We start from the raw sequence: 65,186 nt of genomic DNA, 5'->3' as shown, positions 1-65,186 counted from the left end.
GTATTTAGGTTGTTAAAGAAAGTTTGAAAATTCTTATAAATTATGTAAATCTAACTAGTAAATAACTAAATCAGTAACAGTTTTTTTTTTTTTTTTTTTTTTTAACTTTCCGCAGAATTAAAAATAATTCAATGGACATAGATTTTTGTCTTTTTGGTCGGAACCAGCCCGAAGGCACCTGGACGATTCCATCTGATATGGTAGCAAAAAAGGCGATAAAAACGTGACTTGAATTAAAAGAATATGGGAGGACAAACACAAAATATAAAAAAAATGAAAAGTTATGTGCAGAAGCACAGGTTTAGCATATGAATTGAATAACCATATGATGAAAATAACATTAATAGATGTTATATACAAATTATTTTTAGATTACTTTACATACTAATTACAGTAGAATTCGAGGAGGATTTCATATTTTTCTGTAAATAGTATGTAAATAACTTGTAAATTGTATCTATTAATATGATTTGTATGTGAACTAATCAGCATCCCCAAAAAACGAAAAATAGTTATGAAAACAGAAATCCCTCATATATATATATATAACCGTGGAAGGTTTTCCCCTCTATGTTAAGCAAATGCGGGCTGGTTTCCTCAAAAAGTTCTCCACCAAGATAAATTTCTCCCAATACTTGATCCAGGAGTTCCCTTGTCTTCTGGATTGGGTTCAAAATTACAAGGCTACGGAGTTGAACATTAGCAGTCGTAAGTTCAAAATTAGTCGGCTGTTCAACGACGGTTATAAAATAAAAACTAATTGGGCATGTATAGAGGTGAGCTTTCGAATGTTCTTTTAAAAAATTTGCAATTTTTATTTATTTATTTTTCAGTTTCCCCGGTTTGAAGTTTTATTTTCAGTTTGAAGTTGATCAGCTTATTTGTACTGGTGCCTTATTCAAGCTAATTCCCTCTGCCCCTCATACTCACTGTCCGACCCTAAAAGTTAAGTTGTAATGTTTTTATGTACAAAAAAAAATACAGTTTGGTACTTGTACCTATTTGCGCATCTTGCTTTATTCTGTAAACGAGTCGGCCATTGTTTCTTACATTACTTTTTTTTTCATGCTTTTCCTATGTTTAGTTCTCCTATAGATACATTTTTTCCCCTTTAAAAACATTTTTTTAAACTTTAATTTCACTCAGTACTTCGATTTCAATTTTAAATAATTTAAAATATAATTTAAATAATTGCAATAATTTAAAATCTGTCCGGCAGCACAAACACACCTTAAATACGAGTTCGGGACATTTCAGTTTAGTAGACATCAGAACATAATTGTTTCCATCTCTGTTGTGAGATAAGATAAGATTCTCCCTCAATAGAAATCGTTTTGTTTTATGGCTACCGGGGCCGGTACCCCCTGAAGACGTCGGCTTCGGTGGTCATATTTTTATTTTCTTCGCTTCCTTTATTGCTACTTTTATTCTTTTTTTGAAATTTCTGTTGCTTTTTAGCGCATTTTTTTCAAAAAAGTTTTATATGTTTAGAATTTTAAAAAAATTTAGTTTTCTTTTAGTATCTTAATTATCGGGTAATACTATACAGCATTATTGCTTTTACGCGACTGAAACCGGTTTGCACTTGTTTACGTTCCTGTATGAATTGGTTAAATTAGACGATAGATAATATAAATTCGACGATAGGATAAATTAGACGATATATTAGATAAATATTGAATATTTATTATATTAGGTATTACATTAGTATATTATAATAATTAGATAAAATTATTCGACGCACTGTAGTGTTTTAATAATTACATGATCTGCAAGAGTTTATATGCAATACTTTTATATTTAAATACACATGTAATAGGTTTTTATTTATCCCCCATCCGAAAAAATTTATAAGCAATTTTAATTAGTTCATTCGGAAGAAATGTTTGAAAAATGATTTCGCATTAGGTTAACATCAGCCATTGTTATGAATAAAATTGCGTTATTAACAAAATTGCAAACGATTTTGTTTAGGATTTTATCGCACGTTCTTAAATGTTTCATTATTTTTCACAAGTTCATCAGCGTGAATGACACGTGGATCCGATCTACATCACCGAATTAGCCTTTCTAAAATTATCTAAAACCGCATGTTTATTTCGTTTATAGTTGTGCTTTTAAAACATGTCTCTGGTGGGGGGGGGGGAACTTAATGAATAAGACGAAAAACTATGAAATAATTTTCTTTTTATTTTATTTTATTTTCTGTTTTTACATGTTATTTTTACTTATTGTGTTATATTTTATTTGTTGTAATTTTTGTAAAAAAAAATTTTGAGTCCTCCTCACACTATTGTATTAATATATTTTGCTTTGGCTATATTGATACAATATCAGAAAGCACTCTTTTTTGCGGATATAATCCTGTGGGCTGATGAAAAGATTATATCTTTTTTTTTTCCGGATTTTTTTAAAAAAATTTATCCTTTTTTTTATTATTATTATTTTTCCCCCTTTTTGCATATGTCTATAATTTTCCTTGTTTTATGTAAAGAACATAATACCGAGAGAATTCGCAGGGGCTATAACTCGATAAGACTATAAACTCGCAGAGACTATAAAATCGATTTTTATAACACGCAATATTTTATTTAATCCAATTTCGTGCAAGGCCGTAGATAAGTTTCTTTTTTTTTTTAAATTATTCAACTACCTAAATTCACAGCATGCTTATCAAGTGTATATTGTTTAAATGATTTATAAGTCTAGTTGATTAAAATCTTAGAAAATCAAGTTTATTGAACTGAAAATCCAGTGGTAAAGCGTAACATTTGTCACCAGTTTTTAAACATTCATGAAAAATAACTCCCTGAAAAGGAAATGGCTAACTTGAAAGGATGTATAAAACTGTAATATTACTTAGAATAAAAATGGTCAAGATTTTTATACCAATTTTTTATTTTAAAGGCTAAAATTAATTTCAGTTTCATCTCCCTTGCTTTTTTATATGTAATACAGGATTAAATAATTAATTTTAAAACTTATCTATACTGGAGGCATGACATGATATGACTATGACAGAGACTTTAGGGGCTAGTGTCTTCTTTAAAAAAAAAATTATTAAAAAGGTAAACTTCCAAAATATTTTGTGCTTCCTCCAAAATTAAGGGGAAAAAATACTAAATATTTTCCTGATAATGATTACCAAGTTTTTTCTGTAAATTTACAGAAATCGTCCACGCTAACCTCCTTTAACTAACTATTTAAAAGTCCAGACAATTTTATAGTGGTATTACTCGATTAGCGTTCGGCAAATTTTTTCATAAATGCAACCAATAGAATATATTTCTTCCTAGAATCTTACGTTATTTTACATTTCATTAGGTTTTAAGAATTTTCCTTGTTTCAAAATATTATGAAATTTTCAAATAAAACAAGTTTTCAGGCAGGGTTTATTTCACATTTATTATAAAATACTAGATTTTTTAAGTTGTGTATTAATGGGCTATTAGCAGTTTAAACCATACTGATTTTTTATTGTATTATGAATTTTTTTTTTTTTTAAATTACAATTTGAACAAAAATCTTAGTAAATAAAAATAATATTTCGCGTTGGAAACTACAGGAGTAATAATCATGCGATTAAATTAAAAGAAATTTCAAATCTTTTTGCGTCAGAGAGAATTATCTATGATTCAAATTAGCTATTATTTACTATGCATTTATACCATGAAATAAAAAGTTAATGTTTATTGTTTAGAAATGAAATATTAAAAATTAATCAGACATACATCTTTAAACATTTTTAGAAATAAATTATTCTCTTATTTCTCAAAATGTAAAGTTTTCACTGGTTTAAATCTGAAATAAAAATTTTTGTTAGAGAGCGTTAAGTTTTTGTTGTATGAATAAAAAGTAAGTTAAAAACATTGAATTAGAAATAGCACTATTCATCAATTCCTTAGAGAATGTTAAGTTAGAAATATTATTTGTACTAAAATAATTAATTAACTAATGATTGTTATACTAAATGATTAATTAATATAAGTAAATTTTATAAGAAATTTAATTCCTCAGTGTTAAATTTGCATTGATTAAAATCTGAAAAAAAAAAGTTTATCTTTAGTGAGCGTTAAGTCTTTACTGTATGAATAAAAAGTAAGTTAGAAATATTTAATTCGGTCATCAATTTCTTAGAGTATGTTAAGTTAAAAAATCTAATTAATACTAAAATAATTCTTAGTAAGTAAATTTTGTAAAAAATTTAATTCTTCATAGTGTTAAATTTGCATTGTTTAAAATCTAAAATAAAAGGTTTCTCCAGTGAGCATTTAGTATAGTATACTGTATGAATAAAAAGTAAGCTAGAAATATTTAATTTGTACTAGTCATCAATTCCTTAGAGTAAAGTTAGAAATTTTAACTTATACTAAAATGATTCTTAGTAAGTCTTATAAGAAATTTAATTCCTCAAAGTGTTAAGTTTGCATTGCTTAAAATCTGAAATAAGTTTTCTCTAGTGAGGGCTAAGTATTTACTGTATGAATAAAAAGTAGTTTAGAAATATTGAATTGGGAAGTGCAATTCATCGATTCCTTAGAAAATGCTCAGCTAGAAATATTAATTGATATTAATAATGTATCTAAGTAAGAAATGAAACAAACGTCACAAATCGTTTCTGATAGTTTTAATTTTTTGATTTACATGATTTACAATATTTACATTTGTTTCAAAATGGAATTTGTGATTATTCATTATTGCTAATTACATTATTTACATAACAATATGGGACTCTTTTCATCCCTTTTTAAAGTTCACAAATCAACTAGGCATGAATAATCTTTGATTTTCCTTATTGCATTGAGAAATCTCACTATTCACCAATTCCTTAGGAAGTGGTGAATCTTTGACGTCCACCTCTGTAGTAGGTGATTCTGTTGGCACTAGAGTTACAGTTTTCTTTTGCTGTTTTCTACTTGACACTAGTTTCTTATTATCACGTGATAAAACAAGTCTATGAACCTTCTTCATATGTCTATCCCGATTTGACTTAGTCGTGAAAGTTTTTTTGCACTCCTGGCAATGGTGATCCCTTTTTTTGGTGTGTATCACAGAATGTCGGTTGAAAGAACTTTTGCAAGTAAACTGTTTCTTGCAAACAGCACACCAGTGTTTGCCAGAACTCTTTGCACTGCCCAGTGATTGATCGACAGCTTTTGGAGAATCTTCTTTCTCATCTTTGGAGGATTCACTTGCAGTAACATCACAAGCGTTGTCAGCTGTCAAGTATTTCTTCAGCTGCGGAGAATTCGCCGTGCTTATCAGGGAAGATACGCTGGCAAGATCCCCATTTTCTGATTCATTACTGATGATTGCCAAGGGCTGATTGGCAGCAGCTACACTGTTGTTGACTGAAAAATCTACAGGCTCAAATTCCACGGATTTCAAACTGCTGACCTTTGTGATTAGAGCTTCTTTGGTTTTCTTTGATAAAACATACTTCGGGGTTGATGTCATTTGCTTTTCCTTTGTATTGAAGAACCCTGGCGAAATTTGTGGCACTTTGCAATGCATTAAGTGTTTGGTCTTTTCATGGCGACGTTTGTTGGAATTCGTTGAGAATGACATAGAACAAAGATGGCATTCATACGAAACGTTTGACTTAGGACTATTGCACTCTTTTTGGCTCGAATCATCAATTTCCATTGAGGTATGACTACTTGATTCAAATGAATTAGGTGGGAAAGAAACAGATGGATGCAGCGAGGAATTAAAATGATTGTTACAGCTATGTTCTTTCTTTTTAACCAAATTGAGCGGAGTTTCAGATGAAATGCAATTGCGTTCGTTAGCAAGAAATATACCGGTATCGCTGCTTCTGTCTTTATATGAAATGGGGAATGTGAAAACAGGTAAACGTCTAAATTCGTAAGCACGCAATTTGCCAGATTCTTCATTTGATTTTGAACTTAAATCCATTGGATGAACAGACAAGTCTAATGGTTTGTTTTGTACATTAACAGGGATATGTAAATAAAAACAGCTATTGTCTTGTGTGGGAGGAGAACTGTTGATATCAGTTTGATCAATGATTCTTTCATCTCCTGATGATCTGGGAGGAGGAAGACTTGAAAACATGTCGATTAGACTCTGAGCTGCATCCAGTTCTTTCTTGGGTAATGAAAGCTCAGAGTCATCTGGATGTTCAGACTCTGAACTTAAAAGACTTTCAACGGAGCTTTCTTGCGGTGCCTCATCATAAGCAATACTGCTTGTGGAAGTAGAACTGTCCATTATTCTTGACAGAGGATTCCCATCTCCACTATTTTTAGCCATAGCATTGCGCACAATACAGCAATCAGCTTGTTCATCTTTGTGATGTTTGAATTGATGCCTTTTACCATTATTCTTAGTGGAAAAACTTTTATTGCAGATCAGACAAATAAAAGGCTTAGCTTGACAACCCGTAGATGCCCTTTTATGGTGTTCCAGTATGAGACTGGATGTAAACTCTTGACCACACCATTCACACAGAGTTTTTGTTCCAGAACTTGGAGCATCATCCAGATTTTCAACGATTAATAATTTGGCTTGCATTCGCCGCTTTTTGTGTACTTTCACAACATGCCGTGTGGCATTCTGCTTACTGAGTAACTTGGCACCACAAATGGTGCATTTGAAAGGTTTTTGCTTGTTGTGCTTCATCAAGTGTTTCTGGAAGATAATTTTTTTCTTAAACTCCTTTTTACAGTGCTGGCAAACATACCGAAGCTGAAGTTTATCTTCTTCACATTCATCCAAAGATTCAGGATTGTACACTACATCAAAAAAGTTCCCTTCTATACTGGTTTCTGGAGATTCTGGCAACCAATGTCTACCCACATTATTAAAAACCCTGTCAACATTTCCTTTGGTTACTTGCACTATCTCTTTGAAAGGTGGTTCTGATTGTCCAATCTGGACTTGAGAAGTTACAGTGTGTACTTTTGTAAGATTTGACTTGTTTACAGTTTCATTTTCAGGCAACTTTATTAGAGTTTCTTTCTTGGTGGATTGTTCCTTCACATCTTCAACGCTTATGGAGCTTTCTGGTACAACATGTTCATTTTCATGCAGTTGTACATTATCAATCGGACTGACAGATTGACTGCTTGAAGCTCCACTTGATTCTGCTTTATTCTCTAATCGGCATGCAGTTTTCAACCCTAATGTGGTTATGAATTCTTCTTTACTGGGGGAACTAGGAACACTCTGCAGAGTTTCGATCACTTTATCATCAACAGGTGCGTTTACATCTGGCTGAGATTCTGGGCTAAGTGGATAAGTTTTAATGTCTAAAGCTACAGTTTTGTTTTCAGTATATGTAATATTTTCACACACACTTTTCGTATTTTCTTTGCAACCTAACTTCATCTTTTTGACTGGTTGTTCATTCTCTGAAGTTTCATCGGCATTCCTCCTTCGTTTCTCACTGCTCTTTATTGGGCTAAACTTAGAGCCTTTGCACAGACCCTTGTGTGTTTTCTTATGTCTGTGCATGTTGCCATTTGTTGAAAACTGTTTGTTGCAGTGACTGCATTTGTATGGTTGCCACTTAGCGTGAATTAGTAGATGCCTATCTAGTGAACTTTTTGAACTCAATTCCCTCCCACAAAGGACGCATTTGGTGGCATCTTTTTCGTGGTGTTGTTTTATATGAAAGAATAGTTTTTCTGGATTTTCGCACAGCTTACAACAGGGAAACAATTCACCACCAATTTCATCCTGAAAGAAAACAAAAGCTTTTTTAACATGTTGAAATTCCAAAGAATATACGTTAATTAGAATTCATTTAATTTCAAGATCAGATTCATTTAATTGTTTCTTGACTTGTTGTTACAGGTTATGACATGTTCACAATAATATTACCAAAGCCTGTTTTGAAATTTTTTTTTAATTCCTTCCCCGTTTTCAGTAAAAATGAACAAATCACATCCCTCCTTCTTCCCTCCATGCTTGAGTAAAAATAACCCCTCATCTTTTGCGTTAACTTTGATGTCAACAACAGTTATTTAATTTTGGGATTAAATCAAATGAAGGATCTAATTAGCATTAAACAAAGCTTTAATTTGATATTTAAAATTTTGTAGAATGTTTTTCAGGAATCTTTTGTATTTTTCTGTGATCAACACTTTTGACCTCTAATACTCCTGGAATAATTTCTTACTCATATTTCCTTTTCCAAACCTTACCTTTTATTTTGACTTCAAAAACTCCTGAAATAATATTTTCCCAACCTTACCTTTTTTTTGACCTCTAAAACTCCTGGAATAATGTTTTCTCATTTTCCCTTTTCCCAACCTTACCTTTTATTTTGACCTCTAAAACTCCTGGAATAATTTTTTACTCATTTTTCATTTTCCCAACCTTATCTTTTATTTTAAATTTGTAATTTTTCCAACATTAACTTCAAATTTCCAAAATAAATTAAAAGAACGAAAATAAGATGTTCTTAGTGTTTTACACACGGATTTCTCATCTCCTACACCCCCTTGTCAGCAAAAATAAGCAACTTAATAATTGCTTTTGTAATATTCAAATGGTTTCTTCAATTAATCTCCTCAAAATGATTTTAATTTTTAAAAAATGCTCACTAGATGTTTTATTTATAACTTTTATCTCGGACTTATCCCTTTTTATACCATTTCAAAAATAACATCTAAATACAGAGTTTCTTTGGAACTTTTTAAAAATATATTAATATTTTGAAGTACAGGCCAATCACAAAATAGATACCAATTTTTTTTCCCTTATCTGCATAAACTAAAACCACTGTTTCAGGAAACAAAATTAGATTGATTCTAAATTTTTTAGAAATTACTATATTATTTGTCAATAAAAGTTTATCTAAACATTAACCTTATTTCTTACCAAAAACAATTACGAAATATTAAAATATCCAAAATCAGTAATTGCTCAAAAAAAGGCAAAGTTTTTTAAGTAAAATTAAACTATAATTCATTCGGAATTTTAATACGTTTCAGATAATGTGAAAAAGGGTTTTCAAACTTTGTCTGGGTAAGCAATTTTTTTTAAAAGAAATAAATAAATAATAATAATAAATTTTACAAAAATATTAATTTTTTTTTTTTAAAACTTAACACATGGATGCCTCTTAAATCCGGAAAAATAATTCCCCATGTTTTCCATGTTCATATTATATACAATATATTAAGAGGAAACACAAATCACTAAATGATGGCTATATTGGCTATACAAAAATGCACAAATCGAGCTATATTGGGAAATTATACTAGTTTCAATTAATGGGAAAACTTGAACAGACTTAAAATTAATAATGTTATAGTAAATGAAATAGTTTAGTAAAGCTGAAATATCATCCTTAAATATACAGAAATTGCGTTTTAAATGGTCACCATTTTTTAAAAAACAAAAATTCCTCTATTTTCCCAGTTTGTAAAGAAAATTTCAAAATTCCCTGTTATTTTAGGTGATTTTCTAGGTACTTCCTGTGGAGTGGCATCCACGTGAAAAGATGTAATTTAAAAATATTTAGAGACTTAATTATTTGCTATTGCCAACCCTAGATTTAGAAGTAAAATCTAGAAATTAAAAATAACTATAAATAACGGAAATGAATTAGTTAAAAAGTAGATAAATAAAATTATGTCATACCTGAGCTTCAGATTTTACTAGTTCTTCTTCATTCATCATATTATTTTCAATTATTTCTTCTTGTACTATTTCTGACTTTCCTTCTTCTTCTTCTTGATTCATGGAAGAGCCAAATTCTACAACTAATATGAAAAATAAATGACTTTTTAGTTAAAATGAGCATAAACGTAAGTAACAGAATTATAATAATTAAATAAACATTTTTACTTTTTGCAATAGCAAAACAGAAGAATTTTTTATTCAAAAAATTAAACACCTCATATGTTGATTGTAGCGTAACTACCACTACAATTATTAAATTCCCATTCACTAGTATATAAGACATGTTGACTAGATTCTATCCCGACGTACCTTCTGAAAGATGACAGTTGGCATTATCGATCGCCCAACCTCAAATTGGTGACCCGAACGTGATCTGAACATGCTTACCTCGACAGAAATGCCCACCTCGATATGAACCTAGTTTAATAGATAGAACACAGTGAACAGCTGACTTGCTATTTGTGACTGCTATATCGTCCTCCTCACGCTATTGTTACTCAGTCTCTGTCACACACAGCACAGCCTGCACCCACTCGACTGCTAATAGCAACACAGTTACCACGCTAACAACTGTCTTAATACAGCTCTCCCGACCTCTCTTACAACCGCAATTAAACAACTATTGGCACCCGTTCCTTTAATTCAATCACAGATAAAATTCAGGTAGGGGAGTAAAGTAGCGTAACTACCTCACGATTATTAAATTCCCATTCACTAGCATATAAGGCATGTTAATTTGATTCTTCTAGAGGTACCTGTTAACATTGTCGATAGCCCAACCCCACACTCATTTACTATTAAATATGTTGTATTTTTATTTAAAGGAATCTTTTAACAATAATTTTTAATAAGGTTTTTAATAATAGTTTTTTTTCTTTTCATCCTAACTATAAAGATTTTTTATTCGTATTACAGTTACTATTTCACATCAAAACAGTTCTTTTTTTTCGTTGTATTCATTAGGTTTTCGAATTCCTATTACAATTATTTTCATTAAAGAAACCTTTTTTTTTTTTTTTAATTCTAGCCCTAAATTCTTCTTATTCCTATTACAATTATTTGGCTCGCTATCCTTAAACCTTAGATTTCCATATTTCTATAGCATAAATAAAAACATGTTTTTTTTTTTTTTTATCTAAACCATAAAATGTTCTTTTTAAAAACGTTTACATTCTTTTTTTATTTCAATTAGTAGAAATAAATAAAACCAATTACCGAAAGAATTGCCGTTTGGTCTCTGAGATTGAATTGAAATGTCTTTCTGTAGTGATGTCATAGCAACTGAAAGAAAAACAAAATAAAGATATATTAATCAACTTCAAGCTTAACATTTCGAAATATAGCTATTACAAATATATGCATAAACTAATGAAGCATAGAGAGAAAAAAAAAACTTTCGTTCTCTAACCTAAGTCAAACACTCTTCACCCCCAAAACCCACCCAAGATTTCAAGTACTCTCCCCTTCAAAGAATGATCGCCAAGCGCACAATTAAAAAAAATATGTTCGGATTGCTATTTTTAAACTACAGATTTTTTTAAAAGCATTTTTGGGCTACTTAAGCACAGAATTTTAAAGAGAATTTAAGGCATAAGTTTGGAAAATCGAAAAAAAAACTACTTTTTTATAATGATATATATTAACACATAATCATATACCTTTAGTTTCATTTGTTTCAATAATAAAAGTATTATGCAATCCTTTTTAATGTATAATTCATTTATTTTAAAAACAACGTAGATATATAAATGTTGATAATGAATAATCAATTTCTGCTTACAAAAGAGTTAGCATTTTAAAATTTAAATAAAAGTAATAACATAGTTATGGCGTTATTTTCTGTCAAATGATTACGCCTATTAAAAATATATTAAAAAAATTAATTATACCGACTAATTAACTTTTTTTTTCGTTTTTAGCGCACTAATAATTTTAAATATTACAAAAAGAAAAGGGTCTGAAAAAATGAAGAAAAAAAATGATTAAAAATTTATGGCAAAAATAGTTGTAAAATTTATGGCAAAAATGATTGTTTAAGAAACTGAAGCAAAAAAAAAATTTACAATAACACCTGTAATAATCATAAAAGTCAAGATGGCGGAGGTATTTCCCAATCTGTTTGCTGTCTGTCTAACAAAAAAAAAAAAAAAAAAAAATTAAGTGGCTTATGTTTATACATTACATTAGTAAAAATTTCAAGTATAGCTTAATATAAATTTGCTGAATAATCATACAAATAACGATTTAATTATTAACTTGCAACGGATTAATTGTTTCCATTCTTATAAGATTGCTTTTTTTATGTAATCAAACAAACACATTGTGAAATCTACGCATAAAAGAATTATTTTCCTTCTAACATCCCTTCAGACTAATTGCGAATTCTGCACATAAAAGAACATAATTCAACACCCTTGCTCTTTCTCTCTGAAACGAGTACTGTTTTTTAAAACACACTATTTTTTTTAAAATTTTATTTCGTAACTACTGTAACACATTAGAAATAGGAAATAGAATTTATTTTTCCAGTCATTGTATGCGGCACACTGAAAAAACATCAACATAAAGAAGGATTGTAGAACGATGACTTGCATGCTAAAGAAGATACTAACTTTCATCTTGATCTTATCGCATCTTTCTCCTCGGCTAATTACTGAAAAAGCCACCGTTGAAAAAAAAAATAACAAAGGAATTTCGAATTCTAGCAGCAACTTCTTGATAACACAATTTCTAAATGTTTAACGCAGTTATCAAGAAAAAAAAATTAACCTTTGTTTGAATTTTTCATAACTATTACTACGCGAAAATATATGTAGAAAAGCAGCTGTCACTGTATTATGGTTGTAGCACATTTCATATATAACATGATTAAAGATGAAAGTGAATATCTTTAAAAATAAAAACAGTATTTGCTGCTTCATAAGAAATTGTTTACTTCATTCATTTGAATATTTTCCAATTTTAATAACTCCGCTACAAGATGGAAAATTCACAGTCAACTTCTCATTTTTTTACGGTTGCGACAAATTTCGACGATATTATGGTTCAATATAAAAATCAATAGTTTAAAAAATGTAAAAAGTATATGCTGATAGATAAAAAAAAAAAATAATTTACTTAAGGTAGCAGTAAATTATACATTGTTAAAAAATAACTGTAAATTGTACAGGAGAAAAAACATATTTTTTTCCTTTAATGAAAGAAATAATTTGAAGAAAAATACAGTTTTTTCCCTGTTTTTAACCATTATCCGCAAAATGTAAAAATAAAAAAAAACTTTTTCTTTCTTTTTTTTTATGGACTGTCTTTGTATAGACGGTGTAAAGCTGTTTTGACAAAATGGTTTTTCTCTATTTTTCATCTAGATCATAAACGGATTAAAACCGTCAATTCAAATTCTAGTTTTTGCCATTCAATTAAGCTCATCATAGGATAACTTTACGTTTTTTCAAATCATTTTACGATTAATTTCTATACTTGTCCTAGCTTTTCAGCAATTATTTTACCGTTTTGAACATCGTATAAATAAAACTGCGAAACAAGTTTATTGTCAAGAAAAACGAATATTTTTTACTGGGTTAAAATAAGGAAATTTTGAAATTTAGATTAAAAAAATAAAACTGTTGTTTACAGTTGGGTTGCCATGGTTCCCCATACAAAGGTGCGTATAATAGTTTCGTTTATAAAATTGAAAAAAGAAAAACTCAATAATTTTGAAATGACAAAAAAAAATAATAATAATAATAAATAAATAAAAATATACTTCCATGTCAACATATCTCACAACTCACATGCAGTTTATTTAGAGAATACTTTTCGGAGCAAAGACTAAAAATATTTTTTTTCTTTTCCAAAAGCAGGAAACTACATTAAATATATATAAACACATAATTTCCTCAAACTAATTCCACTTTAATTCGTTATTTGTTGATTTACTGTTCTAAATCAAAACAGGCAATTATTTAAACTTACTTTCATTCAAAAATTTTATGTATTTCAATTTTCAACTGTAAATTACCGCAAGTCGTGATAAAAATGTTGTATTTTCTTTAAAGAATTGTTAAACATGTTTTAAAATTAATCAATTACTTGTTTACCTTAAAAAGCTTTCTAAACTATTCTTAAAATAGTTAAAAGAGAATACTAGAGAATCACTCTTCAGTCATTTCTTTGTATCCTCTTTTCTATTGCGTTAAATGTCAGTGACAACCTAATTATCTCATTATTATAACATAATTCAAATCATAATTTAAAAATATACATTTCTATCATAAAAAGTGAAAAAGGGCACTAAATATTATTCTCTACCAGCGTCAATGACAACCTAACTATTTCATTATTAGCATCTATTAAGCCCCAATAATTTAAAATTATGTATTTAGATCTGAATTTTTCCAATGGTAAAGAAAAGCAATTCATATTGAAATATAATATTAATAATGAAGTATAATATTCTTTATCTAAAATTCGCTCACTATGTAAAAAAAGGCACTATATCCTACCCTCTACCAAAGTCAGTGACTACATAACCTTTTCAGTATTAATATTTATTAAACCATAATAAATTGATAATTTAAAAATATATTCAGATCTGAAATTCCCTAACTAAGAAAAAAGATACCATATCCTACTCTCTACCAATGTAAGTGACAACCTAAACTTTTCATTACAAACATTTCTTATACCATAATAAATTAATAATTTAAAACTTTGCATTTAAATCTGAAATTCTTCAACTATAAAAAAAGGCAATTCGTAATAAAATACAATATTCATTCAAAACACCAATATGTGTGTTTTACTATAGTCTGGATTAAAAATAGATCGCGTTACCTCTATGTTATTCAAACAGACATGAACTTCATCATATGTGGAATGCTCCAAAGATTCCTCGGCCACAAAAGTTTCTATAGATTCTTCCCGCAAACGAACCACACCCCTTTCTATCCCAAACAATTTAATTTCATCCAAAATGAAAAGAAGAGATGGGGTGCTTCCTCCCCTTCACAAGATGTTCCGAATAGAAAGAGTATGATGATGATTGTGGGGCTTTTGGAACATTGCCTCTTCTGGCATCGAAATCGTAACCTAGCAACCATCCTGTACACAGAAGACTAGGCTGGTCGCTGCACCACCAGATGCAGTGGATGAAACCGCCGATCAATGGATGGTGGGCCACACCTGTGCTGCACCACCCCACCCCACACCACCCTTTTTACCTGAGGTATCCTCCGACCCACCCCCAGAAAGAGGCCAGCAGCATCACTGCCGAATGGGCCCCCGCAACCGCACAGCCCCGAGTTTCCATCAACATGCAGGGGGATCTAAATTGTGGATGCTACGTAAGGGTGTGGTTCGAAATTTTCTTAGGGAGAGTGGGGAAGAATCTTCAGAACAATTTTAGGAAGACATTAGAAGGTTTTGAGATAAGTGAGATCGTTTGGATGGATAATGAATATTCCCGCAATTTTGAGGGATAAAGTTATTTTGAAGTGTCATCTCGAACTTAATATTTATAAAATAATTAAGTTCTGGTTGATACTTCAAGAAAATTCTCATATAAGTGTTAAGTGCTGAAATAATATCTTTCTTAAACGAATCATTTTTGTTATTATAACAACGTTTATCACGTTTTAAAATCCAATAATCTAAAAAAAAAAAACTTCTCAGAACACAGGTTGTCGTAAAATAGTTTAAGCATTTGTTATAAATACATCCACACGCTCTTAGTTATCTAAAAACAGTTAAGGAACGAGAATTCAAAAAAGTGATTTGCGGTTTTCGTATTACTATCAGAATTCAAACCTAGATACTTTTGCAAAATATTTCTTAATTATTAGACAATATACCGTTATTTACCCACATTCAAATGCCTAAATAGTAATATTGTAATATCATACTACATATTGAAGCATATAACAGACGTTATCGTAAAATGGAAAACATAACATCAAACGAACTATTACAATACTGCAACAATGTATACAATGGAATGATAATTACACTAATAATTAACTTTATAAAAAATATTGTATCCTTATAAATTACTCATGTTATATTTTGTGGTGCGTGAAGATTTTTTAAATTCTCAGTTAAAAAACGAAACATTACAAATTAGTTTAATTTGGTTAAATACGTAAAATTAAATTGGTTCTCGTAATTTTCAAAGAACTTTCAATAAAAAAATATACATAAAAAGACTTTTTAAAGCTCTAAAAAAGCAAACATCAACCCAAGTTTGAAAGATGCAACCGAAAAAGAGAAGTCGCCATAACGAGCCTCCAAAACGCCTATAGAAAGGGAATAAAATTCTATTGCCAATTAACTTCAAACGCTCAGCACAATCGTCTGCAAGCCTATCTCCACCCTATCTTGAATGCACATCATCATCATCCCCATCATCACCCAACAAGCTCGATCCTCGTCGAATAAAACGATTACTCAGCGATAACCATCATATCTTTTCTCCCAGGAATGAATAAAGCCCAACTCACGTGGAGAAAAGAAAACCTATCCGGAAAATAAATAGAAAAATGAAACATTTCTGGCGTGACTAGCTATGGGATGTACATAATAACCTGTCATCCCCCATGGCAGACACCATCCGTTGCTTATTTTCGTGTCGTGCCCTTGACTTGCAAGAGCATCCATGGAACACAATGGGATGCTCATGGAATATAAAAACTGGATGGTGAGATCCTTTTATTCTTTTTACCATCCACTAAGTATTATTAGCGTTAAATGCACGCTAACAAGGATCCCCCTTTTCTGTGGTAGGAAGCTATAAAAAAAAGCCCCTCCTCATTCACATGTTGCCACCATGGGACTGGAAATTTTTCAATAGAATATTTTTAATAAAGTGAAACACGTGATCTACCCACTTCAATAGTTGAAAATTGATCTAAAAGAATGCTATGTACGGGTATGTCTCTGAACCAGAAGACAGAAATAGTAAACTCGGAAAAAGAAGTTGTTATAAATTTTTCCCGCGTATTTTATTTACATTTAAAAATCGAGATACGTGGATATCTCAGGTCGTAAAAAAAATTAAACTCTGAAGAAAGATTTAACTTATTTACAAAATACGGTTAGAGCAAATAAAAAAAATTTTTAAAAATTATACTATAAAGTACTAATTCGGAAGAAAAGGTACTTTTTTAATTGTAATTTAACAACTAAAGTAATTTCTACAACCAAACTTTCGAGGACTTTTCATTTCCTTTACTTAACATCATTTCATTTAGTACACTAGCCGAGTATTAATTGAACAAATTTTATGCTTAATTGTGAAAACTAATATTAAACGATAGGGAAGATCTTTAAATATAAAACTTAAAAAATTAAAACGATATTATTAAACACAAGAATCTTGCATCTACAAATGCAACCCTATCCCGAAAAATATGTCTCACAGCAATCATAAAAATATTCGCAAATAACTTTTTCGAGTACTTTTTATTCGCACTACTATTTTAACCAGTGCTTTTTATCTCAAAGTAATTTTCAAATAAAAAACAGGAGCGAAAAACAGGAGAAAAACAGACAACAATTTTTAATATAAAGTGATGATAGCAAAGTATAATAAATAATAATTGATTTCAAAGAGGACGCCTTTTGCAGCGATGCAGAGGCGCAAACGCTTATAGAAATTTTCAGAAAAGGACAGCAATTCAGCACTGGAAAAGATTCATTTTCACTGGTGAGAAGCTTTTTACCACCCAGTAAGCTCATAACCACCAGAAGAAAAGGATCTCGATTGCAGGACACTCCAAGCACCTCAACAGTTGTTAAAAATCCCCAAAATCCAAAATCTGCCATGGTCTAAAGCGGAATTTGCAAGAGCGGCCAAACACCTCCATTTTTCGTGCGTGAGGGTGTTAAAATAAATCAAAAAATGTACCAGCTGGATATTCTAGAAGCTGTTGTACTTCTGTTGGCCCAAAAGACACAAGAGTGGTGCAAGGCACATTTCCCAGATATTTTATTTTATTTTATTTTATAACCGTCGTTGAACAGCCGACCCAATTTCATGGGTTTACGACTACTTACGTTCAACTCCGTAGCCTTGTAATTTTGAATCCAATCCAGAAGACAAGGAAACTCCTGGATCAGTACCCCCAGAGGTATTGATTTGTTGTGGGAACATGGAGGACTTTGAGACTCGACAGATTTAACGTGCATCACTCACCATTTACTACACGGGGAGTCTTCGGCCGGCGAGGATCGAACCCACGACCTCTTGGATATGGGCCCAGCGCCCTACCGACCAGGCTATCCCGGCCCTTTTCCCAGATATTATATCATCAGAAGAATGCCCACCTTACTCGCCGGATCTAAATCCTGTAGATTACAATGTATGGACCATTTTGGAGTCTAGGGCCTGCACTAAACTACAAAAAAATTTGGACTCTCTAAAGCAATCACTTCCGCTAGAATGGATTAGATTATAGGTAGAAGGCCCATGGTTGAAAATTACAATTAGTGTTTGCACCTCTGCAAAAGGCAGCCACTCTGAAACCAATTAAATTTACTTATTTATTACAAAAATCTACTCTTATCATTATTACTCATATTTTGTTAATTATTACACTTATAAATTGTTATTATTTGTTAATGTTTTACCGCAACCTGTATATCTGCATTTATAATTACTAACAACAACAACAAAAACTAATTGAAACTACAAATTGAAAAGTTTAAGCAGTAAAATTAGAGACATTCCATAAATGTACACACTCCGTGAAACTTAATGTTAACTTTGAAGTAATATTACTTTGAAATATTGCATGGGATTTACTTAACATGTAATGTTACACGCAATTCCAATCGATTTTCAAATTCGATATTTTTGAAAGTTATTCTAGAAAAAACCATATGAAGTTCCGCCATAAGTGAGACAAAAATTGCGGTTGTCTGAAAATACGGAAATCGATAGATTCAGTCAACTCCTTCGTTCTGGAATCCCGCCCGTTTGCGCCCGCGCAAGGATGCTAAACGGAGGTAACCGCCCTCCAGAAGCCCTGTGCTGGTAAGGATTCTCGAATCTCTGCGCATTCTAATTACAGAACTATTCATGTAAGATCAATCAATGAATTCCGTATACTTCTACTGATGATGAAAGTATTTTTAGAAATCAGAGATGTCTTCTTTAAGTCAATGCAAAATTATTCATGCAAGAAAAATTAAGGTGTATTGGGAAATACCAGACGATATAGTTCTATGTATAAAAAAATGTATTCACTTAAGAAATTTAACTTTGGAATTCACTGAAATTGAAATTTCACTCTGCAAATTATGGATTACCCCCCCCCCTTTAAAAATTAACTGCTAGAGCCGTTGAATTGACTTGAAATAGAACTCAATCGATTTTTCTAAAAACAAAAAATACTGAATGAAGCCAACATCAATAAAAACAACATTTTTGGCTTATTTTGATCTAGATAATAAAATTTTCTTTGTTAGTACATTTCTTCTTTCTTACATTTCATTGCATTTTCTTTACGATGCTTAAGAACGCTTTTTTTTTCTTGAAAGGTTAAGAATATAAGCAAAAACTAGTTTGTCTTTACTTCAAATGATACAAGTACATAAAAAAAGAAAGAATTGAAAAAGTATAAAGTGAAAGCAATTAACAATACAATATCATTGATATAAAAAAATTTCAAAATTAATTATTTTATTTACTGATTTGAATTAAAGTAAGCAAAGAATTTATTTTTTTACTTTTTTTTTAAAAAAAAAAAGTCTATATTTTGCTATAATCCTTAAATCAGACACATTTTGCATAGAAATAAAAGAAAAATATTTGTTTAAAAACATAGTTTTAAACTTTTTTTGTTCCCTATAATAAATTATTATTATTTGTTGATACAAATTTATTAAAATTATGTAACTTTTGCCCGGTCGAATTTAAAAATTACCATCACAAATAATTTCGAAAACAGAAATAAAAAACGTTATTCTTGAAACTATTGTAAAATAAACTTTTTAATGAAGTTAAAAAGTGATGTATGCGGAAAATTTTTGCATTAGTAATGGCAACTGCTCCTAAATGATTGGTAAGGTAAAAAAATAGAATAACAACAGAGTGAACACTAATTAGCCTAACATGAGGATATCAACCTTGTTTTGATAAACATTCAAAGCGAAAAAAGTTATAAAGATTAAAAACATTTCTTTAAAAACAAGAAATCAAAACATTAATCTCAAAACATTTCCTTTGGAATGACAACATTCCATCAGACAAAAAAAAAATATTGAATTTTGTGACGCATCATTACAAAATGAATCATAGATTTCTTTGATACGGAGTCCTACATCTTGTGACGATGACGAACACCTGAACATCAACTCAACTCAATTTCTCCGTTATTTTTACCTCTCACTCAATTGCAGGCAATTTCAAAACTAATCATGCAAGCGCAATATCCTTCAGAAAAAACAACAATTCATCCTGAATCCTAAGAACACCAAGAATCAGAGAGGAAAAGTGGTTTTGGGTCTTTTTCGGAAGTAGAACAAGAAAAGGAACACACGATTCGACCCAGTCATGCGCATCGCGGAGAGAAAAGCTCGATTACGTCATAGAGTTGTTTGGAAGTGTCTCTTTCATTCACTATAGAAACGCACGGAATCGTGCTCATTTCCAAGGAAAATCGAATTCTTCTAGGATACACGGATGCTTTGGCTTACATATAACGAACACAAATGTTTAGATATTTATTCATAAATGAGCTAAACTGAAGTAAATATTTTTGTATAAATTAAGGTATAAATGCACACAGTTTTTTTTGTGGTGCTCAAATATTAAAAGAAATTCAGTACTACATTTATGTTAAAACTAGCAAATTTAAACGTTCTTAGTCAACTATCAAATTTTACATGGCCAATAAATTCTAAAAATATCTTTAAATACTTTATTTTAGCAAAAGATAATATTTAAAAAGAGAAAAGTCAAAAGTATAATCTGTTGAGCAAACGATTATATCAATATCCAGAACGTCTGCTTAGGTTTACCAAGCAATTCTGAAACTTTTACTTTTTGATAAATTAGTAAAGCCTTTTATAAAAAATAAATTTTATTAAGCCGGTTTATTTAGTACTTTACATTAATTCTTCTCGTTCTTCTCTCTATGAAATTTTAAAGCAGATTGCATTTTAATTTCATAAAAATTGCGAATGTGATGTTCAAAATCATTGGAAAGGAATATTCCATTCCTTTAAATCATTTTATTAATGCATGAAAGTAAAACTGATTTGAATTGGACAACACACAATTAAATTTAATTATTTTCGTTCTTGAAAGATATTGCCTGAATTTTTAAATTACATTTCCAGCAATCTTTATTTCATTTATTACAACAAAAAAAAGGCAACTTTATCAAAAATACATTAACAATAACAAGACAATTTTTCTCGTTATATCAACCAGAAGATTATTTTTTCTTTATTTATTCCTTATTCGAGAACTTTATTACCGAAAACGTCCGCCTCGCTCAGTGGATATTCAACATTAACCTCCTCCACAAAAAAAATAATAATAAGTGAAAACGAAAAGCTCTTCCACAATTTCTCCAAATCCAGTTACCTTTCCTCCGCCAACATCCGCTAGACCCCTCTCAGGTAAACAACCCCACCCCCCTGCTCCGAACCGCATCCTCACGGGCTCAGAAATTCCCCGTTAGCAATATCACTTCAAAGCTTTGAAGGGAAATGCCCCGCTCCCCTACTTAAAACACACCTGCAGATCACCGTCAAAGAGAAAATCCTGGCGCCCGCCATATGCTCCTCACCCCCATGGCACCTGAAAGATACCCACACCTGTACCTCTATCCTTCCCATCCATATGGATGGAGCCCATGGATCCCTCACATGGGGGTGGAAGAGCTAAGAGCAAGATAAAGGTTATCGAATGGCGTCCATTGAAAGATTCTATTATCTCGTTTCATTTTGATATTCCAATTTGGATCCATATTCTAGAGATAAAAACAATACATGATTTTGCCAGCTTGCAGTAATTGAAACAAGTTTTCTCTTTGTCATAATTTCGCGATCTCTTGACATCCGCCTACATCACTGATATTGTTTTTGCGGGTTTTTTTTTTTTAATACTTTCAATATCATTATCAGATACAAAAATGAATTGCAATTCACCTATCGCTAAATGATGTAGTTAGAAATTAAACGTTAAATAGTGAATTGTTAAATGAATAATCCCAGGAAACTGAAGTGGTAAGATATTAACTGATTAAAAACTTCATTCGCTTCAAAAAATATTATGTTTTTTTTATATTTTTGAAGCTAATGAAGTTTTTAATCTAGTAATAACTAGTGAAGTGCCTTGGAAAAACTTGTCACTTCAAATTAATATGAAGAAGAAATTTTACATAACTGATAATGTTTTTTTTTATATGTATAGCACAGTAATTAATAGCTTTAAATCGTATGCGAGACAGACTATAGAATTCAAAATTAATAAAAATAGCTTAGAAAAAATGCAGTCTGCCATCTCTTCAAATGCAATACCAAAAAAAAAACAGATTAAAAAAAAAACTTCTGTAAAACAGTTATATACATTTTAAATAAATACAAAAACCTTGATAGCTTCCTGACATTAAAAAAATTATTTATATGAAAAAACTGCGCCAAAATCTGGTTCGTTTTTTACATAATACTTATATTTATTACATAACACTCTTACATAATGCTTATTACATAATACTTATCGTATATCTAACTTTTATTTATGTGCTTATTGCCCTATTACACTCATACGTTTATTATGGCCTTTGAGTAATCACGCAGACAAATATTATGTACGCACAGAGGCTAGGAGCCATTGCGTATCAAAGTTAGAAGAACAATTCTTCTTGGTCCAGTATGTAAAAAAAAACTATTTAAAAACACTAAAATAGAACTATTTAAGAATTTCGGCAGCTGAGGTATTACTAAAAAGAAATTCCCAGGATGATAAAAATACGTATAAGTTGCATAAGCTAAAAAGATAGCAAAATTGCGTTTCTAGATATCAATGCTTTTACTACAAAAATTAGAAAACATGTTGATTTTTTATATTGAGAAAAAGGGATAGTAAAAATTACTCACAATGTTAACAAAAACATCGATTGTTCTAATTACACTTTAAAATTTAAATAACAACATGAAACACTATGGCGAAAGAATTTCGAATGTGAGCAAAATAACGGAGGGGAAAAAAGATAAACTAATTTTGATTGTTTTAGAAAACTTATCACAAACACTATCGTGTTAATAATAGTAATTGTTCGAATGGTTATTCATAAAAAATAAGCAAACTATTGCAAGATCATCACAACGATGCTACGTATGAAATAACGGCATCACAAATTTTAAACAAATGATTGCAATGAAAAAAGAGAAATAACACAAAAGATAATGACAATATTATCTTATCTCTCTTACTTTGAAAAGAGATGCTGTCGGTCGTTTGTTATAATAATATTAGTTTAATGTGGAACAGAATATAAACGGAACACATCATTGCTAACAAAGAAAACGATTCCCTGAAAAAGATTAGATTTTGCGCTTTGTCTTATCAGACGATACCACTTTTACGGAAAATACAGCATTTATTTCACAGTTGATCATATGGAAATAAAATCCACTACAATTTCGCCACACTTAAAAAAGAATTAAAGACATAGTTTAGGAGAAATAATCGAACGATATTTTAATTTTTCGCGAAGCTGAAAAAAAAAACTATAAAAAGAAAAAACTTCGTTATAGAAAACGATCATTACGTTAAAAGGATCGCAAATTTTGATTCTAAGTCAAACGATCTTAAAAACAATTGAAACGATTTTTAAAATCATTTTGTATCCATTCAAAAATACAAATTAAATCAATCTTAAAAAATTTCATTCTCAAAATTAAATTATTAATTTTTAGCATTGAAAGTAATGAGTTAAAAATGTTCAGAAATATTGATTAAGTTTTAAACGCTATCTGAAATAAATCGTTGTGCTCTCCGGTTAGAATTGTATGCACTGAAAAGTTTTAATTCTATAAGATGCTAAAATACGCCATGATGAAAAATCGCATGTACTAAAAATTTCCTCCATCTTTGTGTAGGGGAAAAGAGAATATTTTTCCTCATCGTGCGAAACGACTTTCCGCCGTTCCATCCTCCCGTTTCGTGATGTCCTGGTTTGTGTTCACGCCTTCTTCAAGTTACCATAGCAACGACCAGGTATCCGTCCGGACTTTCAGCCGGTGGCTTTTGAAGTCACTTGAAGGTCGTAGCGAATAAATTTATTTCCCATCAAAAATTAGGAGTAGGCGCTATTCGAAGTAACGGCTATAGTTTTGGAACTGTTCCAAAATAACATATCATTTATACAAGAGGATCACAAATCAAATCCCGATAAGATTAAATTAGAAATGAATTTGATGGATCTACCAAAAACTCATCTTTCAATTTTTCAACAGAACTTTATAACTTTAAAAGCTAACTATGAATAAAATAAATCAGCGATCTTAGTGTACGAACCTGAAAAAGATGTATAATTTATTTTACTGAGACTCGTGATTATTTAAAACGAAGTAGTCTTATTGTTATGTTTCTTTAGTAGACATGCTCCGAGAAAAATCTGGAATTCGGTAAAATTGAAGATTTGTAAACCAAAGCGCAACAAAAATGGTGTTGCATAAGTAATAAATGTAAAATCAATTATCACGTAAAAATGCTACGTGTAGAAATCTCTATACTAAGACTTAAAGTTTAGTAAGCAATGATCAAATTAGAAAGAAATTATTAAGAAGCATAATTGCTTTCGTCTATCAACTATTATTAGGATAATAACGTGCAAAATTAATCCAGATCTTTGATTTATATCTTTGATCCACCCTGTGAAAGAGAACATTCCTTAAAACCACTAGGACACTAAAAACTTAAATCAATTGCCATTATTTTTTCTTTATGAAAATTCTTTTTTCAACAAATAAATATTTCGCTGGAGCAAAATATTATACAAGGAATAAACTAATACATTCCAAAAAATTTAATATTGAAGTTTTAAGTCTTAAAAATTTAAATATCGCTAAAGAAAAACTTAAAGGGTGTAAAAAAAATTTTTACCATAAGAAAATTTTCGAATACAATCCCATAAAAATGTGATTAAAATATGAATTTTTTTTATATATATAAATTTCATAATAAATTACATTTTTCCAATTTTTTTTAAAAATTATTATTGCAGTAGTCAGTGGTAGTCCGAGTGGTGCAAAACGTCACCCAAAAAGCATTTCTATGAACATCAATCGAAGAGTTAGCGTAATCCATTGCAAATCATAGAGAACGATTATAACTGTTATCATTTAAGAACCCAATAACTTCTTAACTGGATAGAAACAGATTAACAAATAAACAAAATTTTATTCTTAACTTTGACACACATGAAGTGTAACGGTGGAATCTTTCCCACGTAGGGAAAAATGGTGAAATGTTCTGATATACCAAAGATAACGAAGCGTCAGACCTCACACAGAGAACAGCTGTGATCAAGGTGTCTATCAAACTCAAACGTAGTAGAAAAACTCAAAACAGATAGCCCGGTGATACATTCCACAAACACCCCTCTGTTGCTTGAAAATGTTAAATTACAATTACAGGCCATAATTGTTCTTGACTGGATCACACATAGTTTGAGGCACGAAAGTCGAATGCATTTAGGTTCCCCCAAATTCAATTTTTTTTAAAAAAGTGATGTGATACACAACACAAGATCACAAAACCGAACACAATTCTGGACACTAAATTTCACACAAAATGTATTCACATAAATGTATATGATAGGCACCCCGAAGTTGTGAAAATAAAGTATTCACATAAAAAGGAAGGGGAAAAAAGATAAAACCCTTTACGAGATAATATTCTGAATGTGTAACAAAAAAATATGTAATTGCTAAATTGCATATTTTTAAGCGTTAAATTAAAACTTAATAAAACTGCACGCAAATCATACAAATCAAAAATTGAACATCCACTAGGAATGCTCCGTGCCTGCAAAAAACTTATCAGTGTTACATTGTATAAAAGAAACAAAAATTTAAGAAATGTAACAAAATATTTGGAAAGAATTATTCTTTTTTTTTGGGGGGGGGGGGGAGAGACAGAAACGAAATATACAACTTAAAATGAAATAACAATTTAAAAAAAGAAGAGATTAGAAATTCTGGGATGTTTAAAATTAAAATTGCATAAATCACTAGTCTTCTCGTTATCAGGGACCATTTACGATTTTCTAAAAAATCTAATGTCTGAAATGTACAAAAAAAAAAAAAATTCTAAAATTTTTTTAAGGGAGCTATAAAACATGAAAAAACGATCACTAAGTTCAGACATCCCCCAACAGAGGGGGGGGGGGGGAATTTGAGTACTCCTTCAGTCTTAAGGAAAATAAAATTAGCTAATCTTACAAAGGTTCTGAAATACGATTTTAAAGCTCTGACTGACCACGTGCTCACGTTGAACTTTATAATATCCTTAACTTAAACAGAGAATGACATTGAAGCAAGACTTTTCAGAAAAAAATTGCCTGAAGTAATATCTTCCATCATTTTGTTCTTACACTCATGGTAGAAAGAGGAGCATCTCTGTACCGGACTAGGAACATATTTTTATAATACGTACTTAGAATTGTCAGAACAAAAATTAAAAATTTTGTTAACATATAGTGATTGGTCAGTCGCTTTTCAATTTTTGAAACACAATAGCGCATATATATACATAAGCAAAATGCATGGAGTTAAAAATAAAAAGCGTACGTACCATCCATAAAATTGAGTACGATTGTAATCTAAATGGCGTAAGTTAAATAAAATTATAGTGACATAAATTACAACTCCTTAATATTTACTAAAAAATGTTTAAATAATAAATGTAACGTTAAATATTAATCTATAATTACATACTTATTTTGCTATTTCCGAATCGCATAACATCTCCTATAGAATGCATTTCACTGTAGGATATATTTAATTATATTTACGTTTCGTTCAATGCACAATTTAAAAATAGCAGTAGGCAAGTACATATATTAAAATGAATGAATTTTTACTTTAAGCACCAAAACTATTGCTTCATTCAAAAAATTACAACTCTACAAAATAAAAAAATATCCAAACATTAATAAAGCAACAACTACATGCATATATGTGTGTATATATGCGTAGAGATTAACATTAATGATTTTTATTTGCATAAAATATAATATTTGGACTGCACTCAGTAGTGAATTATATTTTGTTTAAAATAATATAAGTTTTAATACATAATTTTAAAAAACTAACTGTAAAACTAATCTAAACTAATAAACGCAAAAAATAAACCCCTAATGATAATAATAAAACCTTAATATTTAACAAAGCCAATATAATAAGTAACAAACACTAACAACAAATTTTTTAAAAAATGAAAAAAACAGTACTTTTTTTTTCACCCCAAAACTTAATAATAAAAAAATTTATCCCAAAATAAATAAAACTAATAAACTCCTTGTAAAACTATTTAGTCCCTAATACTTGACCAAGCCAATACAATGAATACTTAGTACCCTTTAAAGTTAATCGTAATTAAAGAATTAACTAATCCCAAAATAAATATAAGTTAAAAACGTCTTGTAAAGAAAAGCCAAAACGATAACTGCCAAGCAATTTTCACTAGATTAAAACTTTAAAAAACAAAAATTAACAAAATCATACCTTTCATCCGAAATTGGAGTTTTCTTGGGGACAACAGCAATAAACAAAATCCTTCGAGCAACCACCTGACACCAACACAAACCTATCTATACAACTGTTCTGGGGAAGGGATGAAAGATGCTTTCACTATCACATCAGTCATTCCCAATCCTTTTCCTAACTCGCACTCTGATTGGATGGTAAGAAAACAAGTCTTTACAGCACTCTGTGTTGTCCCACTTGCTTTGGGGGGTGGCGGAAACACAGTAAAGATTACACTACAGTGACAAATTTTTACGGGAATGCAAAGACTGACTGGGAAGATATTTTTAGACATGCCGGAATTTTCCCACTATTGATAACATTAATAGATATGGAATATCAATCATATTGCATTATCGGGTTTATTCTGCCAGGAAGGATGAGTTTTTGGGCACATTATTTCTTAATCGGTTGTCACATAATTAAATAAATATCATTAATAGAACGCTTTTCTTCTTTGTCATCTAAACGCTGGTTAATTTATGTTTTCAAACGTTTTGTAATAGTTGCGAAATCATTAGAAGGAATTAATCATCGTCTGCAAGGAAGTCAAGAACGTACATTTTGCACCCCAAGGAAATCCAAAAAATAAAAATTTATAGTTTGCAGTAAAAATTATAGTTCGGTTTTAATCGCTTTTATTTAGAAATTGTAACTTGTTGCGTGTCATATTAAATCTACTCCTATTCATAAAATAGGTGCAGACGAATATATATATCGGACACTATACTCTTTTTTTTTTTTTTTTTTTTTTTTTCGTGCTCATAAAAATATTTAATTAACTCTTAAATGGAGTAAGTTGTTTTGTTATAAAATTCAAATATAGTTAAAAATGCAATTTTTAAAAAAAACAAAAAAAAACATGTAAGTTTCAATTCAGTTATTGAAATTGTTAGCGAAAATTTCTGATGCCAACATGTAAAATTATTTATCAGATAAAAAAAATTACACAAGATTTTTAAAATATTTCAATTAATATTTTTCCTAGTTGCACCCCCTGGAGAAAATTTCTGCGAGAGTCCTTGCATGGGATTAAGTATATAAAAAAAAACGAGGGAAAAAAAAACTCCAAAAGTTCAATTTTGTTCTTATTAGAAAACTATAAATCCTGACATTCCTAAAACGCTTGTTAATTCCATGGCTCTCTTATATTTAAATAACTGAAAAATTGAAAAAGTGTTGTTGGAAAAAGAGCCGTATTTAGAAGGTTTTACTTTAATGCAGAAAAAGAAATGATTCATACTGTATTTCATAACGTTAAATTATTAAATATATATTATGGATCAAAAAATTTGACAGTAATAGTAATTTTTAAGCGGAAGGGTCATAAGGGGTTTCGAGAAATATGATTTTTTTTTAACATGTTATGATTTTGGAAACACGTAATCAAATTTATACCTAATTAAAAATCCATTATTTATTTAATATTTCCGTTAATTGCATAATCCATTATTTATTTAATATTTCCGTTAATTTTATGAAATTATTTAATTGAAATACTTGTGAAGAAATTCTATTAACAATATAATGATTCTATTAATAATTTTTTTCTATTAACAATATAATGAATGAATTATGAAAACGATGTATGCATTTGTGAAAAATTCCATAAGTATATAGCATCGAATAAAAATAACCAAAATCAACAATGAAGAAGCATTAAATAAATAATCCTACGAAACTGAAACGGTAAGTTCATTCACGTCTGGCAAGTCTTGAAAATGGGCACCTGTTTTTGAGCTCTTGGAATATGTCGACTGTTACTTCCGATTCGTATATTTTTGAAGAAGTATGTTTCTTTGATAACCGTTCTCAACGTTTACTTTCTTCCTTATTCGTTTTAATTTTAATGGACACCATCATTCATTGTTTAGTTTATGGTTGTAACAACATCAAATTAACAGCTAGACTATCGATGCCGCTTCAGACCTATAAATTCAACTGTCTGACGTAAAACTCAATTTTAAAACTAATATTTATAAAACGATATGATGAAAAAATTTCATTCTGCACTCATTCACTAAATATGTTCAAAATAACTAATGAAATTACAATCATTAAATATTTTTAAAATAATTGATAGTCTTTCGTTAATTAATATGTTCACAGTTTCTAATTAAATTTATTCATTAAGTCTAGGGGTTCCGTCAAAAGAATGTCGATCATTTAGGGTTCCACACTTGGGAACAGCTGTTTTAGATAATATCCTGTCATTTATTTAACGTTAATATAAATTATCAGAAACAATTTTTTCCCTAACGTTTCATTAAAATACTATATTCACATTTGTTACATTATTATAAAAGTAACTGTTTAATGGCACTCTTTATAAAGTATAAATAGTGCCTATTTAACAAATGAATTCAGTGCTTCAGGGCTGCCGATGGATGGGGGAGCCTCTTAACTTATGAATATGTACTAAGGTGTATGAATTATTTATAATAAAAGGAAAGGAATATTTATTTGGGGGTCTTATAACCTTCTTTTTTACGCTTTTACATATTTCTATGAAACACTACAGCATAATAAATGAAAAATAATAAATTTATGCTTAAAATATAAACATTGTAGATTTCTTTTTAATACGAAATAACTATTTCTTTCATGCTAAAATTTAAAACTTAAACATTGTACTGTTCATTGCTATTTAAGTCTCTTACTGGAATGAGTAATTACACTTTTTTTTATACTATTTCCCGTGTAGCATAGAGTAAGATTAGGAAATTTTGTTACTGACCTGTGGCCAGGCTAATTTACAATCTAGCAGCCTTTAACAATTCGCTCTCTCTCTCTTTTTTTTTTTTTTTCCTTTTTTTTTTTTTTAGATTTTTCTTTTGGTTCTAATTAGTCGCAATTATAATGAATGCAAGATCTTATATCTTTTAAAAGATTTTATATCCCTTAAAACGTGGCTGATATAGCATTTTTAATATTGGACACTTTTAAAAACACGTGGCCACTTTTTCAAAATTGAAAATTCTAAACTATTTTAAAAAAAGAACTATTGCTATTATAAATGCAAAGTATTTCATTTGAAGCAATTATCAAAATATGGGTAAACACTCAAAAAATTTTCCTGGTCTTTCCAAGTAGGTTTATAAAAATTTTAAGTATTTTTTATATAACGCTTCCAACTAATAAAATGTAGGGTTTGAGTTCTTGAACCAATAATGCAACATAAAATTTGCATTTAGCCAACAAACATAAAATTTATTCGTTACAAAATAAATCTGAAATAATTGCTATCACAATGACATGAATTAGATAACTTTTAAAAATTATGGGCCTTAAATGATAACAATAATATATATATATATATATATATATATATATATATATATATATATATATATATATATATATATATATATATATATATATATATATATATAATGAAAACTTTGGTACCCAAATTCAATACAATTTGAAATTTTGAACCAGAGTTAAACAACTTGAACTTTATAATCAATCATTCCATAGTTTTTCCCGTGCAATAAATAATACGAGAATTTGAAAGCACATGTTTTGGAGAACATGGAGTGTATTTCAAGCGTATAAAATGGTGATTGGGTGGTAATTAACAAACAAATTTTTAAACGCCATTTTTAATATTTAGTCGCCCTTCGACCGGTGGCGGTAACTTACCCTATCCTGTTGGTCAGTTACCAACATTCTCCCACGTAAAAAATATGATAAGTTTGCAATTTTTACTGATAATTTATAATGTTTTTATTTGGAATAGAGTATATGTTATTGTACTAGTTAGAGTTCGGCTCCATCTTACTATTGGAACCGTCTTCGGTGACGTCATGAGGTGACGTAGGATATCTACTGACAGTCAGGAGATTCGTCCTCTAAAGGTCACACTACACCGTCACACTACAATCTCCCATCGTACGCATGAGGATTGCAAAAGGTCAAATCAACTATGGGGGTTTGCGTCCTCTAATGTCATATTCACGTTTCCATGGGCAGTTGAATCACATTTAACTGAATTCAATGTAATAATTGCGTAAGAATTTGAAACTAAATTAAAATTACTTTACTAATATGGTAAAAAATGCCAGCAGCTTTATTAATCTCAAATATTTTTCAAAAAGCTTACATTTTGAGATTAAATTCAAATTAATTTGGTAAGGAAATGAACACCAGCTATATTCATTGCTGAGAATTTTCAAATCACTAAATAGTGTAGACTAAACTAATGTGACTTTCATGATAACGTGCAGCACTCAGCAACTTTATTCGTTACAGAGATTTTTCAAATCACAAACAATTCAAAAGATTAAATTAAAATTACTTTGATAAGAATTGGTCAATAGCTTCATTCATTACATTGATGACATTACCCGTCATTCAGGCATTTTTCAAATCGCTTGATTAAGATTAAATTAAAATTACTTTGAAGAGTAAACAACTTTATTCACAGCAATTTTTTTTTTTAAATTACTAACAATTTAAGTCTAAATTAAAATTACTTTATCAGAGAGAATAACAGCTTTATTCATTGCAGGGATTATGATAATCACTACACGTTTTGTTTTACTTACGTTATGCAAAGTATTAAAATTGGCCGATTTTCATACTGTAGAGTTGCATGTAGGAATATACATCTCATATTTTATTTTATAACCGTCGTTGAACAGCAGACACAATTTAGGGTTTACGGCTAGTAATGTTCAACTCCGTAGCTTTGTGATTTTGACCCCAATACAGAAGACAAAGGAACTCCTGGATCAAGTATTGGGAGAAATTTGCCTTCGTGGAGGACTTTTGATGGAACTAACCCATATTTGCGTTACATGTTGAGGAAAATCACGAAGAACTCCCAAGGGCAGCCTGTCGGCAAGTAGACTAACCCATGATTCGTCTACCACTGAGGATATTTTACGTCAACACTGTAGTCGGTGAGACCCGGGAGCGGAACTCTTATCGACCGGCCATTGCTAGGATTCGAATCCGGTTCACTTCATTGGAAAGCGAACGCTCTATCCCCTGAGCCACTACGACTCTAGGAATATACATCATTGAAGACAAACATTGTAAGCTAAACAACAAGCTTACTGAATTAGCCCTTATTCGGTTCATTCAGTGTTATTGTTCAGTTTTTAAGAGTTTTTGGATTAAATTTAAATAAAAGCTGCAACTTAGCAACGAAACAAAATTTACAATTCATTTCATAAAAATGTGAAATTTTTTGAAGAAACTTTTTTTAACTTAAACTTTTTTTTATTATTTTCAACTATTTATTTATTAATTTATTAGTCTATTCATTTAATCCTAATTTTTTCTTCGAAATTTCAAACTTTTTTAAGTGATTTTTCTTATTTCTATTTTTCATACAATTTTACGATGCTAACAAAAATTGAAATGAATGAAAAATTTACTGTATTTCTTATACCCATTCACCCCTTGTCAGCAAAAATAAACAAATCCTTGATCTCTTCTCCTCCCCCTTTAAAATTTGAACTTCCGCTATGTTATTACAAAAACAAGTTGAAACATGCTAACCAGTTAGGTACTGAAAATTCCCAGGAATAACAGGAATTTTTCAAATGGGTTTTTGGTTAACCTTACCTAAGTTTTCTTCCCACGATGGATAAGCAGCAAACTTGTTCTTGCTATTTAATTTTTGCAGTTTCAAATTTTGCCTCAGTACCAAATCCATCATCTTCTTTTAAGTACTCCTCTTCATCTTAGCTCTAAATAAATCATGCATTTGCTCACCTACTTTAAATACATATTACAAAAAGTATAGGACAAAATGAACAAACGCCACCGGCTACAGGACGACTAGATATAACAAATGGTGATTAAAAAACGTCTACCAATCTCTTTTTTCCATCAAAAATGCACCTCATGTGCATTTTATTATTCTTATTTTTAAATGTATATGAAATTATCATGAATACATTATAATATTCTGAAACTGTATAAAATCAACACATGCAATTAAAATAATCAGTATAAAATAATTATTTTAAAACTATAAAGCAATTTTTTCTTTTAAGTTACCTAAAATAAGATTAAATTTTTTAAAAATATATGTGAATAAAGTTGCAATAGTAATCGCGCAAACTGATAAGACTTAAATTTTATTCCAATTGTATCGGGGACTTAATTTGAAGAACTAAATTTGTGGTTATAGAATTTTACATAAATTTAATCCAACAAATCCTTAAGAAATAAAAATATTCTTAAGAAATCGTGAGGGTTAACAAGGGACAACGAGCCAAAACGAAGAATCTGCATGCACCCCCCCCCCCTCCAAAAAAAAAAATTTTTTTTAAAAGAAGCATGCGCTTAATTTTGGCACATTAAAATAAATTATTATTAACATATAAATCTTACAATTTACAGTTTACCAAGACAGTTAATAAGTTATACACGTCTGTAAAGGATTTTGTAAATGATTGCGCGCATTTATTTCCATTGTTTTAATGCTAACTTTATTCTTTGTTCTACCACTGAATTATGAGGAAATGGTTATAAGAAGAACTCTGAAGAACAAGAACAAAATTTAAGTTTTTCAAATATCTGATTAATATTATTTTGACACATGAATCCGCATCTTAAAAAAAGGATCACCTCGATAATTATTGAATTTACCGTAAAATCGTTTACCATAAAATGTTGTACAATCAAACATTATCATAAGATTACTCCCTAATAAAAGAACATTGCTTTTAGTTTTAAGTCTTCAATTTGATACAATAATCAATATAACAAACGTAATGAAAACAGAGAATAACGGTAAGAAAAAACGATGAATAAATATTATAGGAAAACACCGTTAAATAAGGAACAAATAAAAAACTTACAGGTAAAAAATAAAAAATTATTCCTTTTGGTAATTTTATGCTGCTGACAAGCAAAATAATCTTTTGTTAGTTAACAAGCAATACGATGCGATTTATTGGCCAACAGGAGAACGCAAACGACATAGAGAAATGGTTTTATATCAGTTTTATGTAATAAAGAGACAAGTTTTCAAATTTTCCAGATTTAATCTTTATTTATTTTTCTTTTTTCATTGTAAAATTTTTGTTACTAAATGAATTGTTTGAAAATAATAGTTGAAATAATTTATTTGAAAACGATATTTAAAATAAAAAAAGTAACACTCAACTCTTCAGCAACCGATCCTATAAAAGGCTGAGTTACAGAATGTACGTTTCGAATTTTACGCACTTACCGGAATATTGCTGTAGAATAATCGAGAAATAACTCGTTATCTAAAAAAATATATGTACCTTTAATAACGCCTCCGATTTCATTTGAAAATGATATTTAAAGTAAAAAAAAAAAAAGAAAAAAGACACAATTATATTTAGCAAACGATTTCTTTTTAAAATCATTTGCTAATTCTTTTTTTCTTTTCTTTTTTAAAAAAAAAAACTGTTTGCTAAATTTAATTTTGCAACAAAAATTATATTTAGCAAATGAGATTTTTTTTAAAAAAAATTAGTTAAGAGCAGTAAAAGCAGTTTCGCATTTTCTCCGTATAGATCTCCAGCAAGAGACAAATTGGAAACACTTGCTAACCAAACCAAATCTCATTTTTTATTGACTCATGCTATTGACTCAGACGACTAGACAAGTCATAATAATTGACCCACAAGGACGACCACAAGATGACCATCGCATCACCTTATCGCTCCGGCAAATCCCAATCCCACCTTATCAGGAGCCTAGCCGAGTATATACGCCCTTTCCTCTTGACATCACGAGATTAATCCCCCCTCCCCCATCCTTCAGCTATGCATGGCAATCAGAAATAAACAATGAGAGTGGAACAAAGATTTTTGTTCCAAGTCCAAACTTCACGAACAGAGGGGAAAAGAATGAACACAAGAGCATTCATTTGTTTCAAAATATCCTCAGAGGATGCGGGAATAGTGGAGGAGAGAGGTAGGGTGGAGGAAAAATAGAACAGGTGGTAGTTTCGGCAAGCATCTTGTTGCCACCTTTGACGTGGAATGCCTTTTTTTTCTTCCCTTTCCTTTTATTCAGCAGCAGATGACGGTATCATCGTCATCATCAAACCCACGAGTGTCGCTTGCGCGTGCATTGCCTAGGTTAATCGCCATAGGGGGATCAGCTAAATATTTAAGAACTACAAATCTAGAATTCTTAGAATACTGAAAAAGAATAATTAGTCTCCCCCAAATAACGTAAACCTAAGTTTTTTCCAAAGTACTTTCGCCAACAAAATTTTAAAAAAATAAATAAATAAAAATAAGAAAAAGAACAAAACAAAGTGCCTTGCATTCGAAGCAAAGCTATATTTTTAAACATTATATACCATCTTTCCGTAATTAACTTGACGTAAGAAAAGAAAAATAACTTGAAAACATTTTTAAAAAATAATAAAAATTTCAAAAAATCACAAACTTGGTTTTGATTATTTCATCTTGATGAAAAAGATTATTTCATCTTGATGAATATAATCAAAATCAATGTGAAATTCTTAATTTTGGCAAATTTTTATGAGTCCAAATAATAAGCGTTAGAAGCATTGTTTAAATAAAAAAACAAATTAGATTTTTCCTTTTAACAAAACGGTGGCCTTTTTTCATATTGACTATTCGCTCCGTTTTGATTGTTAGTAAAGATGGCGGTGAAAAGCTTACAATAGGCTAAACTTGACCTAACAATCATGAAACAACTGTAACCAATTGTCCGTAAGTGAGAAAAATAGCTGATTATTCGCAAAAAAAAAGAAAGCAAAAAAGCGTTATTTCATGTGGCCTTCGAAAACAGCCAAATGAATTGTTTCAGCAAACTATCTAACGATTTCTTATTGGAAAAATTTTTGGAATAGTTTTCTAAATGACAATTCATTTACTGAGGAAAAGTTTAAAAGTTTACGGATAAATACAACAAACTGATGCAAAAATCTGAATTACAAAAAAATAAAATTTGAATGAAACGAAATATTAAACATCATTAAGTTGTAGTGTGTATTGTACTTAAAAAGTAACTTCTTCCAGTTATTTGCTTCTCTTTCAGTTACTAAATGATATCTTTACGTAAGATGGTGCAAATAACGTTAATCCGATGTCAACGAAATACACAATTACTATTATTACACACAATTACTATTAGCAACTGCTGTGGTTGAAAGTGATTAATGATCGAATGACTGTATGATTGTAACTCTATGATAGAGAAATTGACAGACCAAACTGTCTATTTTTAAAACTCATTCAAATGGAATCTTTTCTCTCTAAGACCACTCCTGTGAAGTTTATGATACAGAAAACATGCTCCATCGTGTGTGGCACAAAGAAAAAGAATATTTTCATAACTGATAAGAAGTTTTGACTAAAACAGATGAGAATAGAACAGGTGGTAGCGGGACAGGGTGACAGTTATGAACGAGAACACACTGGTAGAATGTTCCCGTACGTTTTTGGGGAGCCAGAACGCCGTTCCAGAATTTAATTCCTCTCATTAAATTGAAATTTCTATTTAATTCTGCTAGAATATCTTAACAGATGTGTATAGTGAATGATCATTTAAAATGAAGAGAATCTGTAGAAAAAATTGAATAAAGAGAGATGAAAGAAAAATTAACAGTGGACGTTACGGGTATTAACTTTAGAAAATAACAATTGTGAGTCATAATTAAAAAGTTTTTAGTTGGCGTTTTAGTTAGCGAAAATTGTTCCTTTAATTCCTCGAATCTTTTTTTTTTCAACGCCCATCTGGGTTGACATTTTGCCAATTCAGACATATTTGGGCTGATAGATGGGCCAACGTTGCTTCAACAGTAAGGACAGATAGTACAGAGAAGAAAAGAACATCCATGCTTTGTCCGGGACTCGAACCCAGAACCCTTCTGAAGCACTGACCCCTATACAGTTCGGTCGGCAATTCTTCGAATCTTTCAGTTACAATTGTGTTTTAAAATAATTATAACTAATGAATAATTATTATTAGCAACGCTATAATTCGGTGCTAGCTTTTATCACTCGTAGCACAGGATTTAAAAATTTTAACATAATTTTTAACACTGAAAAAGCGCATGTCAAGCTTCATTATCGCGCATTTTGAGCTATGAATGCGTCTTTGAAGTATGTTAATTTTTTCCAACGCGTAAATCAATGTTCTAATATACTATGTTCTTAAATTAAGATCTTATTAAGTTATGCAGTAACTTGCATATGCGTTTCATGATATTGAAATCTATGTAAAATTAATAATATCATAATTTGTACAATACTATGCATATACTATCTCCATTTCCTCTAACGCACCATTTGAATTTGTTTATTTTTTTTTGCAACGCGCATATTAAGCTGCATAATTTTCTAAAACGCTCTTTATTAACTTGATAAATTTAATAAATAAATAAAAAACAAGCATATGGAATCAAAATAGATGCAGAGTGGCAACTTTATACCGCCCCTTATCGCCCAAAGGAACAACGGCCGTGAAGGTAAACTAAAGAAATGGCCAGGCTTCGAAGAGAACAGATGTAATCCAAAAATTAATTCGCTAAGTTGCCACCACGAATGGACACACAAGGGAAAATGTCAATGATAGCAAACGACCCAATTTTTACTTGGCCATGGTTTTTTTCTGAACTATTGAGTGGACGTAGTAATTGAAAGTGAGAAACCAGCTTCAGCTTCTTTTTTTTATCTTATGAATTTAGATGAAGAATTAAATCATGCGAAACAAAGCGGTAGTTTGCGCAAAGGAAAAAGAACTCTAAGACTTTCAGTGTTGTCATCTTTGAAGTCTTAGTATTGTCATTAGTGAAACGCTCCGCATGGAAAACGCAAGAAAGCTTAAATTAGGGCAAAGCGGAACGATAGTTCGTAACCACCAATCGGTCATTTCATGTTCGGACTAAAATATCATTCATTTAATTGAAGCAAAGCAAAAAATTTTAACTAGTTTGCATAGATTTCAATATTATCAAACGCATATCCAAGTTATTACATTTTTCATAAGAAGTTAAATTAAAAATATTGTTTAAGAGTATCTTTTGCAGATCGCCGAAATCGTAGTGTTGTTATATATTAATAAGCGTTCTACATAGAAAACGCAGAAAAGCTTAAATTAGAAAAAGGCGGAACGCTACACTTTAAAAAATTACGGTAGATAGTACCGGCACTTTGGATACATCAAAGGTGCACCAAAATTACTACTTTTCTTATAAGAACTAAATTAAATTAAGAGTATGTTATTCAAAAGGATATTTTTCGTCAACCAGAGACGAGGCAAATAATGGGTGTCTGATGCTAAAAGAAAAAAAAAAAAAATTTAATTTAATCTACTTTTTATATTATTGTTTGTAAAATCAGTATAAACGTTTACAATTAAGAGTTTCAGACAAATATTTAGCATTGTTATTTTCCATTTTAATTCTCTGGGTACAGAATGCAATTATTAGAGAGATTTAGCACATTCATGTCACATCCCTCACGTTTTCGCACGTACAGGTTCTGTGCAGCAAGCACAGTAACTACAGAACAAGCATGGTTTTCCAAAGGGCTTACGCATAACACACGTTAGTTAACATGATACATGAAAGTGATGCATCTCTGAAACACATTTTTACTTGTACGTTCATTTTTACCTGAATTGTTGCCCCCAAACAATTTTAATCAAATATTGGCAAATAATAGCTCGTAAGGTGAAAGAATGTCGAAATCTTACTTTCCCGTCCCCTTTTGTTCTTATAGAAAAAAAAAAATGCCAGTCAATTGACGTTCAACAAATCTATATTTATCTATTTTAACTACCTATTTATTATTTCTACATTCTTTTTTATTTATTTATTGTGTAAGTATCCATTACTCTAAAATTGATTTATGTGGTTTAAATCAATAGTCTCTTAACTTTTTTTTTAACTGCCGACATCTTTAAATATCTACCTACTTACCAATACGTAATTTGAAAGGATTTGAATACAGTATAGAGTCTTATAAAGCGAAGTTTTCAACGTTAAATGGCATTCAAAATAACCTCTATATAACAGTTGTCTCTCTATAACGAATTTTTTAAACGCTTATCTTTTCGGTGCAGTTGAAATTTCTGAGCAACCGAGTCGCACTCAGGAGTAAAAGTATACGAAAGAATGCTTTTGACAATTTTAGATCCTTGTTCTTTTACTTTAATCGAATCTTTTTAGTAGCAATCCAACTTTAAGAATTCTCGGTTACTTAAGTGATTGATATAACTTTGTGTAAAACAAAATTAACGTTTTATTTTATTTTATAAGTTTTTGAAACTCTTCAAAAAAATTTCAAGTTTGAAATTTTTCAAATGTTTTTTTTTTTTTTTTTTTTTTTTTTTTTTTTTTTTTTTCATGTTACATCAATGTTCTCAAATAAAAAAAAATTTTAATGTAAAAAATTTTTTATATATTTTTTTACAAACAGTATAAAAATGCATTAAAAACCAATTTATTTAATTACATTTAAATAAAAAAAATTCTTCTATACAGGATTTTAAAAAGCCTGTGTTTTATACAAATTTACATTTTTTTACAATTTATCGTGACATTTAAAAATTCGTTAAGTGTTGTAACACTAACATAAAAATACCAGACGTTTTTTCATTATTATTAATAGTTATCCTACTACAAACGATATAAAAATATATTAAAAATCCTTTTACTTTGTTAGATTTAGATGAAGGAAAAATTTTTTTATGAAGAATTTAAAGCCATGTGACATAGTGGTACAAACATAGTAACAAAAATATTTAGAGGTCACATAAACGATAAACAAAAGAATAGTACTAAAAAGTACAACAAAAAAAGAAAGAAAGAAAAATACAGGTTTCAGAACCTATTTTTTAAATAGGCTATTGGAGATAATAAATACATTACGCTTAAGGGAATTAAAATAGATTTTTTTAAATAAAAATAAATTACATGTATATCGATTTCATTTTAGTCCTCCTTCATTTAAAAAAAAATTTATTATTACAATTCTGATAAAGTAGTTGCAACTTAATAGAATGTAACGACTAAACTTTATATCCATAAATAGTTATAACAACTACTTTTCGCACAGAATTAAAAAACCGAAACGGACATCACTTGTAATCATGTCGTATTATGTTGTCAGCCAGAAGTCGCGAAAAAGAAAACGATTCTAGAATAACAGAACGTGTGGGCACGAGGAGGAAAAATATCGTTTGAAAGTTTGTTTTGCTCTACTGATAAACTTCTTTTTTACACCAAAAAGCCTTTTCATTTCCGTTTTCACTCCACAAAGAGAAAATAATTTATAAGTAATTTTTTTCCTTCTTTTTCCCGCCTCTTAACTTTTTTTGTTCGGAGAAAAATGCAGGATGCGGTGAGGTTGAGATGTCCGCTCCGATTCCTCCACATCCCAAACGATGCATGGAGGCCCAAGAGTGGGATTCATCAGACGCCAGTGACCGTTCCACGTTCCACAACCTTGTTCTTTTTGTTCGAAAAGAACTTCCTCGCCAAACAAGGCAAGACCTTTGATGGGGAGTTGGCGATCAAGAGCATTGTTCGTCGCTGCTACAATTAATTAGATGATGTGGAAGGAATGGACATTACACCGGACACTTGATTAAATCCACTTCCGTATTCTCAACTCCGTAAATTATAAATTGTGTTTTGATTGAAAAGAATTTATCGGTCGAGAAACTCTGTCCAATTGGAGTGTTATTAAATGGTGTAATTAAAATGATTCATAACTTTTTGCTTTCTTCAAATAACAAATAATAAACTATCATAATATTATTTTAAAATAATTTGAATCAGTGGTTTTTATTTACATTTTCTTTTCTGTTCTAATTATTAATCAACGAATTCATATTCTAACGAAATGGAATTTTCGAACACAATTTTTTTCTAAACAAATACTGAACTGAAATAAAAGAACACATAATAATAGTTACGATGTTTCGAATTAATATTATTATTTTTAAAAAAGTTAAGCTTAGCTTGTAGCATACGTTTTATTTCATGTTTTGTCAAACTATTTCGCACAAGTTTGCTGCATTTTAGAAAATTTAATTTTTTTTTTCTAAACCAAACTTTCTGAAGAACTGAAACTAAAAAAAATACGCACTGGGAATTTTATTTAAATTCGAATTTAGAAGAACCAATGTTTACCTGAAGCTTGGAATCAGTGAGAAATTTCAGGAGGGCGTTCTTTTGTTTTTATTAGGCACTTTAAATCGACCTTTTTTTACCTTGCATGAAATGAAATAATAAAATTAATGAAATGAAATAATAAAATGAAAAATAAATAAATAAGAAAATCTTCCTTAAAATTGAATTGTAACTTCACAATTTCAATTCAGTTGATACTTTTTAAGAAGTGATAATCGGTTCAAGGAATGCGTAACGTAACTAAAATAACATTATTTCTCAAAAAAATAAATAATAAAATAACATAATTTTAAAAATATTTCTAAAGTAAACTCATTAAAATATTCTCATCAGAAAGAAGAAAAAAACCCAGTCAATTTCAAAACAAAACTTACTATATTACTTACTATTGGTAGTATTTCTAACACGAAATGTTAATAGCATAAGGTTGCTCTAGCCTTTATATCCCATTCCATTTCTTTAAAATAAAACAATAAAATTGAAAATTTCGGATGTAAATGTTTAATTTAAAATAGCTGATTTAGAAATAAAACTTACTGTACCAGTTAAGTATAATATCTTTGACACAGAGATGTGCAACTTAAGTATAGTATCCCTTACACAAAATGTTAATGTCCGAAGGTTTCTCTAACCAATGCAACCATTACATACCTTTCAATTTCTTTATAATAAAATAAAATTTCGGGCAAAACTGTTCCAATTTTTTTTAAAAATTATAATTTAACAATAAAACTTACTGTACTAAAGTATCATATTTTTGAGACAAAGCGTTAATAGCATTTTAATAGCGTCCTGACACAAAGCGTTAATAAGATTGTGCTAGCCTATAAGCATCTTTCTTTAAAATAAAATAAGAAAATATCTTGCTATATTATTCCAATTCGCAAAAAAATTAGGTAATTTAAAAATAAAACTTACTGTACAACTTAAGTATAGTGTCTTTAACACAAAATGTTAAGTTTAAGTTTGCTCTAACCTTTTACACATCTTTAAAATAAAAACAAGAAAATTTCGGTCGAAATTGTTACATTTTACGACATGTAATGCAAATAAACCAAATACTGCAGAAAATTTAAATAATGGGTTTTAAGTAAAGATGATTTCGATGCTTTGATTAAAATAATTTAAAAATGGAATAGTGGTTTTTGTGCAATAATGGTTTCAAAGCTCTAGACTTAATATAGCGCGAGAGTTACGCTATTTTTGATAATTATGTCGTAATATTCTGCGTCTTAGCAAACCCAGAAATGAAACATTGAGAGTTAGTTCTGCAAATTTGAAACAGTTTATTTAGTTTATCCTTCGTAAAGTAAACATTTTCCTGCTATTGCGCAATGAGAGATCAGATCAACGCGTTTCCTTCACTTTCTCAAACAAAGCGTTGTTGAGACTTTCTATAAAGGGTGGATTCTAGAACAAATCAGCATGGGGGGAGATGAGGCCGGATAGAGGTCGGGGTCTAGCCTTGAGGATCCGTTCCAGACGAAATACTCACCTGAGAGAGGCCTCGCAGGTGAGCTCCGTCTTTTCCTTTTTTACCGGTTTTAACTTACCTGGGGGGAGGATAAAAAGCCACAAGAGTCACTCGTCCTCCCTCCCCACATTTTTTCCCCCGCAGACGATAAAAAGAGTAAGTACACTTTTCTCCTTCCAAACGCCCCCACCCCAAAAGGATGCTCATCCACGGTTTTTTTTTTTTAATGTTTATTGTTACGTTTTTGTTGGCGATGGATGTCCATAGAGGCGATGTCTTGCTTGGCGATGAAACTGGGCGTTGCCCCCATTTTCAGTCCATTGTGTGATGGTAGTCTTCGGGTCGGTGGCTCCTCCGAATAAAAAAATAAAAATAAAAATGTGTGTATTGGTGGACAAGGATGCATGAACCTTAGTGTGGATGAGTTTTTTTATCTTTTGTGTGTGAGACATTATGAAATATTAATCTCCCATACAGAATTGTTTAGTTTCTGGGATATTTTATTTTTTAAATAGACATTCACGACTTTGAAATGTATTATAGAACGCTTTAAGCATTATTTTACTCAGTAATTATCAATATTTTAAATCATGAAACAATATGAGCTGTACTCGACGATATAAACTTCACTTGCCTCAAAAAAAATATTGATATAAAGATGGTAATAAAAAAGTCGATATGTTTTCAGCTCTCAAAAAATAGGCACCTATTCTGAAGACTCGCCAGACGTGCAAAAGGACACCTGTTTCAAATCACTTTTGTTTTCAGGTACTTCACCTCATTTCCCGTCCCTTGAGTCTTGAGAATGGGAGCCTATATTGAGCGCTCGAAACACACCAGATTCAGATTTTTAAGCCAATCAAGTACATTTATATTATTTTACAGCTTTATTTTCTTCGGTTCATTCAGCTAATATGACATTGTAACATTGTTTGTTAAACTTGTTTAACAAAACAATCAACCTATAATCATAAAACAATACGACCCTATGCCGAAAAATCTTTCATAGTTTCATAAACACGCGTATGAATATTGTATTGCCGATTCCCATAATAAAATAAAGGTAAAATAAAATAAGAAAAGTCAACATTTATTAATTTTACTCTTCTACTATAACATGTATAAAAATATTGTATTGCTAATGCCCAAAAATAAAGCAAGGATAAAATAAAGCGCATTGGCTGTCACCGGAGAATGCTAAAATTCACGATACGTTATCTTTTACAGTTTCATAAGCATGCGTGTAAATATTGTATTGTTAATTCCTATTGTAAAACAAAGATAAAATGAAACAAAGAAATTCACTAATTTTAGTATTTCACATTAACATTTATAAAAATATTGTCTTGCTAATACCCCCCAAAAAAATCAAGGATAAAATAAAGCAGTTTGACTGTCACCAGTAAATGTTGAAATTCACTATATTTGACTAAATAAACATGCGTATAAATAATGAATCGCTCATTCCCTTAATAAAACAAAGATAAAATTAAACACGAAAAGTCAACATTCGCTAATTTTAGTCTTCCACATTAACATTTATAAAAATATTGTATTGCTAATGCCTAAAAATAAAACAAGGAAAAACTAGATGTTTTCTTTAAAAAAGAAAAAGAAAACCACTCAAATTATTTAACGGCTAGTTCCTTTTCAAACGTGGTTTTTTTACTCATGACTTCGCGGTCCTGCAATTCAACCATATCAAAAAACATCTTTTATTAAATCGCCAGCTGACTCACATCTCAAAAAAAGCAACACTTAAAGCAAGGAATTGAAATTTTATTAGCCTGGCTCATTAAACCGTTAAGTGTGGCAAAATACGTCGCAGCTAGTTTTGCAATTAACCGGCTGCACAAAAAACACTTAATCGCCAATCAAGAGAATAACAAAAACAATCTGAGGGAGTAGAAAAATCGCCAAATTCCACAATCATATTTCCATGGCTCGAAAAGCTGACAACCGCGAAGTTTTTAGACAGAAAGCAAACAGCTGCAATTCTTTAGAATCCGTGGCTGACGCTTCAGTGGCGAGAAGTGCCTTTCTCTTTCATATGGGGAAAAAAAAGAAAGAAAATCAACCACTGGCAGTCAAGATAAAAAAGAAAAAGGATGCGGTGCGACTAGGAAGAAATGAAGGAGGAAGCTCGGTTGAAGGCGATGTCGCCGAGATGAGAATCGAACACGCACTTCGGATGCTTTATAAGAGCGTGTTTTATGTCGTTTTGCTACGACTGCCATGATATTTTCCAAATTGGAGTCAAAGGCAAACGATACGGTAGTGAAAACGACTCGCAGATTTTGTTCTGTTTCGAAATTTGTGCTCTAGCTATTCTTTCTTTGAGAATTATTTTTTTATAAGTAGACGAAATAATACACAAAATAAATAAGTACTAAAGGTTTTTTTTTGTCGTTTGTATCTCTATTACTTTTTGAAAGTGGCCTCATAAATTCCAATTTTATTTAGAATTTTTTAATCACGGCAGGTAAAAGAAAACGATTTTTAAAATCAGATCGTTTTAAAATTTGAATAACATTTTTTTTTTTACAATCATTATTTAAAGCTCTGATAAAGTGTATTAGAAATGCTAAATATTATTTAATAACAATATTTTAACTAGAATAATAAATATTTCTTATTGAAACGGCTAAATAATTATCACTGAATAAATTAAATCGTAGTTCTCTTTATTCAAGCTCAAAATCCACATAAATTTAAAAACAGAACGATCTATTTTGTCAGTTAAATACTGAATGAATTCAAAATTAAGATTTAAAAAAAAACATTAAAAATAAATAAACAATTATTATAAATTACTCTTGGCAGAGCAAATCTTTCTTTATTAATTAATAATTACACGCACTACACATTTAATGAGTTTTAAGATACGCATATTTAAATAAACAAAAAAATAATTGAGTTATGTTAAATTATTTTACATACAGCTAATGAAAAATGATAATTTAAAAGTTTCACTTAGTTTTTATCCACATATACTCTTCTTTTTTATTTATTTATTTATTGGTCTACATTTATGCATAAGATAATAGCTTATATGCATTTCCTTGCATCATTTCTCTGGATAAAACCTTCAATATCAATAAAATCAAGATAATATACTGTATTAAAAATATTTTCAATCAGAACTTCAATTAGATGCTTGCATTTACTAAATTCTGTCTGCAAGGCAAAAACAAATCTGAGGCACCACCTACTTCCCCGCATTCAATCTACAAAATCTAATGTACCGGGGCTCGAAATATCAAATTTTGTAATTATTAGTTAATTCCTGCATTACTATTTAAAATAAAAAGACATTAGTTAGAAAAATCTTAATTTTTCGACTCTTCAGATCGATTATTTTATAATCCGTTGTTTATTTGGCAGGAAACTGGTTGTTCGGGAGAAAATCGGGAATATCAGGACAAAAAGCTTAAAATGAAACCAAATAAGAACAAACTATTTTTTTTTTATCCAAAACACCAAGAATATCAGGACAACTACAACTACCGCATTTTACCATGTTTATTCATTCCAATGGATTTAAAACTATGTTAAAATGTCACGTGCTATAAATACGATTTCCATATATCAAGTTGCAAACATTAAGGAAACTACTGTTACTTGACCTTGACTAATAACTTGCAATCTTCTAACCCCACCAAGTAGGTGTTGAACTCTCGGGATGTCCCTCTCAGGGCAGCAGAAGGTCAAAGTGGAAATGGAAAGGAAGGGGTGAGGAAATAGGGAGCTTTCAAATTGTTTCTGATAAGAAAAAAAGAAAAGAAAAAAAAAAAGGTAGGGGAGGCAGCAGGATTTCGTCAGCAATTTTGCATTTTCTTCCCCACTCAAGAAAAGGGGGATGACAAGGACGATTGTCCCGGGGCCGAGAACAGCTGAGGGTCCAGTTAATATTTCTTAGAAAAAATTTAGTGTTATTTTTAAATTAGTTTCTTAAAAGGAAATTGTTGAAAATTTCTTAGTATCTAAATAAAAACAACAATTTTGAATAAACGTTTTCATAAAAAAAAAAAATTCTATAAAACAAAACAATAATACATTATTTTACGCTTTAAGGAAAGATTACGCAATAAATGTCATCCTGGGGCCCATTAAACATGAGTTCATCCTTGGTTTTTAATATTCATTCGTCAATGATATTTCTAAATAATTACTATACTCAGTGGGAGGGGGGACTATCCCCCCCCCCACTGACGCATTCTGAAATTATAAACTTACTTTACCCAATCAAAATTGAAAAACCGGCGTTTTTATTAGAATTTTGTTAGTAAGTTCTCAAAAAATTAGAATAATACAACTATGCCTTTTTTGCCTTTACTATTTTCATATACGTAGGTTCTTTATTTTATACACTTTATAACTATATATCTTTTAACTATATACTTGCATAATTAGGTGTATTTTTTAACTATATATTTCGCAATTTAAAGGAAATCAAAAGGAAAAAAAAATTTAAACTGAATTTAATGATGTAAATATCAATTTAATGATGTTTCAAAAATTAGGAAAAACGCTTTCTAATTAGTTTACATAAAGTTAAGCACGTTGTATAACTTTAGATAAACTTAAAAATACCTAATTCTTTTCACAATATGGAGAGCTATTTCTTACAACAAAATCAATCGATTAAAATAGGGTCAGGGCTTGAAACGCGAGTTGGAAAAATAAACATCGTTAAAATGCTTGACGAAAAGAAAGCTTTAAGAAAATTGACACGGTATTAAATCCTGTTTTTATTTATAAACTACTGTTATGACTACACAGTATTTTAAAAATTAATTATTATCTAACATGGATTTTTAATTAACTCGAATGTATTTATAAATACCAAGAAAATTTCCCTACTAATTTAGTACGTGTCAATTTTTAGAATTACGTAGGCATTAAAAATTTTGATTTTAGAATTAATATGATAAAGACACATTTTGAGCTAAGTTCATTTTTTAGAAAATTCCGCATCAAATTATTGTTTAAAGTACTCGCACTCTGGTTGCATCATCCGTAAAGTCTATTTTTCCCGTAATTTGACCTGAAATTTTTTACTGTAGACGTTTATTTTCTTAAACGAATATTATGAGCCATGTTCTTGTTTTTAAAAGCACAGCACACAATTTTCTTAAACGCGTAAACGTTAGAAATTTTTCGGTAAAAATATAGTTAAATAGCAATTTATTTAATTGCTAATTTAACATATTCAACCAAGACAATCTAATAACCATAAAACAAGATTATGCTCAAACTGCTAAGTGTGAGAAAAATCGTTTTTGGAATGTTTTTATCAAATATAGTTTGATAACCAGAATTCTATCCGGGACAACAGGCCCACCTCAAGAAGCCATTTTGTTCCGTACATATTGACACATATTGTAGTTAGAGACCTAATCGGTTAATCTCATGACCAGTTGAACAGAGGTTCGGATCCCAGCGTTGATACCACAATATTTCTGACATTCCTTCGATACATGAAAAGTTTCTATAGTCCTGCATTCTTCAATCGGTGCCCATAGACTATTAGAATACGCTTCAATCGGTGCCCATAGACTATTAGAATACGAAACTACCATTCACGCATAAATGGTGCAGCACCCATAGACCTCAAATGTCAGTTTAAGTTTTATTTTTACGGTTTAGAAACATTGTTTTTTGCAAACGGTTTCGGAACCGTAATAGTAAAGAATTATTCTCAAGCATAAACTTTATGGTTAATCGGATGGATTTACCGGTTATTTTACCGTAATTTCAGAATGAAAATTCTAACAGCGTGTGTTGAGCAATTCAAGTTATATCCGTCTTCTTTAACGAGCAATTTGAGTTATATATATTATAGGGGATGTATATTTAAAAAATAACAACTGCATTTCTAAAAATAGCGATTCACAGCCATTTGAAAAAGAAAAGAAAAATTAAAAACGATGTTAAAGAAGATAAACGATTATTATTTATATTTCTAAAAACTTTAAGGTTTTTAATAAAAATGTATGACACTATGCGAGATTGAGCTTTTTAAAATAAAAAATAAAAGAACAAATCAATAACTATAATAAAAAATACGATGTTTATGCTCCGGTTTATCGATTTGAAAGCGAAATGGAGGAACGAATTTTAATGTGGAGGTAGATAATGTCTCCCTAAATCCAAGAAAGAGGTAAATTTTTAAATTTTGATAAATTTATGATATTATTTTCTATTGTGTTCTCGTGAAATTTTTGCATATTGCACCGTCGCATTCAAGCTAAGCGTAGTTCTATGATTTTTCTCAATTTTCATTTTTTTTATTTTTTTCACAGTAAAGCTCAAACACCTTCCCTAAAAACAAAACCTTTTTTTTTTAAAGGATGATTTTACAATTTTTGACAGAATAATATTGAAAACGCACTTTTTCGCAATTTTCCCAACAAAAATTATTAAATTACAACATCGTAGTATTTATGATAGATATTAAACATAAAATTCGTATAAAAATACAGTCTGATATTTCCATTTTCATTCAAAATAGGAACAATGAAAAAAAAAAACTAATATAAAATTGAAGTGATAATATATTTTCGAAAGAAACGCTTATCGTAAAGAAATACGGGGATAGTCAAGAATAAAACTTTTCTACTTTTTCGTTTTTGCTACTTTTTTTATACTTACTATTACCTATTATCATCTGATAATTATATCACGCAAAAAAATGATGTGGTGCCCTTTTCTTTCCGTAGTTTCCTTTTTTAATGATTGCCTCAAGTATTTATTACTATTTATTTATTTTTTTTTTTTTTTTGTGTGTTTCAATTGGTGAATTTGTTTCTTTTCTATTTACTTTTCTAATTCTGATATTTTTAAATATCGGTGAATAAATTCATTAATATTGTTTTATTCTTTCACTTTTAAATGTGAATTCCCTCTCTCTGTCTTTTTTCTTTGAGTTTTTATATATTAATGGTATAATCTTTTAATTTCGTTCCATATTTTCTTTATTTAATGATTGCTTAAATTATTTATTATTGTTCATTTTAATTTTTTTTGTGTCCTTTAATTTGTGAATTTGTATCTTTTCTATTTATTTTTTTAATTCAGATATTTTTAAATATCGGTGAATAAATTCATAAGTACAATTGTTTTATTCTTTCACTTTTAAATATGAATTCTCTCTCTTTTTTTTCCTTTCTTTTTTTTTATTTTAACGGTATAATCTTTTAATTTTTGGGTAAATATTTTGTTTAAAAAATCACTTTTTGTCAGTTAAGAAACTAAGAAAAGCCACGAAGCGGTGACTTCTAAAATACAATTTCCCTGGCACCCTTTCGCTCCTAAAATACTTATGTCATAATGTCGAAAGCTAGCAAGGGACAATGTAAAACCCGCGATCCGACAGACTACCGCCAGCAGATAATAACTACAGGGGTCTGACCAGACATTTTGTAAAAGGTCCGTTTTTGTAAAATTGTGAAAAAATTACTCGTAATTTGCGAATATAAAATAAATGTTAGGTCACATTCTTTCAGCCAGGGTCCTGATGCTTTTGTGAATTTGTGCAAATAGGGTCCTGTTATTGCAAAAAACTTTTTCAAGGAGTTTTTAAATTGTAAAGCGATACAAGATTATGTTCAACACTGTAAAATTATAATTTAAAAAAAATTACATTTTAAAAAATAACTGCTGCTACTAAATTAGAGATGCAACATACAAATATTTGGTTACTGCTGAACGCAGAATATTCATTTCGGACGAATAAAGGAAGAAGCGTTCTGCTGAAGACAAAATTTAGTTCGTTTACATCTGTCTTTCTTTCCCCCCACCCCCCTGGGAAGGGTTTATTCGATTAACAAAACAATAATGAAGGTAAACAAATTAGTGAAGGGTCCGATTAAAAGATAAATTATTTTGTGAAGGGTCCGTTTTTAAGTAAAAATATTTTGTGAAGGGTCCGTTTTTATGAAAAGATATTTTGTGAAGGGTCCGTTAACGAACCCAAATTTCTTCTAAACAGATCCCTGAGCTACATAAAATAATCAATAGATGGGAAAAAAACCAAACATCAAACCTAATATTTTCGATATGTTATAAATATAGAAACTCATTCAACACGATTTTTGCGAAAATGTCAACAAACGTTGCGTCGCATAGAACTTTTCCATCCTGTTCGAAAAATCGAATTGATGATGGAAGAACAACTCTATTTACATTTACTATTTTTCTTCCTTCGATCGAATGAGTGAAAGATCAATACACGATGACCTTGATCCGAAACGCTTAAAAGACAACCAGGTATCGTTTTCCTTATCATTTATATCATGGAGGGTAAAGGGAGGCCTTAAATAATAAATCCCAAATGTTTTTCATTACCGAAAATATCTTCCACGCCCACAGGTTCCAGGTGGTGATAAGATTGGTTTTTCGCGTCGTCATCAAATCCTACCATTGATGCAGTTTTAGGATCTTGATCAATTTGATGCATGCAAAAATAAAGTTCCCGAAAAAGAACGATAATTCATAACCGAGGGGTAAAGTTTGATAAATTTAGTTTTATAGGAATTCATGAAAGCATTTTTTGTCCGAGAAATATTTTATTTTCCTACCGTCGTTAAACTACTAAACTAAACTCAGTGGCGCGACAGCCCATAGAGGGCCAAGGCCTACTGTGCCCATCTCAATTTTCTTGACCTTGGGCTCTGGGGTGCAGGAGCAGACGTACCGGTTAGGTGGTCAGCCGAACGCGAAACCCACAGTGTTTAGTTCCCAAGCATGCTTGGTACTCATTTATCGACCCACTGATGGGATGAAAGGCTGTGTCAACCTTGCCCGGTCCGAGGATCGAACCTAGGACCTACTCAGCCATCGGGCGTCACCGTCGTTAAACATCCGACCTAATTATTAAGTTTACGATTACCAATAATTTACTCTGTAGCCTTGTTATTTTGAAATTCCATTCGGAAGACAAGGGAACTCCTGGATCAAATATTGGGAGCGATTGAGGGAGCTAAGCCACGATTTGCGTTCCATGGCGAGGAAAATCACGAAAACCTCCCACGGTTAGCCTGACAACAAAGGGACTGTGACCCATGATCCGTAAACCACTAAGGATATTTTACGTCAGCACTGCGACCGGGTGCGGAATTCGTATCGACCTGCCATCGCTGGGATTCGGATGCGGGTTACCTAATTGGAAGGCCAGCGCAATATCTCCTGAACCACCACGGCTCACCGTGCAATATTGTGAATTAACTCTTAGTTGAAAAAAACTTTTTTGATAATTTTTTTAATAGAAATTTGAAATTTTGAAACCAAATTAAAATATAACGCCTTCCAAGTTCATTTTTTACCTTCATTCTTCATAATATTTTCGCATATATAAAAATTTACCGAAATAAATAAACCCAAGAAAAGGAAGAGGTAAGATAGTATTTGATTTACAAAAACTTTATTATTCGTTTCTAAAATAAACAGATTGAAAATAACAGTTGACATGTTTCAAGCCCTTAAAAATAGGCACCCATTTTCAAGACTTGATTGATATACGTGAATGGGAAGAAACAAAAAAAATTTGTTGAAATATAAAACGTGAAGTTGTCAACGAAAAAAAAAATTAAAATAAAGATGAGAAATAAAATTAGAAAGATCACAGCAGCCAAGACAGAAAAAATAAAACTAGAAAAACTACAGTGGCTGAAAGGGTCAGATCAGATAAAATGTATTTTCATTTGCTAGGGAGAAGTGGTGAAGAACAAATGCCGTTTAAAAGGGAATCAGCATCCATATGAATAAAGCAAGATTCCAGAGCATCAAGATGAGTTGATGCGACAGGGGTGGACATAATTTTAGCATTGTCGAAATTGAATTTATGCCCAAGATTCCAAAAATATACAGCAATTTATGATTTCCAGTATTTGGAATATCTATCGTGTTCATTTAGTCTGAATTTTAAATTGCACCAAGTTTGCCCTATGTGGCCAATGTCGTATTGACGACATTTTTGTTTCTTCTCATTCACGTCTTGAAAATGGGCGTCGTTTTTTGAGCGCCTAAAGTGTATCGAATATTATTTCTAACTTGTATATTTTTAAACGAACGAAGTTTTTTAATCAAGTAAAAGTCTACCTACTTTCCCATTTTCAAAAGCTTTTTATTCTACATTTTCATACAACATTATTTTCACAAAGCGAATAAGAAATTTAAAAAAAAAAAAAACGTTTAAATTAACTACATTTAACGTTCAAATTACTTCTTTACTTTCTTCCTACAGTTTCTTTTAAGGATGTTTTTGCATAAAAAATTATTATTATTAAATGGTGTATTACTAATATTTTAGTTAAAATGCATTACAGCGCTATAAGATCAAATAATGTATTACTGATTCGGAACGTTAAAAAATACCAAGGTATCGTTTTTCTTATCTCAAGTCATGGATATACGGGAAAGAGATACCTTTAATAAATCCCAAATGTTTTTCATTATTGAAAATAACTTACACGCCCACAGGTAACTCAATTCCAGCAAAAGATAAGATTGGTTGTAGCGGCGTCATCACTTTCTACCATGATGCGATTTGCATTTTGATAAATGCAAAATAAGTTCACAATCCGAGAAATGAAAGTTAATTGACTTCATGAAATTTCTTTTGTCGAAAAAAATAAAGCAATTAACTCGCAATTGAATTTTTTTTTCTCTTTTTTTTCATAATATTTTGAATCGGAGGTTTGAAAAGTTAATAAAATGTAACGCAGTACAGATTAATTATTTACCTTCATTCTACATTTTAATTTAAGGTTCGCTCACAAAAAAATCTAAATTTATGGTTCCAAGTTCATTTTTTTCCTTTATCCCATATTTTTATAAAAGGCTCACTTCCCATAAGGAATGAAAAAAAAAACTACATTCCCACTTTCAAATTAGTTAATTGCTTTTATTCTACATTTTTATTTGACACTGTTTACTCACAATAATGAAAGTCTCATGAAAACTTTACATTCTAAGCTCTAAATAAGCTGTAAATAACAGCTCTAAATAACAAACTGTCTAAATAACAAACTCTCGACAACAGAGCATTTTTATTAAAATATTTGTAATTATAGTTATAAAAATTTAATCTCTAAATAAAATAGGCTACAGAAAAACTGGATAAAAACTGTGATAATAAATTTTTATACAGAATTAGCTAATAAGTTGCGGAAATATGATAGCTAATTTAACAAATTTACTGCAGCAAATATGAATGTAAATTCCAATAAATATGGTATAACAATCTTTTGCAGTCAGCAGAAACATGAAATTCACTGTTTCAATTCTTTCAATTTTTATTTAAACATTCAAAATTGAATAAAAATAAAAATTAGCTGTGTAATTCCTAAAAAAGGATTTCACTAGACTATTATAAACGAAGACAAAATATAAAATTTAAATAAATAGTTACGAATGAATATTTATTTTGTTTAATTCAAAATGTAAAGTCATGTAATGGATTAAATTAAATTCAAACTGCCAGGATTACAAATGAGCCTACGAAAAAAAAAACTGATAAATTGGTAAAAAGTTGAAAACAAATTTTGGAAATAAATAAATAAAAATGCATGCACAAGAATGCATTTTTATTCTCTGCAGAAATGACATCATTAAACTTCCAGCTCTAAATATCATTAAAGTTGTTGCCAATAGTTGAGAATCAATTCTATTATTCCTCTCTAATTGCTTGAAGACGGAAGAGTTTTTATTTCGCTTCTGGAAGAATCACAGCAAACGATCTGAGTAATTAACTTTCATTTAGCAACCAACCTTATTCCAAAGCAAACGATCTTAGAGGGGAAAAAATCCCGCCCGTGTTCCACCACACGACCTCGAAAAACTATCTCCTTGGTCAATCAGATGGGACATTAGGTGGGCAATATTCTATCATTGTTGTGTTTTTTTCCTTGTTATATTTTTAGCACTTGGAAATGAGAAGATAGAGGAAAGTAAGAAATATTCGAAATAAAGGGAAGTAACATTCGCTTGGCTGCTGTGACAGGTAGATATTAGAGACACTTGCAAAAAGAAAGAAAGAAAGAAAAATAAAGAGAAAAAAATATCGATCAATATTTAAAAACTAATTTACAACTTTTATAAATAAATTTTTAATTTAACACTTTTTTAATTTTAGTTTTGTCAAATATAAAATAACTTAACACTTTTTTCTTGACGCTTACGCAATAAAATAAAAATATCACAAGAATTGAGCTCCGTTGTTATATATAATAATAAACTAAAGCTTAGCTAATTTATGATTTTCACTGTTTTTTTTTTTTTTTTTTAATTATTATTACCCTTTTATTTTGAAATTATTCAATCACTGCGTCAAGTACCTATCATTTCTGAAAAATTAATAAACTGATCAAACTAAGTTAAAATTTTACTGTTCTGAGGCATGGCATAATAGTATGTTTTCCCTTGATTGTAACAGAAGTCAATCTAACAAGTAATTATGTCGATTTACGAACCCTTCACAAAATTCTAGCCCATTAATTGATGCTCTTGATAAAATTTGGACTAACTTTAAACATCGTCTGCACGAAACTCAAAAATATCGTTTGTTAAAATAATATCGTCTGTACATTGTCTGGGCAGACGATAATTAATAAGCTTACATAAAATTTTCCTCTCAAACCTATAAATTGTACTTCAGCACATCAAGTATTTTGTTTTTATTTCGCACAACGTGCACCAAAATACTTAAATAATCCTTTTTTATCCAAAAATCTATTTTCTATTTCGTAATTTATATATGTTCCACGATCAGGCCACTATTTTACACAGTAGATTAGGAAAGAGAAAAGACTAACTGCCCTTCACCTGTCTGATCGCCTGCATCTACTGTTTTCCCTCTTTCTTCATAATGCGTCATCGTAATCGGAATCCAAAAGAGGAGGCGAATAATCTTTCCAAGGAAAAGTTCCTTCCTCCCCAATCAAAGGCAAATAAGTCGGCGCATTACTGCTTCATACGATAGCAATTCTTACTCATCATCCCAGCATTGTTGACTGTTCTTTTGTTTCCACAACGCATTCAAAATAATCATCTGATGGAAATTATCGTCTGCTCGAAAAAGAGGATAAGATTGTCTTAAACGCCCTTATTTCAAATTACCTTAAATGTTGGGATTCTACCCGACATGACTTGAAATTTCTTTTAAGAGAACACGCATAATAGCCTTGTTTACACAAATAAAGTAATTAATTAGTATAATAAATTGTCACTGGATGTTCTTGTTGAAAAGAACATATAGTAATCAGAGAAAAAGAATCAATTTACTAGAACAACAACTAATTCGGGGAACCGGGAAAAACTTAAAAAATATTTCATGAGGTTTTAAGAAATTCTATACTTTTTAATTTCTCTTTAGTTTTAGATATTAAGTTAGATAGTTTTAACATCTAGGTATATTTTCTTTAATTTGCAAATGCATTTTGGTAGATAAGAATTAGTGAAAATAGTTTATTACATATTATTATTATTATTTTAATCTTTCACCGCCACTAGTAAATTTTTCTTAATTGTGGCTTTCCTGAAATTCAATGATTCTATGCCGACTGTAATTTTAATGTTATTACTAATCATCACAAATAGTAGTTTCTTATATTGATTTTTTCCCCAACTCAAAGCTATCTAAGAAATTTTTTTTAAAAAAATGGACGAATAATGGAAACAAAATCACTCACATTTTTAATAATTTCAATTGACATATTTTAAATAACACAACTTAGTTATGTATCACTTTTAATGTGTTACGTATTAAGTAAGTTTAAACAATTCTCAAATTTATGATATTTTATTTAAAAAATTGCCAGAAATTAATTTTTATTTTCATAATATTCCATTAATTAATTTTATGAAAAAATATAAATTGATCAATTATTTATTTACAAAAAAAATATGATTTAATAATAATAAGAATGCGCACATGATGTTTGAAGTAGAAATATTTTCTTAGAATACTACATTTGGAATTTAAACTTGGGGAAACTTAGTTTGTTTAGGACAGTCTTTCTTCCTCCCCTCCTCCCTGGGAAGGGTTTATTCGATTAACAAAGCAATGAAGATAAACAAATTTGTGAAGGGTCCGTTTTTGTGAAAATATATTTTGCGAAGGGTCCGTTAACGGACCCGAATTTCTTCTAAACAGTCCCCTGATAAGTCATGCCTCTTTTACAGGTAGGCACTCCAAATTCTTAATTGTGACGTAACAGTCACACTATCAATATTATATCTTAAACTATACAGGCATTATAGATTAGAAAATTGTCGATGTCTAAACAGAACAATATGATTTATAATATTTAAAATTATCTACCACAATAATTAAAATGTGATTAATTTTATGTTCAAAATGATAGCAGCACAATGTAGGGCAGTTTTAAAATTGAATTGAAGTGATAAGCTTGGTTGATAAATTAACCCTAAGGTTTCGTGAAAACAATGATTCACAGAAAATTCCCATAAGCAAGTCAAAGACAACAGCTTAGGTACACGAAAAAACGAGGAGTTGCGAAAATATCCTAATGAGTTTGAAATTATATTTATATAACCATTGACTATATTGGTTTGATTTTATTAAATTTTGAATAAATAGCAACAAAAGAAAAAGCTAATGAGTAAAAAAACAAATAACTTTGTTACTCTCCCCCACCCCCCCAAAAAAGATAAAACAAAAATAATTGCAGCGGAATTTAACGATAACATATCAAATAATTTCCGTTATTCCAATAAAGAGAAAAATCTTGCAATCTTCCGAAATATTTAATCAATGCAACTATGCAGAACACAAAATTAGCATAAATGTATCTCTTCCAAATAAATAAACTTAACAGCCAAAATAAGGATTTTATAACGTATTTATTAATATAAAAAATCCTTAAATACTATTTGTTTATTTATTTATTTATTTTTTAAAAAAAGAACAAGCTTTCAAGATAAATTATTGATTTTTTTTTTTTAATTTTAATATTTGAGAAAACAAAAATTGTAATTTATCTATGAATTAGAATTATTTTTATTAAATAAATCATTTTTAATACATAATAATTTCTTCGAAAAAATTTAAATTGCTGGCTTATTTTTGCTTTCAAAAATTACGAAAATAAATTATTTGCTACACGCGCGCAGCTTAGGGAAAAAAAAGAAGGGGGAAAAAAAAAAGAAATTTGGGAAACATTGATTGACTCACAGAAATATTTATGACACTGAGCAAGGTTAAAATCTTTTAATAAAAATTTTTTTTTAGAAAACTAACCGCGTGAAAAGAGGTTGGGAAAATATAACCCATTTTACAGTTAACATAAGTCGCTACAACATAAGTCGCCACCCATTAAAAAGCATCAAGTCCAATCTAAAAACGAACTATAATATTGCCAACAACAAAAACTCTTCTTAACATCTTTAAAACTTTTAAATAATGCAGAAACTTCGTAACGATGTTGAAACTTCGAGAACGAAATCTTTTTAAAAAATGAAAAATGTATTTTGTTTTCTGTATTGGTAACACGAAAAGACGTTTCAAATCGATCAAGAAGCAACATATCCAATCTCAAAACTAGTTATAAGAATTTCAACAACAAAAAAACACCTTTTTAACATCTTAAAACTGTCAAGAAATAGTTAAAATTTGAATAACAAATTATTTTAAATAATGAAACTATGCAAAAATATTATTTGATTTGCTTTATATACAACATGATAAGGCGAAGCAACGTGCCCAATCGCAAAAGAATTCCAATAAAAAATTCCACTTGATATTTTAAATTTTCTATACAATATTTAAACTTTGAGCAGTGGTGGCTCAGGGGATAGAGCGCTCGCTTACCAATGAGGTGAACTGAGTTCGAATCCCAGCGATGGCTGGTCGATACGAATTCCGCATCCAGCTTGCACTGACCACAGTGCCGACAAAAATATCCTCAGTGGTAGACGGATCATGGGTTCGAGTCCCCTTGCCACCAGGCTAAGCGTGGGATGCTTTCGTGTTTTTGCTCTCTATATAACGCAAATGAATCCAACACGAAGGTAAATTTCTCCCAATACTTGATTCAGGGTTCGCTTGCCTTCTAGATTGAGTTCAAGGCTACGGAGTTGAACATTAGCAATCGTAAACCCAAAAATTGGTCGGCTGTTCAACGACGGTTAAAAAATATTTAAACTTTGAGCTTTGGTGGCTCAGGGGATAGAATCGGGTTCGAATCCCAGCAAGGACTAGTCGAATTGAATTCCGCACCTGGCCTGCTCTGACTACAGTACTGATGTAAAATATCCTCAGTGGTAGACGGATCATGAGTTAAAGTTCCCTTGCTTACTGTGCTGCCAGGCTAACTGTGGAAGGCTTTCATGGTTTTTCTCTTCATGTAACGTAAATTTCTCCCAATACTTCATCCAGAAGTTTTCATGTCGTTTTGATTGGGTTCAAAATTACAAGATTACGCAGTTGAACATTAGTAGTCGTAAACCCGAAATTGGGTCGGCTGTTCAACGACGATTATAAGAATAAAATAAAAAATTTAAACTTTAAATAAGAAATTAATTTAAAATTAAAATGTGAAGAAAAAAAAAACATAAATCTACTAGCTCTTTTCGACAAAAGACAAGGCGTTTATAACAATATCAGATTCCAATTAAATATTTTTCTTGGTATATTAAAACTCTAAATCAGTGTTTAAACTTCGAATAAAAAATCACTTCTTAAAAAACAAACCATTTTGGCTATTTGTGTGAAATAAGGCGCTTCAAACCAATAGAAACAAGAAATGGTAGTCCTCACTCAAAACAAATTTAAGAATTCCAAACAAAAACTTTTTCTTGATGTGCAAGAAATTTTAATTCATCTAGGTGTACTTAAATTGTATTTACGGCCGAAAATAATCGATTCATTTTCACGAAGAATTTTTCTATGTCATAAAAGAAAAAGGAGTGATTCGATTTGAGCTAGATAAATTGCTCGCGCTCATCTGGAACAATTTATTTAAAGCAATCTTATAAACACAAACATTTCATCAAATTATAACTAAAGATCATCTTACCTTAACGCTTTGGAAGATGGATGAATTATTAAAACGATGATAAAGTAGCAGAGATGATTAGATGAAATTCATCAGGAATAGAATAAAGAACCTTTGAGAACATCAAGCAAAATACAAGTGGTTGCAACTTGCTAAGATGGAACTGCATCACTCTTATCCGAGTTTCTGCGCTTGCGCGGTGACGTCACAGTGTCACGTGAAAGACAGTGAGTGAACTTGCTGTGGCTGCGATCAGCTGGCTTTGTAGAACGATAAAAGGATGCTGAGTTTCTCTTTTTTTTTGCTTCTTATTTTTATTTACTTTTCATCTTCCCTCCCTGATGAAGAGCAGCAAGAGAAAGTTTGCCTGCAATGGAACTAACTTTTTTTCCACGCCCCATTTTTCGGCGTTGGCGTAACAGGTTCTCTAACAGATATTTCTTTGATTCTTTTCAAAAAGATTCGTTAAAAAGAAAAAGAAAGGAAAAAATGTCTATACAGAGGCGCATAAGAATTATGGAGTAACCGGACATCCTACCACAAGAGCGACTCATAAAATTGTGAAATTTAAATTTAATTATGCTGAAAATAGTGTTGAAAATGTTTGTTTATTACCTTAACACTCCTAATCAAAATACAATCACGCGCCATCTTTTTGTATTCAGTTTTTATTTCACATTGGCAATCACTTTTTCGTGTTTGTGAGGGTGGAACTTATAAATCAAAATTTCCACCCCTTTCCGACTAGCTAGAGCACTCAAATCTTTATAAGAACTCCCCCTGTTAAATAACAATGCACGTTTTCATCGTTTCGTAATACAAGCAGAATTTATTATCATTTTATAGACAAACAGAATTTTTTGACAATCAAAATTCTGGAATCAGGAGTTTACAGGATATAGTGCACTTGTCCCCCAATGAAGGGAACCACGTACGAATTTCTGTGATGGTTGATAAAATTGCATAGGGGTTGTTCACAAATTACACAATGAATTGGAGGTGAGAGATAGATATGTGGAACTGAGAATTCATAATAAGAAAATATAAGTATTTCTAACTTTTTTTTTTTTTTACATTTTTTTGAAAATTTTATTTTGCGTTTATTCTAAAATTATAAAAATGTTGATTCCTTCCTAAAGATTATGTTTTGCTTTCGTTGATTGTGTTCAGTATTAGAACAGAAATTTTAGACTAAAGTTCAAAAATTTCTAAAATAAAAAGAAATCCTCTGGGGCATTTACGTTCCTTAGAAAAGATACCAGTGATCACTTTCACAAAACTCAAATAATCTTAAAAAATAAGATGAAAACAATAACAAAATAGTACAAATTCATTTAAAATTCCAAAGCAATTGTTTTCAATTGCTCTTTTTTTTATTAACATTCTATTACTATGATATGCTTTTTGTTATAAACCTTAATCTTATTTCATTCTAAATGCACGTACATATAAATATTGTAATCAGGGCTTCATGAAGTTTGAAACATGAAGGTATCCTGCAAAAATTTCTGGTTGCCAGTAAAAATATTAGAACCTTCCCCGTTACTAGGTTTTTATTTCTTCTTTTTTTCCCAAATTCGAAACTTTGTTGAATGCATCTAAGCATTGAAACCAAATACTTAAATTTGAAATATTTATTATTAAATGACTGAAATACTTACTACAGCATAATAAAATATTATAAAATTTTTTACATAAAATATATCAAAATTCATGCGTTATTTCAAAGTATTAGGTTTTTATAAAAAATATGTAAATTATCTGAGTATTTGTAGTTACACGTAATAAGGTTCAATATTTTTTTATACACATTATGCACATTTTTTTTCACTCATATTTTTTTTTTCGCAGACGCAACTTCGTTAAAACTTTCAAGTCCACGGTACCTGAGAAATTCCAAAGAAAAATTTCGAAATCACGAGCCTTGCACAAAAATTATGCAATTGCACGGATAAAAACAAATATTTTTTCCTATTATTTTGCTAAAATAAAATGAACGGATCGCGTTTTTCCATTTTTTTAACGCGAAATTAATACGACACAGAAATTTAATTTGCGCGTTTAAGTGATCATTGTTCCACGTGCTCGATTTTGGGCCAATTTCATAATAAATCCAAGTTGTTTTTCAGCAATTACAAATACAGATTTCTACATGATTTTCTGCAATCCCGATATTTTAAATAGGATATTATTACGGCAAGCAAATTTAGAATCGCGCCTATGAATAATAATTTTTTGACGCGCATGTCCGATTTGCATCGATGTCATCATGCGCTCACATAGTTTTTTAATCACTTTCTTAGCTGTTCATATATATCTTGACGTAATATTGAAAATCCCGATGTTTTTAATACGAAACTACTACGGCCTATGAATCTCCACTCGCGTATATGAGTAATCACCCTCTGACTTTTGATCACGTTCGTTCGATTTTGCACCAAATTCATCGTAAAACCACATGGTTTTTCAATTTCTTAGTTTACAAGTTTCTTCGTAGTTTTCTGAAATCTCGCTAGATTCTATTTTAAACAGTTACGCAGTTACACCCATTAATTGCTAAATAATTTTAAAAATCTAATATTTTCAAAACAAAACTATTTCGACTCATGAATCTCAAATCGCGTATTTGAGTAATCACCTTTCGATTTTCGATCACGTTACTTCGAATCGTAAATCCGTGTAGTTTTCGATCGGAATTCCGCAGTTATTGATACAGATTTCTACGTGATTTCTTAAATTCCATTTTTTTTTAAACACGAAATGAGCAGTAGAAATTGGGGAATGCGTGACAACGCAATGATAAGGAAAAATATGATTTTTTTTCTCCTTTGATTGTTGAAAATATAAATCGAAAAGAAAAAATTAATTTCTCAACCGATTTTTTTCATACAAACATTGAAATGTCAAAAAATTTTCTACCATAATTAAAGATCTAAAAATATAGTCGACACCCAATATTTACCGTTCGACCATATTTTCTGACGCCTTATTATAATTCTTATGCCTATATATATCAATAAATGACATATTTTGAAGCTTAAAAATAAAATTTGAAATATTGCTACGTAGTGCTTTGCTTCTAACCACAAGAACTAAATCTTTATGCATTATATTACAACAAATTGTATACATATGCATGTGACATAGAATGTATGGCACACGGTGAACTGTGGCACTTAGTGACAAAGGAGAGGAGGGTGTCAAAATTATTGAAATAAAAGGGAACAACATTTTGGACGGCCGCAGACTACGGTGCACGCTAAAAAGTTCTCGAGTGGTAACTTAACCGTCCGAACCCTAAACCCTGACCCTTGGTATCCCCTAACCATAGGACGCTTTTGTGTTTCTTCTCCCTACGTGACGCAAATTTTCACTCAAAAAAGTCTTCGATGTGCGCGAGTTTGTCCTAATTCTTAATTCAGGGGATCCTTGTCTTTTGGATTGGGTTCAAAACAAGGCTATGATGACGAATATAGATATAGTCACGTATCTAATATGGACAGGCTGTTCAACGTCGGTAATAAAATTAATAGGAAAATTAATAAAAAGCAAAATTATGACCAGTTTCCGAGTAACTAGAGTACTTAAAACTTATTTGGTGCTCTGTGCTTCATAACAATACAAGTTTTATTATTTTTTCTAGCCGCTAGCAGAATGTATCAACTTATAATAAATATGGAGAATTTATTAGTCAAAATTCCGAATAATTAGAGTGCTTAAGTTTTAACTAGTACCCTGTACTGGTTAACAATACAAATGGTTTTTTCACCGTAAAGCTAATCTCACCGTTTAAGCTAAATTTATCATGAATTTAAATTTCAACCGATTTCCTATTAGCTAGAGAGCTTAGACAGCTAGAGTGCTCAATTAGCTACGGTGCTAATTGAGCACTCTAGCTACAGTGCCATTAGAGTGATAGCTAAATGTTAGTAAATTTCTCTCAGAATACATAGATATCTAAATATCAGTGAGTGAATGTAAATTAGTATAAGTCAATGATATCTAAATGTCAGTGAAAGTCTATAATTTTGCAATAATATCTAAACATTAAAGTGTCTATCGTTATACAATGATAAGCAGGTACTTCAATGTTTAGATACATAAATATCTATTATCATACAGTAAAATCTAAATATCATCATCTTAATATTTTCCATTATAAGATAATATTTAAATATCTACCATTTTAGATCCATATCTGAATATCATTTTCTATACATCTATCATTATAGAATGATATCTAGATATCATTATCTAAATATGATATTTAGAAATCATTATACAGAAGAACATTGTCTAAATATTAATTTTGTTCCATGTAAACAGCGAGTTGATAATAGCTCAGAAAGTTGTCAGAATTACAAGCATCAGATATATTTTGCTTTTACACTTATTTACATCTTTGAAAGCGACTTATCTTCATTCATTATATACGTTATCAATGACTGATACCAAAATATCTAAAGACCCGTTATCTATCATCATACAGTAAAATCTAAATATCATCATCTTAATATTTTCCATTATAAAATGATATTTAACTATCTACCATTTTAGATCGATATCTGAATATCATTTTCCATACATCTATCATTATAGAATGATATCTAGATATCATTATCTAAATATGATATTTAGATATCATTATACAGGAGAATGATATCTAAATATTAATTTTGTTCCGTATAAACAGCGAGTTGATGATAACTTAGAAAGTTGTCAGAATCACAAACATCAGATACATTTTGTTTTTACATTTATTTACATCTTTATATGATAATAAATATGATATAAGAATAAATATGATATTTAGATATCATTATACAGGAGAATGATATCTAAATATTAATTTTGTTCCATATAAACAGCGAGTTGATGATAACTTAGAAAGTTGTCAGAATCACAAGCATCAGATATATTTTGCTTTTACACTTATTTACATCTTTATATGATAATAAATATGATATAAGAATAAATATGATATTTAAATATCATTATACAGGAGAAGGATATCTAAATATTAATTTTGTTCCATGTAAACAGCGAGTTGATGATAACCTGGAAAGTTGTCAGAATCACAAGCATCAGATATATTTTGCTTTTACACTTATTTACATCTTTATATGATAATAAATATGATATAAGAATAAATATGATATTT

At 30.2% G+C, this 65,186-nt stretch overlaps 1 protein-coding gene across 3 annotated transcripts; it reads right to left on the bottom strand.

Moving 5' to 3' along the window:
- Positions 1–4,612: 4,612 nt before the first annotated feature.
- On the bottom strand, positions 4,613–60,185 carry LOC107456729 (uncharacterized). Of its 3 annotated transcripts, none has more exons than XM_016074679.4 (4): positions 60,047–60,185; positions 10,873–10,938; positions 9,616–9,737; positions 4,613–7,704 (listed from the first exon to the last, which is right to left on the bottom strand). In XM_016074679.4, exons 2-4 carry the CDS (start codon positions 10,931–10,933, stop codon positions 4,762–4,764), a joined length of 3,126 nt encoding a protein of 1,041 aa, XP_015930165.3. In that variant the 5' UTR covers positions 10,934–10,938; positions 60,047–60,185; the 3' UTR covers positions 4,613–4,761. The 3 variants fall into 3 exon arrangements, with proteins under 3 accessions (XP_015930165.3, XP_015930163.3, XP_015930166.3); XM_016074677.5 differs by lacking the exon at positions 60,047–60,185 and adding an exon at positions 27,397–27,565; XM_016074680.4 differs by lacking the exon at positions 60,047–60,185 and adding an exon at positions 14,491–14,842.
- Between the last annotated feature and the right edge of the window lie 5,001 nt (positions 60,186–65,186).

The sequence above is a fragment of the Parasteatoda tepidariorum genome, chromosome 1, assembly GCF_982258835.1.
Source record: "Parasteatoda tepidariorum strain Cologne lab strain chromosome 1, Ptep-v5.0, whole genome shotgun sequence".
Taxonomy (NCBI): Eukaryota; Metazoa; Arthropoda; class Arachnida; order Araneae; family Theridiidae; genus Parasteatoda; species Parasteatoda tepidariorum.
Note: the sequence above shows the minus strand (reverse complement) of the source record. Positions and strands in the feature narration are given on the sequence as shown.

Bases quoted from the DNA above. Each gene is read 5' to 3' on its own strand.
- LOC107456729 (XM_016074677.5), bottom strand. The intron at 9,738-10,872 runs GTAATTGGTTTT...TTTTCATATTAG, and splicing joins ACCAAACGGCAATTCTTTCG to TTGTAGAATTTGGCTCTTCC. The intron at 7,705-9,615 runs GTATGACATAAT...GTTTTCTTTCAG, and splicing joins TAGTAAAATCTGAAGCTCAG to GATGAAATTGGTGGTGAATT.